The sequence below is a fragment of the Vigna umbellata genome, chromosome 5 (assembly GCF_029865625.1).
Source record: "Vigna umbellata cultivar VRB3 chromosome 5, Vumbellata_1.0, whole genome shotgun sequence".
Taxonomy (NCBI): Eukaryota; Viridiplantae; Streptophyta; class Magnoliopsida; order Fabales; family Fabaceae; genus Vigna; species Vigna umbellata.
In genome coordinates, this window is record NC_142169.1 from 23808141 (window position 1) to 23880229 (window position 72089).

General features: G+C 31.6%; 5 protein-coding genes across 9 annotated transcripts in view; 3 read left to right on the plus strand and 2 right to left on the minus strand.

Moving 5' to 3' along the window:
- Nucleotides 1–2841: 2841 nt before the first annotated feature.
- Nucleotides 2842–7068, plus strand: LOC124826614 (E3 ubiquitin-protein ligase SINAT2-like). Its single transcript, XM_047299483.2, has 4 exons — nt 2842–3002; nt 4395–4690; nt 5633–6019; nt 6501–7068. The coding sequence occupies exons 2-4, from the start codon at nt 4469–4471 to the stop codon at nt 6819–6821; spliced, it is 930 nt and encodes a 309-aa protein (XP_047155439.1). The 5' UTR covers nt 2842–3002; nt 4395–4468; the 3' UTR covers nt 6822–7068.
- A 1579-nt stretch (nt 7069–8647) lies between these two features.
- LOC124826613 (Protein kinase superfamily protein) lies at nt 8648–11164 on the plus strand. Of its 2 annotated transcripts, none has more exons than XM_047299480.2 (8): nt 8648–8800; nt 9228–9395; nt 9491–9738; nt 9819–9945; nt 10022–10295; nt 10495–10627; nt 10710–10796; nt 10912–11164. In XM_047299480.2, exons 2-8 carry the CDS (start codon nt 9299–9301, stop codon nt 11035–11037), a joined length of 1092 nt encoding a protein of 363 aa, XP_047155436.1. In that variant the 5' UTR covers nt 8648–8800; nt 9228–9298; the 3' UTR covers nt 11038–11164. The 2 variants fall into 2 exon arrangements, with proteins under 2 accessions (XP_047155436.1, XP_047155437.1); XM_047299481.2 differs by lacking the exon at nt 8648–8800 and adding an exon at nt 8815–9118.
- Nucleotides 11165–20555: 9391 nt separating this feature from the next.
- Nucleotides 20556–30796, plus strand: LOC124826612 (uncharacterized). Of its 2 annotated transcripts, none has more exons than XM_047299479.2 (9): nt 20556–20775; nt 20871–21033; nt 22301–22669; nt 22747–23006; nt 26897–27038; nt 27194–27565; nt 27686–27817; nt 27893–28021; nt 28134–30796. In XM_047299479.2, the coding sequence occupies exons 2-9, from the start codon at nt 20908–20910 to the stop codon at nt 30432–30434; spliced, it is 3831 nt and encodes a 1276-aa protein (XP_047155435.1). In that variant the 5' UTR covers nt 20556–20775; nt 20871–20907; the 3' UTR covers nt 30435–30796. The 2 variants fall into 2 exon arrangements, with proteins under 2 accessions (XP_047155435.1, XP_047155434.1); XM_047299478.2 differs by having other exon boundaries at nt 20556–20754.
- Nucleotides 30797–37879: 7083 nt separating this feature from the next.
- Nucleotides 37880–39733, minus strand: LOC124826611 (DNA-directed RNA polymerase subunit beta). Its single transcript, XM_047299477.2, has 2 exons — nt 39057–39733; nt 37880–38205 (listed from the first exon to the last, which is right to left on the minus strand). Exons 1-2 carry the CDS (start codon nt 39637–39639, stop codon nt 38006–38008), a joined length of 783 nt encoding a protein of 260 aa, XP_047155433.1. The 5' UTR covers nt 39640–39733; the 3' UTR covers nt 37880–38005.
- Nucleotides 39734–61514: 21781 nt separating this feature from the next.
- LOC124832915 (kinesin-like protein KIN-7K, chloroplastic) overlaps nt 61515–72089 on the minus strand; it is a 17513-nt gene continuing 6938 nt past the window's right edge. For all 3 annotated transcript variants that reach the window (XM_088115294.1, XM_088115293.1, XM_047307251.2), the window contains exons 11-24: nt 72035–72089; nt 71814–71918; nt 70765–70869; nt 70518–70625; nt 67309–67452; nt 66233–66415; nt 65971–66129; nt 65123–65341; nt 64376–64516; nt 64144–64266; nt 64020–64070; nt 63669–63716; nt 63390–63590; nt 61515–62382 (exon numbers count right to left, since the gene is read on the minus strand). The exon at nt 72035–72089 is cut by the window's right edge and continues 8 nt beyond it. In XM_088115294.1, the coding sequence (XP_087971420.1) occupies nt 61813–62382; nt 63390–63590; nt 63669–63716; nt 64020–64070; nt 64144–64266; nt 64376–64516; nt 65123–65341; nt 65971–66129; nt 66233–66415; nt 67309–67452; nt 70518–70625; nt 70765–70869; nt 71814–71918; nt 72035–72089 (2212 nt within the window). In that variant the 3' untranslated portion in view covers nt 61515–61812. The remainder of the gene's footprint in view (nt 62383–63389; nt 63591–63668; nt 63717–64019; nt 64071–64143; nt 64267–64375; nt 64517–65122; nt 65342–65970; nt 66130–66232; nt 66416–67308; nt 67453–70517; nt 70626–70764; nt 70870–71813; nt 71919–72034) is intronic.

The following is a 72089-nucleotide window of genomic DNA, read 5'->3' on the forward strand; positions in this document are numbered from 1 at the left end:
TCCTTCAAAGTATTTTTTCATATCGTCTAATAATTTTTTTATTATTTTAGATATATTTTTATTATTATGATTTTTCAAATGACTACGTTAATACTATATATTTATATGTATGAGAAAATAAGTCTTATTTATCAATTTTATAAAGTCTTATTTTATTAGTTATAAATAATTAAAATTATGATGTTATAATTCATTTCATACTTATGTTTGTGATTTTTTTATTAATTCTTTTAAAAACTAAGTTTTTTCTTTTAAAATAGTTTTATTTAATTATTTTTTTTATAAACCAAACATATATAAAAGCCATTATATTAAAAAATAACAAAATAATGAAAGAGTAAATTTAATTTTAAAATAACAACAAAAGTAAGATGAACTCAGAAATAATTAATTTAACTTATGAAAATTTTTATTATTACCATAAACCTTAAACTCTAAATCTTAAATTCTAAATCCTAAACCCTAAATCCTGAATCCTGAATCCTGAATCTTGAACCTTGAATTCTGAATCCTAAACCCTATTACTTCTTCCTATGTTTTACAAACTTTTTTTTTTTTACTTTTTCAGGTGAACACATACAACTCTTTTAATTTTTTCAAAAAATAATTTATTATTTTCATAGTGCTTATTATTAAAATAATTTACCTGTGAAATAGTTAAATGTCATTTTTTTTCCTAATAGTTTTTTTTTATCATTTGATATTGTTGTTTAAGAAATTATAAATAGTTGCATTCACAATAAAATAATTTTAACAGTCTTTCTTTTATGTTAATTGTATTTGGATTTGAAAATTTTTCTTCATTTCTAAGAGATTTGACAAATACACGGTACTAACTTTTATCTTGGGTCAACTATATGACATCTTAACTGATACATATAACTGTTTTCAATTCATATAATTTTCTGTTTACTTTTACTCAGAGATTCATACCAAATTCTTATCACATTTTTTTTTTCATATCAAACTAATGATCAATATACTTGAAAATTTTATAAAGATACATTTAAAATAAGAGGAATATTAAAACATGATTTTTTAATAACATTTGATAACTTATTTCTATATGATTAATATTTTAAAATACATAATTATAAAAAAATTATAAACTTTCGTGCATATTTATTTATTTCACAGTTTAAATACTTTAGTGAACCTCACAGGCTCTCTTATTAATTGAATTTAACTTGGTACACCTTCTTAAAATCTTTTTATGACAAGAATCTGTAAAATTATTTTTCAATTTTAATTTTAACTCAAAGGTAGACTTAATTAAGATTGTTTTCAATAACTTGATTAATATTCACCAATTATTATTTTGTTTTCTTATGTGAAATCATTTACTGATAAAGCATGGTTCTGGTAGGGTCCACCTACAATAATTTGGTATTAACCTCCAAACTCACAATAGAACCTAGTGGCACTTCATTCTAAATTTTCAAAAGTGTTCAATGCTTGTCACTTTTTCTCGGTTGGTAGATGATTAGGTTTAATATTTTTTATTAAATTTGTTAAAACATAAATTACTGTAGTCTCTTTAATTAAGATAATTACATTAAATTTATTTATTATATTATATACCAGTTTACAAGTTAATATTAATTGAGATATATTTATTATATTATATTACTGTTGTCAAATATTTCATAATTTTAGCAATAGTTTATTGTAGTTTATTTTCACGAATTTACATCCAAAATAGTTAAATAACTTTAATAAGTTCAGGTAAGTAGAAAATATTTGATAAGAGCATATTCAATTTATTTACGTGGTTAACCTTCTACTTATTTATTATACATTATTGAAAATATTGGTCAAGGACATATTTTAAAAAAATTCATATTATTTTAAAAATACACCTAATCTTAGGCATTTTATTAGTTTATGTATGTTGAATTATTTTATTACAAATAATAATTAAATTTTAATTTATAAACATTAATATTTTAAATACAATATATATATTAAATAATATAATAAGAAATTAATTTTTAAATTATTTATTTATATTTTAAATTAAAAATAACAATTGACAGATGAGCTGAGTTCTAGTTAAATTGACATACCTGACTTAATAGATTAGAGTACATTAATCAACTCAAAATAATATTGTTTTTGTTAAATTGTGGTAATTTGTCCATCTGTTATCTCTAATTTTATTTTATTTTGTTATGATAATTTAATTATTTTCAAAAGTAGGTGCCAGCTCTTATCTTTAAATAGAAAAAAAAATTTCAAATTTATAAGAATTAAACATTAATTTGCAATAATGAAACATTTTTTTTCTCGTTCTTTCTCTCAATAGAACAAAGCAAGAAAAAACAGCATTCCCGTTCACATGCTAAACGTGGGAGGAATTATAAGAAGAAAACAAGGAAAAGAAAAGAAAATATAAAATTATTACAAAGATAGATATTATGTATTTTTCTTTCTATTTATATTATTTTCTTTTTATACAATTACATTTATTATTTATTTAAAACGTTAAAGTTAACACAAACAAATACAAAGAGACACGAGAATGACACGGTAAACAAAATAAAAGATGAGAAAAGGTGAGATTAAAATAGAATAGTAAAGGGTTTATTTATTTATTTCTTACCTTTTCAGTTAAAAGAAAGTTGCATGTTGGAGAAAAAATTGTAGATAAAATTAAGACAATAAAAAAAAAGGGTTTGCTTTTAAACGTCGCGTGCGGGAAGGGTCACTGGACCACCTTGTTGTCTTGGCAACGTATCGTTAAGAACGAGACCAGACAACAGAGAAGAAGACCCAAAATATTTTTTTATTCCCAAAATTCAAACTCAAATAAAAAACAAATTAATAATAATACAAAAAGATAATAATAATAATAATTCAGGGGAGGAAGAAACAGAACACAATACAAGGAAGTTGTGCGATTTCGAAGCAGAAGAAGGACAAGAACAAAAACATTAGTATTTCTCCCCATCCATTTGCATACCAACAAGACACGCTTTTTTGTTCAATCTCCATAGCAGAGGGTAATCTCCGTAACTTCCGGAGCTCGTGTTTCAATATGTTTGTCGCAACTTTCTTTTGCATTTTTTTTTTCAAAAATTTCATTTTTTCTTCTGTTATGCGTCCCAATTGCTTTGTTTCCCACACACGCACGCAGTCGAGGCTCGGAATTCTCAACTGGGTATTTGTTTTTTCATGTGTTTGTTAGTGAGTTTTTTAGATTTTCTCATATTGTGGTTGTTTTTGATTGTATGTGTTCAGATTTGTATGCATTTGGCTGTCATGTGCTTGATTTTTGTTGCTCTGTGATTCTATGTATGAGATTGGTTCTTGCATATAATAAATTGTTTAATGGATGTTGTTTGGGATTTATTTTTTTTTCGATTTTTGATTGGTGGGATTGAGTAGGAAAAGGCAGTACTTTGGCGAAGCCAGCCATGCTACTTATGCTGGTTAATGAAGTTCTGGGTTCTTCTTTTGTATCTGTAATTTTTCTGTCTCGCTTGTATCTGTTTAATGGATAATTTAACTGAGGGAAGAGGTAAGGGATGGAGAATAGTGATCACATGTTTCAGTTTTGTGTAAAAGTTAAGGCACAGGAACTGCTAGATGTCATTAAGGAACATAATTTGTTTGCTCTAATGTCATTGCATTAGAAAACAAAGAACTAGGACGGGTCAATTTTAGTAAATAGGTACTTGCTCGAAAAATTATCTGGGTTTGGATTTTCCCAATGAGCCTCCCGTGGTCTGATGGGATAGGAAGTTATTTTTTACATTTATGAGTTTTGGTTTGTCTGTTATTTGTTCTATTCACCCTTCTCAACTTCAAGCAGTTAGAAAATTTGAACATTGATTTAACAATTTCACAATAGTTTAGCAGTTGGAATGATATATTGTTAGGTAAGAAATGTATGTTACACTTGTCTTCTTATAATCGCGTAATGACTTAGCATATTGACTGACAAATTTTTGCTTGATATTTTGGAAAAGGAAATTACTATTCTGCTGCAGTTTTTAATGATTGCAAATAATATTTGTCATATCTACAAATTTTCATTTATTCCTCACACTGTGGGACAAGGCTTTGTTGTTATTTCTTGTTGTGAAGGCCCGGTTTACTGATTTTGCATTTTGGTTAACTACGTAACATTTCAGACATATTTTCTTGATTATTTGCATGATGTTTTCCAGAATTACTCAAGCACTTAAATTAGCAGTTAATCTACTTACTGTTGCATGTGTATATAGCTTACCTTAAACTTTCCTACTTCTGTCTGAAAAATGAGATCTTAACTAGTCTTGTATGTTTCTTTTTCCCCCTTCCAACTACTTTGGACCACAAAATATCAAATTTGACTATTATGGCATCTATTATGTAAGTTCTTATGCAATGATCATTTAAATGTATAACAGATGTAGCATTTCATAAAAGTAAGAGCTTTGGTTTCTCGTCATCTGGAAAGAAATACTGTAGATCTGGGTTAGCAATGGCTCCTGGGAGCAGTGTTTTCAAAGAAGTTCTTGAATCTCATCTGATGTCTTCAGATTATGAAACAGGCAAGGCTAAATCTGAGGCCAAGAGTAATAGTACATCTACAAAATCTAGTATTGGGTTGAATGGAAAAAACGGAGTTAGTTCAAATAATGGGGTGTACGAATTACTTGGATGCTCTGTTTGCAAGAACTTAATGTATCCTCCAATTCACCAGGTACGGTGCTTGCAATTTCTTATTTTTGGGGTCTATATACGTGTGCGTGGAAAACTTTTTTGGGTAGTTCATGATGCATTGATGAAATAGATATAGGCATACAAATCGTGGCATTTGATTTTTGTCTCCATAGTCCTTATAGGATGGTTGTATGTGAAGATGGTATCACTTTCCGCAACCTTGGTTTCGTTGACAATGTGGGATAAGTTTAGTCATTAAATAATCATAGCTGTCTGTTCAAATTTTCTTTAGTAATGTGAGTTTCACGATAATTATCTATGCAAATCTGCTCCCCGTCTGATGTCTTTAACTCTCTCATTGACATAAGTGAATATTTTGGAGTGTACAGAAGTAGCTATACAAACATTAGGTTTATAGCCACTTTCTATTTTGAACTTAGTTCAGATTCCCTTCCCACCCTGCAAAAGAAAGGTTGGGAATGAGAGTTGCTGATACTGCCTATGTCTATGGATATATGGTTGAATTGCTTATGCTAAGGACAGTGGATTAGTTGAGAATGAAATCTCGCTCAAGTGGGTAGGACGGAGAAGTAAGAAGATAGTTTTGAAAACATGACTCAGGTGTTGCTAGTTTAGTGCGTTTTTGGAATTTCATTCAGTTGAACTGAATGCCAATCCTCCTCCTCTTCCTTCTATGTAGAGCGCTTTGGGAATTGGGATTTTTTGTTCACCATGCTTTCAACAGATTTCCAACACACCCTTGTTGTTGTTGGACCTTTTCATTGAAGGCTATATGCACCTAATCCTCGTGTACTGTTCTGCCTATTCTACAGAGAAGATGGTTGGATGAGGGTTAATAAAACATGCTGAAAGTCTGAAACTCTTTAGTCATTATTCTCACTTTTCATGTTTACTATGAATATGTCCTGTCTTGGATTTTACTTTTAATTTCTAATACACATGGCTGCATTGTATGTTTCAGTGTCCAAATGGCCATACATTATGTTGCCATTGTAAAGTTGAAGTCCACAATATCTGCCCATCTTGCCATCATGAACTTGGAAATATAAGGTGTTTGGCTTTGGAGAAAGTGGCAGAATCGTTGGAACTTCCTTGCAGATATCAGAGTCTAGGTTGTCATGATATATTCCCTTACTATACTAAGCTCAAGCACGAGCAAAATTGTGGATTTCGTCCATACAATTGCCCTTATGCTGGATCTGAGTGCTCAGTGATGGGTGACATTCCAACTCTTGTTGCCCATCTCAAGGATGATCACAAGGTTGACATGCATGATGGATGCACCTTCAATCACCGATATGTCAAAGCAAATCCTCATGAAGTTGAAAATGCCACATGGATGCTAACTGTGAGTTATTTAATGAATTGTAGTAGCTGGAATGTTGGATGATTTGATGTACTGTTTTTCATGGACTGGCATTTCTTACATCATGTTAGTTTTGTTATTTAATGAGTATAGTAGTCTGATGTCATATCCCCTGATGTATTTAATTTCATGTGTGCACATGGCCATGCACGTTTGTTTAAAAAAACTCTACTTGACTATTTTTAATTCTTTGCAAGTAATGTTTAGAATCATCTTGGGTCACATGAAATACACGTAGAGACAGTCTTTTGACTTTTCATGAATAATTTGAAATATGGAATTGTTTTCCTCTTTGATCTTCTTTTTAACATTTCTTTAAGTCTAAAGTTAATATACGGATCCACCTTTGGTTTTCTGAATGCATGTTGTCATGATGTTAATTTCTAGCACATGCCTAATATAAAGAACCCCACTTGACATGTCAGAAGTTCTTTTCTTTCTTTTTTTTTTCTTTCTTTTGCAGGTTTTTAATAGTTTTGGAAGGCATTTCTGCTTGCACTTTGAGGCATTTCAGCTTGGCTCAGCTCCAGTATATATGGCTTTTTTGCGATTTATGGGTGATGACTATGAAGCAAAGAAATTCAGCTACAGCTTAGAAGTTGGTGCAAATGGGCGCAAACTTATATGGCAAGGGATTCCAAGGAGCATTCGTGACAGTCATAGAAAAGTTCGAGATAGTCAAGATGGACTTATAATTCAGAGGAACCTTGCGCTTTATTTTTCTGGTGGAGAAAGACAGGAGTTAAAGTTGAGAATCAGTGGGCGTATATGGAGAGAAGATTGAGAGATGTAAATACAATACTCTTATCAGAGATGTAACCATTGTTTTAAGATTTTTGCTTTCTGACAATCAATGAAGCACTATGTCTGCTTATCTCTCCATAGATTCTCTTTCATCTCCTTATAGTCTGTGTCTTAGTTGTGAGTTTTACTTTCAATTTGGCTCAGCTTTTTAGACAAAATTATGTGCTTCTGAATATTGGAAATCTAGCTTACACGGTTGAGTAAATTTTTTTAGACTTTGTTGCACTTATGCTCAGACTAATATATATATATATATATATACACACACGTGTGTGTGCGTGTGTCACTTTGAATTATTAAATGAAAATGAATTAACATAAATGGTGCCTATTAAATATAGCAAAGAAGAATTTGACCAATGCATAATGTTTTAGTTCATACAATTTTACAAACACCTTGTAAGTGTGGATTTACAAAGTTTCATCAAAAAAAGTTTAACACCTTCAACGTAAATTTGTCTAAGACCAATGTTATGATTCATTTCATTTTAGAAACACATTGTGATAGTATAAAGGATTTGTAAAGTTTTGCAAAAATACTTCTTTTATCTGCAAAAATACTTCTTTAATCTAGCTCCACATTCAAACCCAAAAAATTTCATCATACCTACATCTTTATCATGAGGTTTTGCTTCTTTGCTCACGCTGGATCACTCTACCAATTTCATTTGATCTTTCTTTATTATTTAATCTGACTTCTAATGTGTGTTCTTTACTCGACATTTTCTCTTTTAGCACAAGGGTGTATATAGAATACAACAACTAATACATTAACTCATTTCCATACATTAATCAAATGTTGTATAAAGAAAACATAGTATACCTTAATGTCACAAAGACAACATCTCAATGTTTTCACTTGAAAAAAGGACACTTAAATACGAATAAGCCATAGTCTTCGTAGAATTTTTTTATCAGTTCCTTCAGAGAAAAATAACAAAAAGAAGAGTAAAAGTTAGTTGATTAGAAAATTCATTATCTGTATAGAGACATGGGAAGTCAAGAACCTTGATAATGGAGATAGAAAAGTTTAAAAAGGTACAAGAATCTTCATCCCTCATATTCCACCACTAATTTATTTCTTCATCCCTTATTCCTATTACTTTTAGGTTTTCCTCTTAGTTTTTCTCCTTGATTTCTTTTTTATTTTAATCTTTAATTAAAAAGATAAACATATATCAGCTCGATAAATTACAATTCAGTTATTAATTTTAAAAGTAAACTTATATGTAAAATTTAAATATTTACACCCATTCCTTTTTACTTATTCATTTTGGAAGGTTATATATGATGGCAGTTTTGCTATGAATCATATCCAAGTGTTATCATGATAAAAATCTCATTCAATTGGACTCATTGATGAGCATCAGTACATTAATTTAAAGGATCAAAAAACTTATTCGTCATAATGAAGACTGATATTTGTATAAATGTTGTTTGTAGTGAGATCTTTATAAATGGTAGGCGAACACATGTTTAGGAGAAATTATAAAAGATAGATTGACAGATAGGCAGTGGTAAATCCAATCATTGAGACGAAAAGAAAACATAAAAAAGGTCAGCATATGATTTGCACGTCATGTTTGGGTGTCAGATGATAAGAAAGACTTAGAAATAACAATAATAACCATATAATAAAGAAAGCTCTAAAATAGAAGGTAATGAACGAAGGACATGCTTCCATCGTGGGGGCACGTACGTGCAACACAACCCTACCAACGTTGGCGCACACAACAATTGTTTATCTTCCAACCGACATTCCCGGCAAAAACAATAACATCTACCTTTCTTCCCAAACCACTTTCATTACACCAAACTTACCCAACTACGCCAAAACTTTCCTCCTTCTGCATTTCCCAATCCTTCACTCTCTTTTTATTTTTCTCTTCCTAATATTCCTCTTTCTCGTCCACTCATTGTATGTGCCATCGTTAACGTGATTTATCACAACTTTCCTGAGGTAACCAGATAACCTCGTCTTACGGTTCTTTATCCGTCTTCTTCCACTTGTACATTTTTATGCATCAGGAGGGTTTAAATCTTTTATGTGTATGTGGGGTTGATTTTGCGCCGTTAGCAATGCCAAACGCATTCACGATGCTGCGTTCCATCAACTTTGCTGCTTCTTTTCTTGAACGTTAAAGAGAGGATGCTTTGTTATTTATATTGTTCGTGTGTCGATTCTACTGGAACAAAAAGTTGACTTTTTTTTTATTGATCATGTTCATCACCTCTGTCCAAAACCATAGACAAATGGACACACGTTCTTGAGATTTTGGTACTCGACGAATGAAAAAATGGCAGAGGCCACCCCATGTTTTTTTTATTGGATTTTATCTTGTTTCCGCATTGTCTGTTGAGAATTTGAGCGTTGAAAATGGTTTCAGGTGATTCATTGAATACCGATCGTTTCTGTGAATATGGCTTATTGAGAGGTGCAGATAGGACCAGCTGAAGTATGTTGTGCTGCGGAGGTGCAGAGGAGGAGAGCAGCGCCCCCCCTGCAAGCCAATACACTGCACCACCTAGGGGTAGCACATACGGCGGAGGAGGAGGTAACGTCTTCATATTTGTAATTCTCTTTTTTATGCAATACATTTCCTCTGCAAGGTTATGGATAATGATTTGCAGTAACCCTGGGTGAATGCAGGAAGTGGTAGAGGAGAGCCTAGGGGTGTTGCAAGGAGTGCCCCACAGAAAGTGTTGCCGATTGAGATACCCTCTATTCCATTGGAAGAGTTAAATAGGTTAACAGGAAACTTTGGTACAAAGGCTTTCATCGGCGAAGGTTCCTACGGACGGGTTTACTATGCAAAATTGAGTGATGGTACTGATGCTGCTATTAAGAAGCTGGATAACAGTTCTTCCCCAGAACCTGACTCCGATTTCGGCACTCAGGTATGCTTTTGATCTCATAATGTAATTCCATTTCCTCGTTCATGATGATGTTGTCACACATTTCACTATTGATCTTGCAGTTATCGGTTGTCTCAAGACTGAAGCATGACAACTTTGTTGAGTTGATTGGATATTGTCTAGAGGCAGAAAACAGAATTTTGGTATACCAACATGCAAGCCTTGGTTCTTTGCATGACGTGTTACATGGTAAGTCCAACACTGTCGCTATTCAATTAAGAAAACAGGTCTGGTTCTTTGTCTGAACTCTAGGCTTTTGCTACAGGAAGGAAGGGTGTACAAGGGGCTGAGCCTGGTCCAGTTCTAAGTTGGAACCAAAGAGCCAAAATTGCATTTGGTGCAGCAAAAGGACTTGAGTTTCTTCACGAAAAGGTTCAGCCTTCTATTGTTCATCGCGATGTTAGATCCAGCAATGTCTTACTGTTCAATGACTATGAGACCAAGATAGCAGATTTTAGCTTGACAAATCAGTCTTCTGACACAGCCGCTCGGCTACATTCAACAAGAGTCTTGGGAACATTTGGCTATCATGCTCCGGAGTATGTCCTCAATGAAACCTTCTGATACATTAGCCATAACGTTAAATGCATACTGAAAAATATTTGTTTCTAGACAAGTGTGTCTTCGATTATTGGCAATAATTTCATGTTCCATCCCATCCAAACACTATCCTTTGTTGTTAGAAACAATACCATGTTAATGTAAGTTTTAATTTTGTTTTTAAAATGATTACTTCAGGTATGCCATGACTGGGCAGATAACCCAGAAAAGTGATGTTTACAGTTTTGGTGTTGTGCTATTAGAACTCTTGACTGGAAGAAAACCAGTAGATCACACAATGCCGAAAGGACAACAGAGTCTTGTAACTTGGGTATGTGTTTGTTTGATGACCTTAATTGGTTTTCTTCTCCATTATATTACAATTATGATAATTTGTTCTTTTATTGTTCCAGGCAACTCCAAGGCTGAGCGAGGACAAAGTGAAACAATGTGTTGATCCTAAGCTAAACAACGAGTATCCGCCAAAGGCTATTGCCAAGGTTTGCTCCTTTATGCTTCCACTATAGTTGAACCATGCAACTAAATTTACAAAATTACTTCATAGTAGTGTATAGTTGAGAGTGGTGACTGAATATTAGGCGTTGATAAATGCAGTTGGCAGCAGTGGCAGCGCTTTGTGTTCAGTATGAAGCTGATTTCAGACCAAACATGACGATTGTGGTGAAAGCTCTTCAGCCACTTCTCAATGCAAAACCGCCTGGTCCTGAAACTCAAGCTTGACATTGTGATCTCGTTTAACTATGAGGGTTATTAGATTTTTGTGCAATTTGTAACACAATGATGAAGTTCATTTGCTTTCATTGTCAAATGATTGTATATTATGCTATGCCAAAGTTGATTCGGTTTGCTAGCTCTCCCCTTTGTTTGGAAACATATGTTTGAACACGTAATGAATGATGGAGACCAAAATTTGGCATATGATAATCAAAGGTAAGAGAATGAAAATTCAGAAAAAGCCTGATGTTAGTTGAAAATATCTTTCATCTCTTTTGCTTGACTATTATGGATATCAAAACACTTGAAAAGAAATCTTATCTGTGGTAATTTTAACTTTACATCAGTGATCAATGCAAGTGAGTTTAATCATCACATTTTGTGTGTAATGAATAATTAAGCTAATAACATTCATGTTGTTTATATAATGTTTTAATAGTTAAAATCAACTTTTGATAGCTTTCATAATAAACTCTTTCTATATAAATAAATAAAGATACCTCAATTATAGTGGTGTATAGAAATATCAACATTATAAAAGTACAAGTGAATTAAAATATTTAAATTGTGTTTAATGAATAATTAAATTACTTATTATAATATTGTCACAATGCATTCTTAAATTAAAATCAATACATAAAATATATCTTTATACTTTTTTAAAATAAGATCATGTTGTATTTCTCATTTATATTGACACTTAAAAATATAATTATCATTTATCTTCATGAAAAATCTTATTAAAATTATAAAGACGTGAAGGAATAAACCAAACTCATAAAATAAATAAAGTCAATTTTTAGAGAATTTAAACAACTCCAAACATATGTAATTGATGCTTATTATAAAAATAAAATTCAAACTAATAATAGAAAACATAACATAACATCATTTAAGAGATTATCTATTTTCAACCCTAAATTACTCAACTCAATACAATGATTTCTTTTATGTAAAAAATATAAAATACTTTAAATTTAATATCATCATAAATCTATAAACACATGCGTCGTCTCCCTTTAATGAACCAAAGAATCATATGCGATGAAGAAAAAGCTTAAAAAACAAGACTATATTTTTATAGTTTAGTGTATATTATGATAAAAATATCATTAGACATCAAATTTGAAATATTACAAAGAAGAAAATAATGATTTACATAGTATCACAAAACATATTATCTCTTTGATAGAATGTAGCAAATAAAAAAGTGTACATTAACATTGTTCCTACCACATCCAATACTTCCACGTTATTTAGGAGTTAAGACCTAAGGTAATTTAAAAATACTCCTTTCTCCTTTAATTCTCTTAAACGCTTTTTAAGGATAAAACCATGATGGAGTACACTCCATGACCTTGACTCCCAAATTCCAAATCCGGTTGTCAAAGTGAGCACAAGACGCTACAATATTTGAGAATGAAACTTGCATCGACTTCAACTTCTCCTTCCACAACTACGTCACTTTAAGACTACCCTGACATTTAAGAAAACCTCGACACCATTGTTTCCAAGAGCATGAAGCAATCCAATTGCTGCTATATTCTTTTCTTATTTCCCCATGCATTTTAATTGTATTGGTTCTGAACTCAAATTCGATGATTCAAGTAACTTTTACTGCCCACGTGCAGGTCTGATTTAGTATGGATAAAGAAAAGGTGTTTATGTCTGTGATGATTAATTTTTTTAGTGAGACCAATGATGCAAACCTAGTGTCGTTTTAGCAAAGAAAATGAAGGACTAAAGGAAAGATCATTTTGCAAGGAGGCCAAGACCGTCTCTAAGTCACTACACTACAACTCCAAGTGAAGCAAAGTTAAGAAACTTAGTACTGGAAGTGAGAAGTCGGTACTTAGGCAACAAAAGAGAAGAATTAATTCGGCCTAAATTTTAGTAAAAGTTGATAATAACAACACTTATATGAAAAGTCATTTGAGATCTATATCAAAGGCATTAAGAATAATGCATAAACTCAAATGAAAAGTTATTTTAGAACTATCTTAGAGGCGTTAAGAATAACGCAAAAGCTCGGATGAAAAATCATTCAAGAGTTATCTTAGAGGCGTTAGGAATAATGCATAAGCTCAGATGAAAAGTTATTCAAAAGAAGAGTTAAGAATAACACATAAGCTTAGATAAAAAAACAATTTCCTTTGAATGGTGTCTAAAGTGGTGGATCTCCCCTTTCTCATCAAAGCTAAGAGTCTTTCGACAAGGACGCAATAGCTCGATTCTTGAAAGCCTGATATACAAACTCGAAGATGAAGCTTTCATACAACTCACAATGATGATAAATTACAAATAAGTCTCAACCACGACGACCTCTTCGATGCACAAGAATATGGTAAATCAATATGCACAAGGTACGAGAAAAAACTCAAGAGTATGAGTGATATTCTCTGGGATAAATGTCAATGTCATGGTTAAGGATGTTTCATCAAATAAAACATGAATTTCTATGAGGACATTTGTAAAATAAGTCAAGAGTATGAGTGATATTCTCTGGCATAAATGTCAATGTCATGGTTAAGGATGTTTCATAAAAAAACATGAATTTCTATGAGGACATTTGTAAAATAAGTCTGAGGAGAACCCTGACTAGGAAATATAAGGTTTTTAAGTTTGTCTATTATGACTCACCTCTCTTTTACGGGAGTCTACTTAACAATAATATTTCTCTTTCAAAATCATCAATAGGTAAAGTTACGACTCACTTATAAAGGGAGCTCAATCACTTCCTTCTTAGGTTGTCAATAGGAGTAATTCCATAATTTTCCTTGGGATTTAGACATTGCAAAACATTGCAAGGAAAATTGACGTGTTAGATAAAAATCTCAAATTTGAAATGTTTTGGGATTATTTTAGAAATGTACCACATTTTTAATAACAACTAACACGATCAACAATTAATATATAATGCAAAACTATTTATCTATCTCAAGATTCACCTCAAAAGAGTTATAACCCTTCAAAAGAGAGATGTTATTCGTTTTCTCTAACTCAAATTATTGTTTCCATGATTATAGACCCATAAGAATTTAGAAATGTGACAAGCTTTTGACATTGGAGATAAAGAAAAATAATCAAGGATGATGAGACGATTAAGTGTGGTAGGAAAGCCATGACTGATATTCCTACCACACCCAATAGTCTCACATTGCTTAGGAATCGAGGTCAAACACAGTTTAAATACTCCTTCTTTCTTCCACCCTCTACGACGTCTTTTAAGGATGAAACCGTGATAGACAAGGATCCAAAATGGATAATACCTTACATGTATAATGATTTACTCTAAACAAATGCATATAATGGAGATGAAGGGAGAGATTCTCAGGCTGTGAAAAAAAAGAAACTTGCATATAAACACGAACAGTTATATACTTTTTAAAAATATTATTATTATTATTAATAAGAAGAAAAAATAGAGTTATATTTTATTAATTTTTAATCATATAAAGTGTTTTATTTTTCTCCTGTTAAAAAACTTTAAGTTAATTTCATAAGTCTATTGATAGAGATAAAAAATAAATTTATTTTTGTAGTTATTGTTCGAATTATTTCAATTTTGATATAAAACTCTTGTATTAACTAGGTGTGATAGATATGGATAATATTCAATTTTTCATATACCTCCATTTATATACCTGTGTTGATTTTAACATTTATAATTTATTAGATAATCTAAAAGCTTAACTTTATCTTTGTAGTTAATTTTTCATTTCATCTTTATTTCTTTTCTTATTGCCATACCCGTGTGTACCGGGTTTTAGTAGACAAAAATACATTTATTGATTCTAAGTTTTAAGGTTAAGGGTATTTTAATAATTTTCATTCTCAAAACTAAAAAAAAAAAGAAACCCCCGAAACCTTTAGTCATGTCTCGCATTCCACTCAACCCTTTCTCTTTCATCTCTCTCACTCTAACCTTTTTAGCCCCAATTGAAAAAATCAGAAACACTTGCCTACTAAAACTATGAAAATTATGAAAATACCCTTAACCTTAAACCTTAGAATTCATCATATATAAGGGTATTTTTGTCTACTAAAATCCGGTACACATTGTTAAAATGTACCAATTGAAAAACAGACGTACGCGCGTTAGCAAACCCCTATATATATATATATAATATAATATAATATAATTATTTATAGTTGGAATGATATTTTCTCTGATTAATTTATGTGAACAATGACTAGATACTTTTTTACAATTTTTCTATATAAAATTATTCGTAAATAAGATGAGAAAGGAAGACTAATTATTTTAAAAGAATGTTCCTACTATAATTAAGAATGTTTTATAACTGATTTTCGGGTAAAACATAATATTAAAAAAGTAATTGTATTTATATGTGTTTTTTAAAAGAAAAACATTTATTTGACCTTTTTCATTTTTCAACATTTAATTATCCGTGAGATTTTGACTTTCAAAAGTTCATGATTTATCATATACTTGCGAGTATTATTTATTATTTTATTGATAGTTAGCAAATTAGTTTTATGTTGGTTACATATGTTTTATATTTGATATAAATTTCAGCAATAAATATAATAAAAACTTTCTATAAAAAAATTAATTGATATAGAAAGGGAGACATGTAACATGAGTTAATATCACAATTAATGTTATATACTCTTTTAAACAACTCAATTGTATTAAAAATAACTCATTGTTATACTAATAGATTTTTTACCTTTAATTAAAACTTAAACCGATATAAAAATCTACATATAATATTAATTGTATGGATTAAGTTGACTCAAATGATGTAATATGTTATTTCTCTTTAAAAAGTTGATTATATTTATATGTTTTTCATCATATAATTGAAATCAACTTAACCTACTCATAACAAATATTTTCAATATTCAATTAACTAGTAAGTATCAATATTTATCAATAATTTTAGTTAAGTACATTAATATCTAATACTATAAAAAAATTATATATTACTAACAAACATAATTTCTCTAACAAAAATCTATCAATTAGTTGACTTTACAAACAAATTATAAATAACAAAAAATTTGTTGGTAAAATAATTATTTATAAATTTTACTAATAAATTATTAAATTCATCGATAAAGATGAATACTTGTAAATTTTGATCATTGGTAAATATGTATATATAAATACTTATAAATTTTGAATATCGATAAAACTCATTAATAAATATTACAATTGAATATTCTTTTTCCTATTCTTTTTCTTTTTATCATTTTTTTTTCTTTTTCTTTCTTTCTTCTTTCCTTCTTGTCAAGTCACTATTGCTCTTTTGAACTTTTTCTCATTTTCTTCTTTTTCTTTTTATTTTTCTTCTTTCTCTTTCTCTTCCAACTCCAATAGTCATCATCGTCACAAAAGTATCATTGCTGATGCACTTTTATTGTCATCGTGTTTCCTTCTCCTTCTCTCCTTTCTCTTATCAAACTTGACAAAACTTTTATTATTTGTTTTATTGGTAAATTTTGATGACATATTAATCACCAATAGAAATATTTATTAATATTTTAAATTATAGAAGATGTTGATAAAATATGTCAATAAATTTGTATTTACTAATATACTTATTTTTATCGATAAAAATTTATTGATAATTATGAAAATTTTTGTAGTATAAATTAATACTTAGTTTAAAACTAAACTAGTCATACCTACTAATTAACTTACTATTTAATAACTGATAAATAGATTATTAAATCAAATCCTTGATTAAATCATAATTTGTTGTAGAAAATAGGTGATTATGAAATTATTTTTGTTTATACACTATATATTTGGCTTAGCTAAATTTTGATTTTATTTAGATTGAATATATACTTGACGTAAATACATTTTCAATGTCCCAAATAATTTAATCAAGATTTCAATTTAAAAGGTATAATAATTTTTTTTTTAAAAAAAAAGCAAGTCTAGTTCACCCTTCTTATATTTTTGACCATTTGTTTGAAGAGCTATAAGTTCTTCTTTATTGACATGTTCATGAAACAACTAAACCTAAACATAACAAAGTAAGATATTGATGAACAATATATTAAAGCATGAGAACAATTTTTTAAGAATAACAATTATACTTTAACACGTTAATATTAAAGCATGTGTTGTATTAGAATATTATCCAAAAATTTGTCAAAATAATTTTTTCCTTCATTTGTAGGGATTAAATATATATTATTTAATATATTATTTTTAATAAAAATGCATGATATATTAGTTTTTTCATATAAGATGAGAAGTCTCTCGTGAGAAGTCTCTCTAATAAAAATTGTAACAACCCAATTATATAATATTATAATTATAAAGGAACAATCACATAATTAATAAAGTAGATTAGTTAAGAGACAAGAAATATAAAGTTAATTTACACTCATCTAACACAACCATAAAATCAACTTTATATACAACATACTAGGCTCAAAACTATGAACAAGAATAATTATCTAGACATAATCACTATATGTATAACTACTAAGCATCTGAGCCATCTCTAACTAACTCTTGCTCCACGCTCACCTTATTACCTTTTGCTCACACCCACCAGATGATCATAACTAAGATAATAATGCATAGGAACATACCAACAAGACACAAACAAAGGGTAAGTTAGTGATATAAAACAAATCATAATATACATTAACATTTCACACATGAATCATCATTCATATAAAGCTATCTTAACATCTTAAACATGTCAAAATCAAGACTAAACTATCCAGATTTAGTATAAATGTCGAGCTATGACGAGTTGTGCAATTGTGGTGACCTTTATTATTTTACAAAGTCATTGCCAACGAGTTTCACCCTACCACACTCACAAGGTTAGTCTATACTGCCTCTTAGGCTATACTAGAAACACCTAGGCTAAGACCTTCTTCTACTCTGATCACATGCATCAAACCTCTTTACTTGAGAATGAATGATCATAAGAGTTACAAGATAACCCTCAAGACTAAGCTCCCTATATTCATACCAACAATACTTTTATACAACCGTTAAGAATCCTACTTAGGACTCTTACACACCTCATTCCACTCAAACATATATTCTAAACATTACCACAAATCACACAACAAACCATTATAACTTTTAAAATCATACACATCAAAGAAATTATTCAAAAACACTTAAGAACGCAGACCCACATCGCCCCAAAGAACATCATCTCGCCTAGTGAAAGGCAAAACAAAAGCCTCCCAAGCTAAGCGAGCTGGCAGGCTGCAACTCCCTGCCAAACACCCTAAATACTAGCCAATGAGCTCTTCCACTCACACAGCAAGCTCCAAAACAAAAAGCTCCCCAAGCTCAGTGAGTTGGCTTGCTCGGCCTCTAGAACTCACTACCATAACTCTCCTAAACTCGCTCAACGAGCTCATTTTGCTCGCCCAACCTGACTCCGTAATTATGCAATACCAAAATTGCATAATTAACACTCCTAAACCCCCCATGACCTATTTTAATCATTGTCATCAACTTCTAACACTCTTAGATTGGATTATAAACTATTTTAGACTTAAACAAAAGTGTTAAACCAAACTTAAACTAGTTATCAACTATTTTATCACAAGATTTCACTTAAAAACATTTAACATCTTCCATTTAAGACCATAATTGAATTTTACAAGTTCTAGCTCATTTTTAATTAATTTAGGAAGTCTAACAAGTCAAAAATGACTTACGAACACACTCCCAAACCTTCCATTTAGACACATAATCTATGATTCAAATTCTCACTCCAAACTCCCAAAATGCACTTAAAAACCAATCAAAACACTACCAAAATACTACTAACTCTATCTAGACCATATTTCAACTAATTAATCACTCTAATAAATCTCAATTCACCTCTAAACATACTCTAAAACTGAATTTACTCTTTCTAACCTTTAGCTAAAAAACTCACATCCCAAAATGTCATATTTTGACCAAAAACACCTATTATTCCACCTAGTTCCATTCTCCTCCCCTTTTAACACACAACCAAAAACATCTCAACATCACAAATAATCATAATTAAGAGTTTAGCACCAAATCATATAAAGTCCACAAAATCATGTGATCAAGCACAATTTCACAAAAAAAATATATACATTAACTAATATCTCTATCATAAACATTCAACATCTATCAATTTACATCCTAATACTATCAATTCTTAAATCAACATAAGACAATAACTAGCTTCTCTTACCTCACAAAAAACTACCACAGATCAACACAACTCACCAAACCTTGCTTATAACTCAAGGAATCCTAAAAACGCCTATAGAACACAGAAAAGTGATCAAATAGAGTCCTTAGAAGCTTTGATCAACAAGGAACTAAGAGAGGTAGATAACACATGCGAAAAAAAGATTCCTATGCATGATCTCAAACTAAAAGCGAAAAGGAAAAAATGATTGAAACTTACTTACTCTATAGAAGAAATTGCTCGGATGAAAATGAAAATTACTCAGCCGTGATCTCCAAGGTATTTCTTGATCGTCAAATAGATGATTGTGTAGTTAAATTTCTTAGAAAGAAGATAAAGAAACTCAAGGAACGAGTTTTTGGAGAAATTGTTTGTGTTTTAAGTAATGAAATGAATTTAAGAAATTTTATTTACATTATTAAATTATTTTAAAATAAAATTCTCAGTCTCATTATTTTAAAACACCTATTAACTTTAATATTCAGTTTTTTAGTTCTTTACCAAAATATTTTGGGATAAGTTAGTTAAATCATTAGTTTTATTTCAATCCGAAAAAAGTGAAAAAAATTATTTAAATGAAATCTATAAAAAGTTAAATATATTTAGTTATTATTAATATTTTTATTTTTTATTTTAATTATTTATTCAAATATAATAAAAAATAAAAATATTTAGAAAAGTCAAATTTACGTCAAAATCACACGATTTATATATATGTGTGTTAAAAACTTTACAATATAGTTAATCATACGATTTATATATTCATATGTGTGCAAAAAGTTTAATTTATATATCTTTTAATATATTTTTCTTTAGTAAAAATTTAATTACTATTTTTATTTATTTTTTTCCTTTCATTTTATTTATGTGACTAACACAATATTATATATGTATTAATTAAAATTCAAAACTAATTGTTAAACTAAAAATAATATAAAGTTAATAAATATACATGTTAAATAATGATATATATATTTCCTCTTACAACAATCTTAAAATATATCAGTATTTTATATTTTATTCTAAAACACAAATCACCATATTCAAAAGTAATTTCAATCTAATCAATTTAATAATATATGTGTGTAAAATAGAAGAAAATCCTCTTCTTTTAAACATTGAATTATTTTTTCACCGTCCACTTGATGAATTACTTTCTTTTCATAGAAATTGTGAATTATGATTTATAATCCCTAATTAATTATGTTAATTTGATGTTACTACCTAATTTATACAATATATGATGATAAGCTAACAAAGAATGAGTTTTGTTGTTGCCTTTGAGTTTTTAACCGCGCCTATAAAGGGAGCAGCAGCATTTCTAATTACCAATACACCAAAAGACCAAATTTTCATTTATTTTTTCTCCACAAAAATATATTCATTCACACAGGCAGTCGCCCACACCCCAAATCTCATCGTCTTCGTTTCAATCCTCGTCGATCAAAAACCCTTACGCTTCTGTCTCTCTTACACCCAATTTTCCAGAATCTTCGATCGTGGTTGGGTGTTCCTTCAAGCAATAATTTCTCCGGTTCGATTTTAATTTATAAAAGTATTTATTTCGATCTATCTGTTAGTTCTGGTTGTGTTTTATTAATTCTCAGCTTGTTTTATTTTCGTATCTGATTGATGTGAATTTCATAATAGATTATGAGTTGTGAATGAATATTGAGGATTTTTGAAAATGCCGGGATTAGCACAAAGGAATGAACAACTCACTAATGACTCGTCGAGGTCGCAGTGTACAGTTTCTTCAAATGGATTCTGGTCGAAGAATTCCAACGACGTTTGCTACAATCAACTCCAGAAGGTACTGACATTTTATACTTTTTATTTTTTATTTCTTATTGGATTTTGGATTGTCGTGGAATCACTGTTTTAGATTGGTTATTGTGTTAATAATGGTGGTTTGGTTGGGTTTATATTGGATCTTACTGTTGGAACACTAGTTTGATTACTTTCATGGGGTTTGGATTCATAGTTTCAGTATTTTTCTGATTGATAAATGTCATTTCAGTGACTCTTTAAACAAATTTTTTTGTTACTTGTTCTTTTGTTGTGTTGCCAATTGAACAATATCTGTAAAATTTTCACACTCCTTTCCTGGAAGATATTTTTCTAGCTGGGCAATGAATTGTCAACAATGAATCACACAAACTTCAAAATGGTTTTGAAAGTACAGGGGTTGGGACAATTACAGATAGTTCTAATTGTGTTCTACCATTTTTAACTTCTATTTGTTTTTTAAACTTTACACTAATAGGGATGTTACACTACTGCAATAATGAGACACATTATTTTATGTGTTCATAACAATTAAAATGTTGTTGACTATTGAAACAATAATGTTTCTCTCTCAATGTAGATTTAATTTTTTGTTAATATTTTATTGTTTTTGCATGTATACTCTTGCTATGCATCATCTTGGGATTTTAGAAATTGCTTCATGGCCACAATTGTGGCTGCATTAACCTTATTTATTCACAATATTTCACAAAAACAAGGATTGTAATGAAATTTAATAGTGGCTGCCATTTAAAATCTTGGTCTATTTTGTGTTGTATTTCATTCTGTGTCATATCCAACCTTCCAAGCAAATCAATGATAGTGAGCATCTTTGACCTTTACCTTGTTCTCTTGATAAAAAATGGAACTTTGACATGCTTACCTTGTCTCTTGTTGGTTTATTACATTTTTGTGATACAGTTCTGGAGTGAGATGTCGCTGCAATGTAGATTTAATTTTTTGTTAAATATTTTATTGTTTTTGCATGTATACTCTTGCTACGCATCATCTTGGGATTTTAGAAATTGCTTCATGGCCACAATTGTGGCTGTATTAACCTTATTTATTCACAATATTTCACAAAAACAAGGATTGTAATGAAATTTAATCGTGGCTGCCATTTAAAATCTTGGTCTATTTTGTGTTGTATTTGATTCTATGTCGTATCCAACCTTCCAAGCAAATCAATGATAGTGAGCATCTTTGACCTTTACCATGTTCTCTTGATAAAAAATGGAACTTTGACATGCTTACCTTGTCACTTATTGGTTTATTACATTTTTGTGATACAGTTCTGGAGTGAGCTGTCACTGCAAGCTCGCCAAAAATTGTTGAGGATAGACAAACAATCCCTTTTTGAGCAAGCTCGTAAAAATATGTACTGCTCCAGGTGCAATGGGTTACTTCTTGAAGGTTTTCTGCAGATTGCTACGCATGGGAAATCTTTGCAACAAGAAGGGGTGGATGGCCACTTTCCTTGCAACAGATCCGGAGGTTTGCGAAAGCTAAACGGTGAAGGATTAAGCATTATCAGTGGATGTCAAGATGAAATCCAAGATCCATCAATCCATCCTTGGGGAGGTTTGACTACAGCACGAGATGGCTCATTAACACTAATGAGCTGCTACTTGTATTCAAAGTCTTTGAAAGGACTGCAAATTGTAAGTGTGGCTCATTTATATTGGATCTTATGGCATTCTTTTCCCTGTTGGTAGCTAAACATTTTCACATGTGTTAGGTATTTGATGGGGCACGTTCCAGGGAGCGGGAAAGAGAACTGCTTTATCCTGATGCCTGTGGTGGGGGAGGCCGTGGTTGGATAAGCCAAGGTATAGCTAGTTATGGTAGAGGACATGGTACAAGAGAAACATGTGCCTTGCATACTGCCAGACTTTCATGTGATACACTACTAGATTTTTGGTCAGCACTGGGAGAGGAAACACGACTTTCCCTTCTAAAAATGAAAGAAGAAGATTTTATTGAGAGACTTATGTACAGGTATCTATCTATTTACCCATTCCTTAGTGTTAAGTCTTAGGTGAGTGGGGATTGTTACTAATAATATAAATTTTATTATTACAATCTGGTTGTACAGTTGAAATTGACATGCAAAATGCCTCTTAAAGGTTTAAAATAAATTTCTAGAGCGTGTCTGTCTTTGATAAGATCACTGTCAAAAGAGTCAGTGAAATAATAAGAAGAAAATAAAGATTTTGGGGGTTTGATCTTTTTACCCATTATCTACAAGTGATTTGAACTCAACTAGCTATATGTTGGTTTCTAGAACAATTGAGCTGCCTTTGGTGCTTAAAAAGTTGAATGGGGAATCTATCATATAGACATGAAGCTAAAAAAGTTGTTTAGCAGAATACTCCAGATGCAGTAAATATGAGTAATTGTAGTGCTGTATTAGTGGAAAAAGTTCTTACATTTATGTCGTATAATGGGAAATGTTGTAGTGATTCTTGGATTTATTGGTTGAAAAATAAGAAATATCATGGATAGGCAGGGAGAGCTGCTTATTCTATCTCAGTTAGTAATGTGATGTTTTTCATTCTTTGTTGAATGTGTGTTAACTGTCTGCTTTTATATTGCCCCAGAGTTATTTACCCACGGTCAACCAAAGGATGAATCTATTAATTGAATTTCTTGGCAAAGCCCATCTGATATTGAAGGTTTTGCCCTGATTCTTGTTTATGACAGTTTAGACTAGAAATTATATGATTAAAAATTGTCCAAAAACAGTTTTTTGTTCTTGCTAGAACTATTGTAATGTAAAATCTTGGAGAACTGGAATGATTCAGTTTGTTCTTAGACTCCATTATTTATGCAATTGCAAAGTTTAGGAAATTGGATACTTGGTACTTGTGGGTTGTAAACACAAGTAGTTTGGATGAGAAAGTATGATTTTGTAGGAGGCAATTAGATATTTTGGGACTTTGTGGAGTGCAGATATGGACATCTAGATAAAAGCTGGTTATGTTATGTGAGAGTTTTCATCCAATTACGGAGAAGATAAATCAACAGGTGCGATGTTGTTAGGATTTAAAGTTGACATTATTCTCTACTCAAATGCTGTGGTGATTAACATTTTCATTTAGTTTTAGGGCGATAATTTAGCCAACACGGTGCTGTCCACTGAGACACTGTCCTTTTTGTGATTATGATGTTTGTTATGGGATTTGTTAAAAAAACACAAGTGGAGTGAGTTTAATGAGATCCATAATTAATGGAACCTGAGTTAAGAACAACAAAGAAACAAGAAAAGAATTTGAAGAACAGTGTATTGGATATAAATAATTGACAAGGAGGCTTCGGGACCTTCAGAGGGGTTTTGTCAAAGGCATTGCGGTGGATTAGAATGTTAACTATATATTTTTTATATAAATAGGATAAACTTAATCTATTATAGATTCAATTCACACTGTTTTTAACATTATTGCTGGTTTAAATTTAAATAGCATTTAAGTGTATTTTCTGGAGTTACATTTTCTCTCAGCTAAAAATATTAAGGGAAGCCTTATGTTGCATACTGTTTATTTAAATTTTCTTTCGTTGTGTCTGTTGCTGCCTTGTTCTACTGGGTCAGAGAATTTGCTGCTTTCTATCATCACATGGCTCTTTGTCTATTACAGTTAGATTATAGAAATAAATTTTTTAGTCTCTCTTTTGAACATATTTACTAATGTTCATTTGAATACATAAAAGCAATGCTGTTAGGAGATGATGAGTTTACGAGAAAAGGAATAAAGCATTAAATGCCTAACTGCCTTAGCAGTTAGGAAGGGCGGGGTTATTGGTTGTATAAATAGCAAATAAACAATTGTAGTGGGGGGTCGATTGTTTTGATTGTAGTTCTAACAGGATTTGTCATCTTGAGGGGGGAGGTTAGGCTCTCTAGAGGGAGGTTATGCTCCCAGACCATTCTTTGTAAAGAGGATTCTTTTACTAGAATAATAGAAAAATCCATTCTTCCATTACTATTTCTATCTTTTGAGTGTCTTCTTGTTAGGTTCCAAACCCAGGAACCTAACAAATTGGTCCGACCTGTCGTTTTGAGAAGCAGCTGGATCAAGAAACTGCCGTAAAACTAGGAGAAGGGTGCCAGAGGATCAAGAAGTAATCAAGAAACTGTCGGATCCCAAATTGGGCGCGACGAGCTATGGAGGGAACGACGGAGGGAAGACTGGAGGCATTGGAGATTACGATGGAAGGGATGAAGGCTGAGTCCGCCGCTGTACGTCGGGACCTGCAACAAATAATGCGGATGATGGGGGCGCAGACTAACAACCACGACAACAACTTTGATGGGAGTCAATCGTCCGTGAATGAAATCCGCAGAGGCGCGATGAGGAAACTGGAGGAAGAGGGGGCGGCGATCATCAGGGGGTGCAAAATAATTGGAGGAAGAGGGTGGACTTACCCACGTTCGAAGGGCTGGAACCTCACAGTTGGATCAATCAGGCTAAACGATTTTTCGATATCCAGAAGGTTGCAGAGGAAGATAAGGTGGAACTCGCGTACATCAGCATGGAGGGCAGCGCGAGTTACTGGTTCAAGTTTTGGAAAGAAAAGGCCACAGATCGTTCTTGGGAGGGCCTTAAAGCAGCCATGATTGGCCAATTTTGGAGTGGGTTTCGGGGGTCCTTATTCAAACGACTGGCGACGTTGCGGCAGGAGGGAACTGTGGAAGACTACGTTCGCGAATTTGAGATGCTGGTGGGGCAAACCCGTGGTGTATCGGAGGAGCAGATTTTGGGTTATTTCCTCGCCGGACTGCGCGAGGACATCAAGGGGCAGGTTCGAGTTCTTGATCCTCGGGAGATGATGGTCGTGATGATAATTGCGAGAGGCGTGGAGGACGCGACGATTAGAGCGAGAGGGGAAAGTTGGAATGAGACCAAGAATTCGCAATCTTGGGGATGAGCGATCAGGGCAGTGACAAGAAACGAGATCGGTCGCCCTAATTCGAGTCGACCGAGCGAGGCAGAAAGTGTAGGATCGGTGAGAAGAGAAGGAGTCGCAACAAGTGCCACACTAGACCGAACGGTATGGGCGGGAGTGACAACAGAAGCCGATCGGTTAGGAACCTGCCCTATCCTGAGTTCCTGAAGAGAAAAGAAGAGGGGCGATGTTTTCGATGTGGGGGACCATTCGCGCCTGGTCACCAGTGTCCAGAAAGGAGCCTGCGGGTGGTACTCTTAGCAGAGGATGAAGAAGACGATGAAGAGAAGGATGTGCCACCATCCAAGCCTCCTGAATTGAATTGGAAGACATAGCCAGTGGGTTTCCTTCATACGGTAACACATTGAGGAAGGGAGCCATGGGATCAAGCTTCCCGCTTCCAACCTTGAGGACAAGGTTGTTCGGTAGCGGGGTGTAGTGTTAGGAGATGGTGAGTTTACGAGAAAAGGAATAAAACATTAAATGCCTAACTGCCTTAGCAGCTAGGAAGGGCGGGGTTATTGGCTGTATAAATAGCAAATAAACAATTGTAGTGGGGGTCGATTGTAGTTCTAACAGGATTTGTCATCATGAGGGGGGAGGTTAGACTCTCTAGAGGGAGGTTATGCTCCCATACCATTCTTTGTAAAGAGGATTCTTTTACTGGAATAATAGAAAAATCCATTCTTCCATTACTGTTTCTATCTTTTGAGTGTCTTCTTGTTAGGTTCCAAACCCAGGAACCTAACAAATGCCTACTAGTTCATTACTAGCACTATTTAATGTATTTTGTCACCAACAGAAAATATATATGAAACTTTGCTTTAAAGATGTACGGTATTTGGTGATATCACTTTTTCCCTATGTACATGTACACAATTGTATGTTTCAAAGGATGCTCTTTGCTTTTATTTTTTACTAATGTGTTACCATATCTATATCAGGTTTGATAGCAAGAGATTCTGCAGAGACTGTAGAAGAAATGTTATTCGAGAGTTCAAGGAACTAAAAGAATTGAAGCGCATGCGTAAAGAACCTCGCTGCACGAGCTGGTTTTGTGTTGCTGACTCAGCTTTCCAATATGAGGTGTGACTTGCACATTCCTATCCTGTAAAATCTACAGCGATTGAGATTTTAGTGGAATTATCTACGGAATATCTATGAAAGATTGTTTCATCAAGCTATTGACAACTATAAGCAAACTTCTATCTAAAATGACATCTGCCATTCACTTTTATTAGGTATCTGATGACTCAGTTCAAGCTGATTGGCGTCAGACATTTGCTGATGCATCAGGAACATATCATCACTTTGAGTGGGCTGTGGGGACAACCGAAGGAAAATCTGACATTTTGGAATTTGAGAATGTGGGATTAAATGGATGTGTTCGAGCCAGTGGCCTGGATCTTGGTGGTTTGAGTGCATGTTTTGTCACCCTCAGAGCTTGGAGATTAGATGGACGATGTACTGAATTTTCTGTTAAAGCCCATTCGTTGAAGGGTCAACAGTGTGTACATTGCAGGTTAACTGTAGGAGAAGGTTTTGTTACAATCACAAAAGGGGAAAGTATCAGAAGATTCTTTGAGCATGCTGAAGAGGCTGAGGAAGAAGAGGTAATTCAAGTTTCTCTAAGAAAATAAACCTTGTTAATTATCCATCATTCTTTGATTTTGATAATTATTCACGAGGAATTTGTCAGATTAGTTTTCATGTTATATTATGTATGCTCTCAGGATGATGATTCAATTGACAAGGATGGGAATGAGCTTGATGGAGAATGCTCCCGTCCCCAAAAGCATGCAAAAAGCCCTGAACTTGCTCGAGAATTTCTGCTAGATGCTGCCACTGTTATTTTCAAAGAGCAGGCATGTTTAGATTAAAATATTATTTTCTGTGCATGTCCTTTCTTGTTCAGTCACTGACCGTGTCTTATCCTTCAGGTTGAAAAGGCTTTCAGAGAAGGAACAGCACGCCAAAATGCACACAGCATATTCGTCTGTCTTGCACTAAAACTGCTGGAGGATCGAGTGCATGTAGCTTGCAGAGAAATCATTACCTTGGAAAAACAGGTCTTAGTTATTATGCTTTTAGGGAAAAGGCTGTTGAGGACAGGAAAAAAACTTTTTTTTTCTTTTTTTAAATTACACTTCCTAAAGCCCAATTGTATGAATTTGTCTATAGATGAAGCTTCTTGAAGAAGAAGAAAAGGAAAAACGAGAAGAAGAAGAACGCAAGGAGAGGAGAAGGACAAAGGAAAGGGAGAAAAAGCTTAGGAGGAAGGAAAGACTAAAAGGAAAAGAAAAAGAAAAAAGGTGTTCTGAATCAAATGATGCTCTTGGTTCTCCTGAAATCTCAAAGGAAGAATTGTCTGCAGTTGCTGATGTGGAGCAAAATTGTCCTAATAACTGCAGGAATTTAGTTATTGAAACAGAAGAGACTAATCTATTGAGGGATGATTCTCCTAAAATCCAAGGTGAAGAATTGTGTAGCGAGGATAAAACTTTGAAACCACAAGACCTCTCTCTCGATGATTGTGAGGGAGAAATTTCAAATGCAAAAGACGAGATGGATCAGTCTACAATTGAACAATCAATGCTTTCTCATCGAAGATTAAGATACAGGAAAGAATTTCAACAGGATATGCCTATGAAGTGGTCTGACAGACGGCGATATGCAGTTGTTTCAGAAAATAGTGTGATGGTTGGCAGATCTGAACCAAGACATTGTGTAGAGAGTTTTATGACTTCATCGAGGACAATGAATGGGTTGAATAGGCTATCAAGGATTAATGTCCCAACAAAATCAAATTGTAGAAATGGTGGTCCTCCCAAGTTTAATGAGAAGTTTTATAGTTCCAAGAATCGGACAAATGAGAGATGTGATATTCATTCTTGCAGCTGTAGCTTGAGTAATGAATGCAAGACAAGGGTTGAGCAACATTCTCCTATGACTAGAGTTAGTCGGGAGACAAAGCCTACATGTCAGTCTGAATCTGCAGGGGATACATCCAAGCAATTTTATCGTGGTACCAAGAATAATCAAGTAGACTATATGCACGAGAGTAATGGAAGATCCAAAAACAAAATCATTTTGGGGAACTATCCTGGCCGGGATTTGTTTCAATCGAAGAGAGTTTGGGAGCCTACTGAATCTCAGAAGTATCACAGCAGTAATTTTGAGTCTGATGTTATTTTGAGGTCCACTAAAGTTCAAGGAACTCAGTCTGATCTGATCAAGTCATCTATTGGAGAAGCTGCTGAGTCAGGTGAAAATGATGTTGAGGAATGTAGTTCAAAGAGATTTGGTGGAGTGGATGAAAGGTGTCAAAATAATTTTCACGTAGAAGCTGAAGGTTCTTGTAGCTCTATGGAAATTGCTTCAGAGGAACCTGGAATATGTTCAACTGGAGGCTTTGCCTTGAACAGTTCTGCTGATCCCACTCAAAGTAGCACTTTTAGCTCTGATAACTGCTCATTATGTTTAAGTGAGGGTGATAACAATACCACCTCGTCAAACCATGAAAATACAGAATCCTCCATCACATCAGATTCAGAAGATGTTGGCGGGCAATCTGAAGTAAGAAATAATTTGGATTACATGGAAAATATATTGTCTGATTGTCATGAAGTTGCCACAGAGAATAACGAGAATGCAAACGGGGAGGAGGGTTTGGTAAGAAGTTCAAGTTCACTGATTGGTCCGTCCTTTGATGGTACAACAAATTATGCATTTGGGAATCATGTGGAAACTGCCCAAAATTTTGATGCTTGTTTTCCCACCACTAATGTGTGTTCTCAACCTCAAAGTATGTTTCCACCGTTGTCAAACCAAAATATTCATTTTCCAGTGTTTCAAGCTCCTTCAACAATGGGTTATTTCCATCAAAATCCGGTTTCATGGCCAGGAGCTCCTACAAATGGGTTGATACCCTTCCCACACACAAATCCCTATTTATATGCCAGCCCTCTTGGATATGGCTTGAATGAGGACCCACGCTTCTGCTTGCAGTATGGAGCCTTGCAGCAACCAACTCCCATTTTCAACCCTGCCGTTCCTGTTCATCAGCCAATTGCCAGAGCTAATGTCTTGAATGCAGAGGTACGGACTCGGGTTTCCAAGCCAGCTTCTTTGCTACAGCATCTTAATGGATCTTTTGCAGAAAGGGCCGTTCCAGCTGGAACTATTTCCAAGAAACCAACATTATATGGAGAAGTTATACATGATAATTCTGCGAAGTCACTTGACAATAACAATGATTTTTCCTTGTTTCATTTTGGTGGACCCGTAGCCCTCTCAAAAGGATGTAAATCGGCGCACACATCTTTGAATGGAGATAATGCTGGCGATTTTGGGTCAAAAGGTTCAGCAGATCATGTTGAAAATGTCCATAATTGCAATAAAAAAGAGACTCCTGCTATGGAGGAATACAATCTGTTCGCAACAAGTAATAAAGGTTTCCAATTTTCTAAAATGATAAAGTGAGAAGAATAAGGTGGCTGTTGTGGAATCCGGTCCCTATCTTCACATATGGTAATGGAGGTTTGAGTGCCTTGTAATTTGGTGAACAATAAGCTTCCTTTCAGCAATTTCCAATTTAGCCTATAGCTTGATTAGTTAATTGTTGCCTAATTGTCTTTTTTTGTCGGTGTAGAGAAAGATTGAGAGTGCTGGTATTTTAAAAAGATTTTTTGTGAGGTCATAATCACCCTAAAGTTTCATTGAAGCATTTGTTCTTGATAATTCTTTTTGTCATATACTGAAACCAAAACAGGCTTTATAGTGAAAGCTGTATTTGGAGTTTTGAGGCCATATTGTCATTATGATTAAAGCATTTGCTTGACTGAGGTTATTTTGCCCCCTCTGATAAATTACTGTATGAGTTATTGAATTCAAATTTAGATCATTTCGTGTGAATTTCACTATTTTGTGACACAGGGATATGCAACATTTGAGTATATGTAGATAGAGTGAAAGTGGCATAGGGTGGTGTGAAGATATACAGGAAAATTTGAGAAAACTAAGTGTATACGGAAAAGATAAAAGATTAGGGTGATACAAAGTATTTTTATTAAGGCTTTTTGGACATTTTCTTTTGGTTCTTAACTAAAGTTTATTTTATACCCTTGTGAAATGTTAATCTTTGAGATTAGAAGATATTGATCATGTAACAAACTACTCTTTATTTCACATTTTTTACGTGGATTTAATAATGTGACATGATTTTCTTAGAGTTTATTAAAATTTTAAACATGTTTTTATTCTATTAAATTGGATATAGTGTTTTTTTTACTCTTTATTGAAATATATTTATTTTCTTTAGTTATTTAACTTTATGTAATGTTATTTTTTAGCTCACAAAATTAGACAATATTAAATGTTAATAATGTGATAGATGATTATTTAATCATTATTTCTAACATGAATTTAATTGAATGACATTTTTTTTAAAGTTTATTCACTTTTTGTTCACTAGAAAGTTATTTAGAATATAATATTTTGGTAATCCTGTATAATGAGTTATTCAATAACCTAAATACAAAATTATGTGAGACACTGAAAACTATAAATATCAGTTTTCAAAATCTAGGTATAAAAGATAACAAATTTTAATTAAAGGAAATATTGCTTCAATTTAAAGATTCAAATATTTAGATTTTTAATAATCTTTTAAAAAATAATATCACACAATTAAATGCATGAGGCAATGTATCATAGTCAATATCACTAACATTGTCTAACTAAAAATTAAAAGTAATATTTTACAAAATCAAAATACTAAAAATTGAAAATTTTAAATTAGAGTAAAAGATAATAAATGGCCCTCAATTAAACATTTTATGAATATTTTATCTTTTAAACTAAATAATCTTTAGTGCTTTTTTTGGTATATTTATTTTAGGAATGACAAAAAGGGTTAAGTTTGGTGGGTAAGTCCGATCATAAAAGTGAGTCAAGACAACATTTTCAAGAGAGCTTTTCTTTACACCATCACAGATTTTTTCTTGTACCATCCTATTCCACAATTGCCCTTTAGTGAAAATTGAACTATTGTAGTTAAAACCTTAAAAAAAATAAATGGAAATGGAAGACCGTTGAGCCTTTAACGGACATCGACATCCGTTAAAGACCAAACGAATATGGGATACATCCATGTCCGTTAAAGGTCGAACCAATTTTCAGATCCGTTTCGGCCTTAAACGTTCTCTTCTTCATTTCTTTCACAAACCAGCACAAAAATTATACATACAGACACACACACGTTTATACATAGGAAATAGAAGGAGAAGAGGGGGGTGGTGTGTGAGGGTGGGTGAGAGAAATGGAAAAGAGAAGGAGAAGATGGGGGGTGGGTGACAGAAATGGGAAAGAGAAGGAGAAGATGGGGTGTGGTGGGTGTGAGTGATGAAAATGGGAAAGAGAAGGAGAAGATGGGGGGGGGGGGAGGGGGGAGTGTGAGTGACGAAAATGGGAAAGAGAAGGAGAAGGAGGGAAGGGGTGGTGGATGTGAAGGTGGGTGACAGAAATGAGAAAGAGAAGGAGAAGAGGAGGGTGGTGAGTGTGGGTGACGGAAATGGGAGAGAAAAGGAGAGGGGGGAGGGGGTGGGTGGGTGTGTCGTGCGTCGGAGTGAGGGTAAGGAATTAGGATTTTTAATTAAAAGTATAAAAAGTTAAGGGTAAAAGTAAAAAAAAATTTAACATAAGGATATTTTTGAAAAAAATGATAAACTAGAGAGGTGGAGGAAGAAGGCTGTGGTGGTGGAGAGAGTAAGTCTCCATTTTCAACTCATGAATTTGAACCAACTCGGTCTCCCAAGCTCGTAAGCTCGACAAACTAGTCTGCAGGTTAGTTGGACCAACCTGGCAATTCGGTTGAAGTATGATATAACATGACCAAAATTTGAAACAACTCAACTAAAGTTTGATATAGCCCGTCAAGATTTGAAACAGGACGATAGTCCTTTCAATTCAAAAACTCAACATGTTTTCATGAAAAAAAATAAAAAAATTCAACTTGTTATGATAGAAAGAAAAAAGCGAACAACTCGCCAACCAGCAAGCCTGACAATAGGTCAAGTCAAGGATTAAAGTTTAAGGGTGTTGCTCCCTCCACCACCACACCTTTCTCCCTCCACCTCCCATTTACTATTTTGCTCCTAAGTAAAATTTTATTTTTAGGGTTATTTTTTAATTTTATCCATTCACAACCTATTCCACTAATAACCTATTCTAGTGCCCCATACACGAGTAAAATATTTTTCTTTCATTTTAACATTATATTTCTTCCTCTCTTTCTTTTACAAGTTACAAAGGTTGGTGGTGGTGGAAAGAATTATCAAGCAGTCTCCCTCTCGTAGTGCAGTGTCGCTCTCGTAGTGCAGTGTGTGGAGTGGTGCAATGTGTGTTGCTTCCTCAAGGTGCGTATTCAAATAAACCTTCAAATAAAACCCTAAAATAAAAAACGTAACCTTTAAGACATCCTTCAACGGATGTCAAAATCCTTCAACGGATGTCAACATCCGTTTAAGGTAAAACGGATGTCGACATCCGTTTTTCCTTAAACGGATGTTGACATCCGTTGAAGGATGTCACTTCCGTTTAAAAGTTACGTTTTTTATTTTAGGGTTTCTTTTATTAGTTTATTCTTTATTTTGGAAATATTTTAATAATTTAATTTAAATGTTTTGATTTATTATTTTTGAATATATTTTTAATGTATTTTAATAATGTAAGGAAAATGAAGAAGAAAGAAACGGAGGAAGAGAAGTGAAACGGAGAAGACAGATTGGGTTGCAGAGTAAAATGAAAGACAAATTATTAAACGAAAATGAGAGACGGAAATATTGGGTGCATGAGTAAAGTAGGAGAACTAGGTTTGAAATAAATTAAAATAGTAAAAGTAAAAAATTTTAATCTGAGGATATAATTAGAATTAAAATAAATTAGGGAGGTGGAGGGAGAAAAGTGTGGTGGTGGAGGGAGCAACACCCAAAGTTTAATCCATTTTCAATTATCAAGCCGACCTAATCCATTTTTGATTGACCAATGTCGGATTACAGGCCGAGTTTCTCCATTTTGTCATTCCTAGATTATTTTACGAGTGTTTCATCCTACACCTCCAAGTCCTTCACACTACACCTTCAAAATTTTATAAAAATGTCCATATTATCCTATAATTAAAACGTTTTTAATATTTAAAAGTAAAAAAATTAAGATGGTGTAAGATTCTTTTTTAATTACAGTAGCAGCAGCATTTGTTAGTGGTGCATTGATATTCTCTCGGATATCATTTCCATTCTCGTGCTTCCTTCCCCATGCTTTCTCTCTTTTTTTTTTTTTGCATTGTAGCACACAGAGCACTGCTTCCTATGCTTTCCTCTTCCTCTTTTCTTATCTTTACATTGGTTCGTAGTCGCACTGGAGCCACACAGCCCAACCTGAAAATAACTTCTGCCTCTGTACTAATTTTTCACTCTAATATTCCTTTCCTCTAACACCCAATTATCACCCACGCTCACATCACTTTACCTCCTCATTTGCAGCAACCCTGGAGCTCCTCTTCCACATTTGTCTTCACTGGTGAAACACCATCTTCTTTTTTTCCTCAACTTACTTCCATTAAAAACACTTCCCAACAAACCCCTGGCCTATTTGTATTCATACAGGGTTATACTTTTCGTAACCCAATCATAAACCACAACGACAGACTTATATAACATCACAAAGCAAACACCACCATCCAACACAACATCCAAACTCATTATATACACCACGTAAAATCATAAGGAGATCCCATTCTTAGTCTATCGGATATTGACAGATCACTCCCTAATAGGATTTCCATATCGGATAAATATCTTCACAATTTACTTTTCAAAAATATTTATATTAAATCTACAAAATTCATAAAAATTACTTTTTAACAATTAAAAATTATATTATTAAATTATAAATCCATAAAAATTGTTACATAAATTTAAATATAATTATAAATTAATAAAATAATTAAATAAGTAATATAACAAAACATTTATAAAAGAAAATTGGATTATGTAAATCGAAATACCAGTCGTCATCGGATATCGACGTCCGATATCCGTATAATCGGATTTTCATATTCAATACGCAAAGTTAAGTTTTATTTTTAAAATAGTTTTATTAATTTTAGTAAATTCATACAAATTAATTTATAATAATTAAAAATTATATAAACTAATTATAAACTAATATAATAATAATTAAATAAGCAATATAATTTAAACATTTGAAGAGAAGAGAAAAGATTATAAGAGATGGAATTCAAATGAGATGCAATATGGTGTAGAATTTTTTAACTCATGAGAAAACGGGTGCAGGGATGTAGGACTACATGGGAAAAAAAATGGATGTAATTAATGAGGTGTAGTTAATGCACAAACAAAAAATTAATAAATAATTTTCTTATTAATTAGGAGTATTTTAGAAAATTAAAGGTGAATGTGATGGACTTGAAAGTGAGGGTGAAACACCCTCATTTTACACACCACAACTAATTTTTCTATTTCTTTTCTTTTCTTACCTCTTGTTTTTCTTCTCTTTATTTCTGTACTGAATGCAACATATAAATTATTGCGTGGTAAGTGCATTATGATAGATTGCAACTCTGTTTTTAATATTCTGAAAATTTGCCATTAGATTAGTGCAATACAATATAATATGTGTACATGATTTTATATATGTATATTGACTGAGTTGATTATCAATGCATTCTAATAATACTGATTTTAATTGTGTTTAGTGTACTATTTTTGGTAAAAGTTTTCAATTGTTCTAATACAACAAAACAACTATAAAAAAAACTGAAAGTATATAAAAAACAATTATTAGATAGGATTATATTTTGGGTTTAACTTTAAAAATTGAAACTATCCAGACGGAACTTATTCATGTGTATTATTTTATGCCTCTAATGTTTCGTATACTATTTTTTATATATCTATAATGTTGTTATGTGAATAATTTATATTTAAATAAAAATAGGTTATATTAACTGTTTGAGTAAATGTGCACAGATATACATTTTTAGATATTTAAATTTATTTTAATGGTATATGTTTACCATTTTCCACACAATGACTTATACACGAGTTGTTTGATATTTTGTACTATTCTTTATCATATTAATAACATATTCTACTTATTTAATATTTTCTCCAAAAAATAATAAAAATAAGATTAAAATTGAAAAGTTAAAACTTATCTAGTCCAAATTGCTTAGAATTGAATTTAAATTTTCAACTATACTAACTAAATAAAATATAAAGATCACATGATTATTTTCCTTTCAAAAATAATCAAATACATGAAACTTCTAATTCTTAGATTAATATATTTTTACCATATTATAGGAGTGAACTATACAATAACTTTTCCAATAGCATATCTCTTACGAAAACCTTGATTAACATTTGAGAATTTTCGTTATTAGCAATATACTAATATATAATTTGAATAAACTTCCATGATTACTATCACATTCTTTTAAAATACTCATGGTCAACATTCTGTAGTTTGAATAATGGATTTGCATTGTAGGAATTTAAAAGGACTTCTTGAATTTATAGAATTTAAAAGAATTCAATAAATTTTTAGAAAACATTCAAAATTACAAGTAAACAAATAAACAAAAAGGACAATGCTACTTTGACAACATTTTTTTGACAATATTTTAACACTGTCTACGTGTCATTCTGTGATTCGTCCAAAATTATTCAACAATCAATAATAATAATCACAAACACTAATATAGACCAATCACAGAATGACACGTAGACAGTGTTAAAATGTTGTCAAAATATCATTATCCAAAACAAAAAGGACAAGGTTCGGATGAGCGAAAATAGAACCAATAAATATTTTTAGGCTTAATTACCTACTTAGTCCCCATGTTCAGAGGTAATTTGCTGTTTAGTACCCGGTTTTAAAAATGTAGGCATTTGATACCTATGTTTTGAAATTTGTATCAATTGAATCCTACCCACTTAACGCCGTTATAAATCTAACGTTTTTTCTGACTGTGTATGTGATTTGTGGACGAGCGGTTATGGACGAGCGTTCGCTTCGTTGGACGAGCATCCTCTTCTGCCTGACTGGGCGTTCGCTTCGCTGGACGAGCGTCCTCTTCTGCCTGACTGGGCGTTCGCTTCGCTGGACGAGCGTCCTCTTCTGCCTCGCTGGACGAGCGTCCTCTTCGCTGGACGAGCGTCCTCGTCGCTCGTCCACAAACGCTCGTCCACAAATCACATACACAGTCAGAAAAACGTTAGATTTATAACGGCGTTAAGTGGGTAGGATTCAATTGATACAAATTTCAAAACATAGGTATCAAATGCCTACATTTTTAAAACCGGATACTAAACAGCAAATTACCTCCGAACATGGGGACTAAGTAGGTAATTAAACCATATTTTTAATCTTTTAGTGTCTAATTGGTCTACCTTTATGTACTCCTGCACTGCACCTCTGTACATTAACATCTTTTTTATTATTATTTTTTTTGTTTGACTAATAAATTAAAAACTATGGTGTTGTGTATGAATAATAAATTCAGAAATAGAATTGACAAGAGTCCCAAAATCAAACCACACTAGCTGGAACTCTAGCACAACCAGTATCAGCATCTTCTACCCTTCAACCACTAGAGCTAGTTGATCTCATCAGAACACACTTGTATCCAAGCTCTAGAAAGCCACCACATCTTGGTAAACGTTGGTGACAAAGCCGACAACTTCTTATGTTGCTCGATGATGACCCTTGGTGTCTGTCTGATTTGGACTGAATGGAGGAAGGTAGCCTTGGTTGAGCTTCTGAGGCTTTCGTGATTTTTGAAGTGAGGCTTTTAAGAGATGGAAGAGTTTGATAGACACAAACGTTCCAGTCGCAATGCAGGATTTTACAAGCGAGAAAAAGATCACATTATATCATTTAATGACTTTTCATCTAAAAATTCAAGTTATAAGTCAAAAAAAGGAAAACATGATACAAGAAGTTCAATAAAAATGTGTATACTCTAGGCATTAAGTCCTGGAGCAGATCAAAACGGCTAAGTATAGGCCAGGTTCATCCACAAATTCAGCTACATCAAAAGAGTGAGCTGCTGCAACACTTTGCAAATATGTTTTATCAGGTATGTCAGAAACCACTACATCTGGGTACTGTTGTCGTTGCTGTTCTAATACTTCTCTCCCTTTGGGATGACTGATAATCACTCTTCCACCTACAGGTCCAATCCGAAATTAAATACAACAACAACTTGGGAGCACTGAGCTAAACTTCACAAGGAGATAATATTGACTAAGAATAAGAAAAATAACATGGAAAAGTAAGAAAATCCATCAATTTACTGTGCAATACAGTCTAGTATACATTCAACTAGCAGAATAAAAATAAAAGTTACACATTTATAAATTATCATCTAAATAACACATAGTCATAAACATAGTCTCTGGCCCTCGTCCGAAATTACTCAAACCTTGGTGAACGACAAACTTTTTGAAACACAACATCATGTTTGGTGTTTGTCTCAAAAGCAAATAGAATGACTGCTCATGCTTGAATGAAGTTCACATAAATAATTAAAACTATAGAAGGGCTATCAAGCAGCGATACTCTCTAACACACTGCAACTACATTCTTCCCATTGATTAAAATTCTTTAAAAACTACAAAATAATGAGTAGAGGCATATCAAATAAGAAATTAAGTCTTGGTTAGATAAATTTCTTGGTAATCATAAATTGGAAAATGAATTAAAAAGCTAAATCAGATTAAAAATCCTCCCCAAGTTAAAATTAGCTTATAAATCACTTAATGTATAAAAGTTTTCTTACGTAACTTCTTCAAAAAATGACTTTTAATTTAGGATACAAATTCGACCCAAATGTCAATTACAACAAACCGCATGCTTGAAAGTGTTTCATAGGGCGGTGCTAACATTTCTGAGAATGTAAACAACCAAAGCAGCTTTGTTGGGTTTCCTACCCCACAACACGTAGCAATATGCCATAAAAGGAGGAAACTATTAATCGGTAGCAATTATAAAGTTGTCATAATTGAAGAGAAAAATAACCTGGAGCACATTTCCCAGCCAAAGATCCGAGAATTTGGTCAAGCTTGAAGGGTAACGCGGGAAGAAAATAAAGGAAAACAGCATCAAAAGGAGCCCACTTTTCCGGAACATGTACAATCTCTCCTTGCCAACACTTAACCCTGTCATATTTCTCTTTGATGCAGGCCAACACCAGAAGCGAGTCATGGACAACGAACAGAGAGGAAGTCAACCCCACCAAGGAATCCACAAAGTCTTCTGACCCAGTTGAAACCAAAACCCTCGAACCCTCTTGGACCTTCCCCGCAGACACAATGCGCTCCACGCTTCGCTGTTCGACGCAATCAAGCACGGACCAGTCCTTCTCCACGATTTCTGGGATGGAAACAAAAGACGCCCCCTCCGGCAGAGAAATGGGGGCGTCGATGTTCGAGTCAGTGGCTCGCCGCAAAGAGGGTTTTGGTGTGAGAGAAATTGGAGAGAGAGTGAGAGCAGTGGAACGGAGATTGTGCGTAAAAGGTTGGTGCTTGGATTGAAGAAGGGAATGGAAGTTGCATGGTGGTGAGGGTATGGAAAGGAAGGAAGTTAAAGAAAGTGAATTCATGGAAGAAAAAACAGAGGATTTTGGAAGTAGAAAAGGATAGAATAGAGAGCATAACAGAACAGAGCACACCAGAGAAGAGCAAAAGACTATTGAATTAGGGTCTACATGCTTGGTGGAATATTTTTAAAAATAATATGTCTAAATAAAATACTCACAAAATTAACTTTTAAATTTTTTAGTAAAATGGCTTTCTAATTTCTGAAAATTAGGTCAAAGTTTAGTTTAGTATCCTAAGTTTGAAAATAATCTTTTTTAAGTCATCAAACTCTCCCTCCCTCGTAAACTCGTACGTTTTCACGACTTCCGAGTAAATTTGAAAATAAACTCTTTCTGTGTAAATTCGATAGATTGTGAAATCAATAGAATTGTGTCGCGAATTTAGAGCGATTCTGCGATCTTAAAAATTATATATTTAATTAAATGTATCAAAATTAATGACAATAATATAAATATTTATATTTTACAATATTTAGTTTTATGAACAATATAACTATAAATCTTATTTATATAATTTTGTAGACTTATTTAAATTAAAATATTATTTATACAATTTTTTTTCATCTGAAATAAATTTTTACAAGTTTACAAGTTGAGTTTACGAATCGAATTTATTCAACTCTCACAAATTTATGTAAACTCTCGAATTTGATAACTTTGATATATAGTTTAAAAATATATGTATGACTTATGTTTTATTCGACTCTTTTATGTAAAAATAAGAAAGGAGTAAAATTAAAAAAAAAATACCCATAACATTTGAGTTAACCTTTTTTATTTTCATGTATAAATTTTAACCAACTTTTTAGATAAATTATCGAACAATATTTTTATGATGAAATATTTTTTATTTTACAATTTTAAACGTTAATATATCGTGAAATGAAAAAAACATTATGCTCATACATTCTAGTTATTAACTATTTTACTCTCTAACTAAAAATTTAAATTTAAGTAAACACTGTATTCATATTTCAGAATGATTAAATTTGTTTTCTTAAACTAAACATGTATTTACGTTCACACATTTTCCATGATGTAAACTTTAAAATTAAAATAAACTATTTCAAAAATAAAATACTTAAAATACCACTTTTATGTTTGAAACTAAAAGTATTTTAAATATGGAATACTACTAACAAGTATTTTTAAATTTGAGACTCAAAACATAAATTTTATATTTAAAGAAATATAAAATTATTTTTAAATTTGGAGGACTAAAATAAAATTTTATCCAAAATTTTGAAATTAAAAACTTACTTTAAAAAAATATATTAAAAGAGTGCATTTTTATATTATTGTTTTAGTGACATATGTCATGATGTGAATATTACTAGTCACGTTAACAACAATAAACATATTCACGTTATAAATAGGATAAATAATTTCTTTTTATGAAATTTAGAAATTACAAAAAAAATATTATTTTAATCTAAAGAACTAAAAAGGTGATCCAAATTTAAGACAAAAATATATTATTTAGATGACTAAAATTAAGAAAAAAATTAAAAAAAAAATTCTCTTTGTTTATTTAAACAAAATAAAAATATAAAAATGAAATAAATATATTAATAAAAAATAATTAAATATAATAATGTAATCTAATGATTTTTATTGGTATAAAATTGTTTGTTATAGTTTTTTTAAAGTATATTATATTTTGAAAAAATTAAACTAAATCTTTAAAATAATTTTTCTTTCCTTTCCTTTCATTTTGATTATAAGGAAAATGTCTCCAAACAAATATTATGTTGTATCTAAATATCTATCATGATGTATGTTATGTAAATATGTTTTGATGGCGCATGCATCACAAATACACAGCTTTCCAAAAATTGACATCAATACTTCATTGGTATGGTTTAGTCTAGTCTAATTATTGAATGTTAATATGTTTATTATTATAAATGAATGATATGTAGTAGCATTACATGAGTAATATTCAAAAATAAATATTTATATAATAATTTAATAAAATAATTATAACTTTATGCATGACATGAAAATTTTAAATTTGAAAATAATAATAATTCTATTTAAGAACTAAAATAATAATTTATTAGATATTAAATGACCGAGAATGAATATATTATTATTTTTGCGGTAAATCAATTTAAACATAAATTAAATTGATAAAAGAGTAAAATAATTTGTTAGAGGAACAATATTTTATGTAATAGTGCAAACAAATTTATATATATATATATATATATATATATATATATATATAAAATAATATTATTTTAAAAACTAAAAATAAAATATATTTTTCTAAAATTATTTTTATTAATGAACAAATAATTATAAATCATAAAAATAAATTAAAAATGAAAAAATAGTATTAGAAAAATTAATACTCTGAATATAAGTTATTTTAATTTATTAAATTACCAATTAATTAAAAGCTATAAAAAATAAAATTAAAAATGAAAAAATAATATAAAAGTAAAATAAATAAAAAAAGGTAAAGTTTTATGTATATGATGTGACAGTAAAATAAATAAAAATAAATAAATAAATATATAAAAAGATAAAATAATTTTAATGTACATGTGACACTAAAAGAAATATAAATAAAAAATAAAAAATAACTAAAAATCCAATTATTAAAACACTTATAAAAGAATAAACATAAATAAATAAAATAAAGTTTTTAATACCCCATTTTGCTATGATATGTAACAGATTATGTAAAAATTCCAAAATCTTTACCAACTTAGGTAAAGGTAACTTATACCAACTTAGGAAGCCTAAGATCTTAAAGAGAACAACCATCGATTTTCTCTCTCACATCGATTTTCTCTCTCACGCGAATTTGAATTTGAAAGTCTGAAGCTTGTTTAGGGTTTTCACTGTTGAACTGAACTTGTTTGTCTTCTTTCTCTTTCATTGATTTATTTTTTACAGTTGTTGAATTTGGTCGTCTTTAGCTCTGGTTGGATATATGCTTGTATTGTGGTACTATTTATTATTTTGTGAATTGTTTTTACAGTACTTTGGAATATTCAATTCATATACAAACTTTACAAAACTTAAAACAAAAGAAAGATACCTTTTCTTAGAATTCTCCAACAAAACCTATCGACAAATAATTTAGTTCTACTCAATTGTGGAAGTTCATCATAAAAGAAAATATTTGAATTATAATTCTTTTTACTTGCAACAAATGCAATTCAAGTTTATTATGCCTTATCTTGAGAAAAATTTAAAAAGGTAGGTTGGTGTTGTCTTGAAAATCAAAGCAAAAGAAGTATGATTAATGATCTCTATACATTATATACATTAAATGCTGTGTACAAAATGTGGTTTCTAATACTCAACTTTGTGCTAAAAGATGATGAACTAGGTCAATTAAGAGACAGTAAAGGTGGATATGAAAAATTAAAAGAGAAAGAGCTAGAATTGTTAAATATGGAGCTATGTCCCCTTATCTGTATAAGATCAATATTATCTGTATAAGATCCGTAGTAACAAAGTTGGCTAACGGAGGATGTGTGTGAAATGGAAATATAAGATAGTTTAGCATTTGAAAAATCTCTATTCTTTGTATTTCTTTTCTTCTTTAATGTAAGCTAATTTTACACTGGTCATTTTCATATGCTTACTACGTTACAAACTTTATTTGTTGTATATACTATTATGGTTTTCATGATCTTTTTTTGTTATAAAATCATATGAAATTTCTAACACTTTTTTTGTGTGGAATTTATATGGAGAACAGAAATTATTTCAAAAAGTAGTTTAATAAAGTATAAACTCAATCAAATACCAAGTAGCACACTTGGAATGCAGCTTAGACATCCAATACCTGAGACACTTGGAGAACATTTTACTCTTCATTTTGGTTAGCCCTTTCCAAGACTTGGAGCAACTTCCAGTTCCACTCTTTTTTTTTTATCATAATTAACACATGGATCTCTAAATAATGGTGATTAATCAATATTAACACTTAATGAATTTGTGTAAATCACTTCAATTTAATCATGCTAAGTGCTGGATTATTAAACTCTCTTCCTATGTAGAAAATAGGTCCAAATAATGTAGACTATTTCACTCTATTTTAATAAAGATGAATCAGAATAATAAATAACAGAAGACTTAATTTGAAGAAAAAAAAAATAAAGTGAGAGAGAAAGAAAGAAAGTCTTTTTCGTATAACACAACTTGCACTAGTGTTTTTTTCATTGTGAAGTTGTTCACCATTGGATCAGGCTGATTTTTGGATAGTGGGTTCCAGACATATATGGTTCATTATTCTTATTGTTGGAATTGTCAATCGAAGGTCTAGTTTGGTAAAAAACAACATCACATCAACTACTCTGTCTTGGAGAATTTTCATGTTCTTTGTTTTCATTTATAAACATTTACGTTTAGTTAGTTTGACTTATTGAAAACATCATTTGGTGTTTTTTTTATTGGAGATTCTTTTCTACCTTATTATTGATCATAGTGATTTTTTTTGTTTGGATGACTTGTGGTTTTTATTTTTATATTGAGTGATTTTTCATGTTAAAAATTGTTGGTGTCTGCTTTGAATTATGTTTTTTCTCTATTCGTTTGGTACTTTTCATAAATTGTCACAAGAAGGAAGATTGAATTTTCACTATATTATTACTTTTTGGTAAATTGTTATAATTTTTGACCAATTTTTTTTTTATCAAACTATTCAAAATTTGTATATAATTTTATAAGTAAATTGTATGTTTATTGTAGATTCTCATTTCATATTTTGCAATTCCTGTTGTTGATGATATCTTCAGCAACTATTACACTGAAGCACGACCATTTTAAAAGAATGTAACTAAAATTAATAATGGCATGTGGTTCAAATAATTCCTTGTATGTATTATATGAGTTACTAATTTGTTATTATGTAACTTTTCTCTTTTTGTAGCTTTAACTTGTTTTATTTAGTATATAGAAAGTATACTATTTTTCATGATCATAGGTGGACAACAAGGAACTTTAAAACGCTGTTATTCAAACTAATTAAAGAACAATCTAAATAAGCCTGAAATTACAAAGAAGAAACCAAACTGGCTTGTAAATTTATGGGATACCTTATGCCAAAATTGAGAATGAACAAAATTGAAACTAAAAAAATAAATAAATCAAGAAATTGAATTTGGAGGGTTTAAAATTTCACTTTATATAATTGAATCTATTAATAACATAGAGAAAACTTGGTAATATATTTATACTAAAATGAATTAAATTAAACTTGAACTATGGAAACTCTAATTATTGAAAGTAAGGGGAAGCTCCAGGAAAGGGATTGAGTTTTGGTGCAATCTAGTTTACTTGGTGGGATTCCCATCTCCTTATTTATTATTTAGGATTTTTGTTTTAATCTAATTTACTTTTATACAAGTTTTGCAATGTCTTTGAGTTCTTCTATTTTTCTCCTTCCTTAATATACATATGTGTCTGTTCTAGAATCCATCAAATGATAAATATTAACTAAGTTAATACTAAAAAAAATCTTACTGAATTTGAAATTTACATGATACAAAATAAGTAATAATATTTTTTTTAAAATTATTAGAATACTTATCTCGGATGAAAATTGAAATATAACTCATAAAACTTAAAAGCGTAAATAAATGTTTGTAAATATCTGAAAACAAGAATATATAGTATACAGATCACATTTAATTATTATTTTATTTGCAATATATTTATTTATTATTTATTTTTATTTATCTTCTCTAAAATTTAATTCGAATTACTTATTGAATAAAATGCATACTTTATAAATATTTAGAATTTATCCACAATTGATTTAAGTATTAGTTGTATAATTATAAATTAAAATAAAATATTTTAAATTATCACTTATTACCATGATTTCTCTACACTATTTTATCTATTATTTTAAACTATTGAATTTATTTGATAAGTTAAATGATTTGTTATGAATAAATATTAAATTTTACTATAAATAATATATAATAGTTTTTTCATACAAAATTATTTATTTGTTCAATTTATTTTAACTTAATACCTTACATTATATCAAACCATTATAAAAAAAAAATACCAAATAGAAATTCAAATGAATATATAATATTTTAATAATTTTATAATTATTCATTACTTTAATTATTATTATTTTAATTCAAAATATAACATATAAAATTAATCAATTTTCTAAAATTTATTTTATTATTAAATATTAAATAAAGTTAGGAAAATATCCGTGCATTGGTGTGCACATACTCGTTTAGTACAATGATACATTTGCATTCCATTTGTTTATTAAAGAGTTATCCTCTATGTAAAAGTTTTTGTGATAGCTTGTACTACATTATCCTTTAAATAGTCATTATTGAATAAAATGAATTAGAAAGTAATAGATCCTTCCAAATTAATCTATTAGATATATAAGTTATGTTTCACTAAAACTTCCTTATACCTCCTTCACACATGTCTGTCACAATAAAGAAAGTCTACTAAATTTGACAATTTACCATATTATGATCTGTAGAATCTAATTACTTATATTTTATCTCAAAATTAATTTACATACAGAAAAGTTAGACAATTTCACCTAATATAGTTCAATTTTAAACTGAAATATAGTTAACAACTAAATGGAGAATTTTTTATTAATTCCCTTTTTATTTGTTCCTAAATTTTAGGGCATTAAGAAAACAAATCGATACCTTCCAAACCAAACAATGCCATTCTTTTCTTAACTTTTTTTGGTATTTCATTCTTCCTATTCTTCTATTTTTCTTACTAGTTCTTACTCTTTTTTTTCTTTCCAAAACATACTTCTTGTTCGATCTTTTACGCTGTGTTCACTTCAGCAAATCACATTGTTTACGTAGATTTGTGAACGAGGAAATGTGATGATTTTTGTGTTCACTTCAGACGAAAAGCAAGGAAGGAATTGCTGCGATTTGCGGGATGCATCACTTTTTGATCACTCGTGAGAACGAAGGGATTTGGAGGGATATACGGTGCAATATCTGATTTATCCTTTCATTGTGGACTCACGAGTATGCACGTGCTTCAGCAAAGATTCTTGAGTTGCCGAGTTTCATTGCTTGAGAGAAGCCTTACGCAATAAAAATGGCCATATGAAGATTATGATTGAAGATGAAAAGGAGTTTGAAGCTGCAGAAGATGAATAACAGTGGCGGCTGAAACGAAATTTGTTGGAGGTGTATTGGTTCCCTCCACTCGTATTCGATTTCAGGAGTGTGAAGAGTTTATATGAAACCCCGTATTTGGTTCCCAGTTGGGGTTATTCGATTCTCATTCTGCACAAGAAAGGTGTATTTGGTTCCTAACGTTGGTATTCGGTTCCTTCTATGTTTGGGGTAGCGTTTCATAATGGATTCGGTTACAACGTCTTCTTATTCGGTTCCCTTAAGCATTTATTTCGAAGCTTGGTGGTGGAGGTGCAGGATTGGACAAAGTTGTAGGCGCCATGTTCGACGAAGCTACAGGCGCCATGTTCGGTGGTGGACACCGAAACTGATTCGGAATCCCTCGCTCTTGCAGCGGCTACAGTCCTTAAACTTGTCGCGTCTGTATAGATCGAAGTCTATACAGGGAGAGGATCTGAGTGGCGGGTTGGGTAAGGCGGAGATGCCGAAATCGGCGAGCAAGAGGAGGGGCTCGATAGAACATGAAGAGGAAGAGGAGGTGGAGAGACAGAGACCACAAACGACAAGGGTTTGAAGCGACATCGTGTAGAGAAGATGAAGAGGTGGACGCGAAAGCTGATGATTTCATCAACAGGTTCAAGAAGCAGTTGAGGCTGCAGAGGATTGACTCTCTTCTCCGTTACAAAGTAGGTAGCTGATAGATCGTGGAAGAACGAAAACATGGCACAGGCGTCACTGAATTGTATTAAGAAACCATAACTTGGTCAGTAGTATGCCAAAGTTCTTGTTATAAGGTCTTTTTATTATTTTAAATCGGCATATATTCTATAGTAATGTTAAAAAATTAATAAATATTCATTCTAAAGTGCACCTTCATAAAGAAAGTTAGATGTTGAATTACAAAAATATTACAATTAAAAATAAAATTATTTTACTAAAATATTTTTTTTACAATATTAAAAATTAATTTTAATAATTAATATTATCATTTTATATAAACATTTTTACAATCAAATATAACATTAACAACTATCATTTTATATTACTTTAATAACTAGGAACATTTTGATAATTTTCAATTTCTACCAATCAAACAAATTTTTTTTATCTCTCAGATCAATCAAATCCTACACTAATTCTTACAAACTTTACTTCCAAATCCACTCTCAATTACCCACAAATCCACTCAAAAAAACAACAACAAAATTACCCTCAAATCCACTGAAATCCATTCAAATCATCTCCCCCGAATCCCTACAAAAGAACAAAGCCTTTTCCCTAATTTCCAAATTTCTCATCAATATTCTTCCAACTCTAACGAACTTTGATGATAACTTTAGAACTAAATTCCAGCTATCAAAAACTCTAAATGGGTTTAGATCTAATCAAGTTTCAGATCCTTACGACATTATTCTTTTTTCTATAAGAAAAAATATTATATCCACCCTGCATTGATCAACATCCATACAAAGCTCCAATAACAGTATTATCCTAGTGTAAAATGGATTTATAACCTCCTCCATTCAACATTAGCTCGGAAAAAAATCAACCTAAAAATTATCAATGATATTTTATAAATAAAATGAATAGTTTGACGTCGTTCGTAAAGTGAACTAACATTATATCATCTTTAGACGTTTGTTTGAAAGAGGGTTCACAATGATTTTTAAATATTTAAAAAAGTCAATTGAAAATGAATGTTCTTCAAGAATTTGATATCAAATATCAAGGAAGTTGATGTCATAACTCTTTATACATCTGTTTGGAGGGAGATCGACATCTAATGGTCTTAAGAATTTCAAAAAGTTAGTTGAAAGACAATGTTTTTCAATAAGTTTAATGTTAGATGCCATGAGTATCAACATCATATCTCTTTACACGTTGGATACTAGTGGATCTAACGTCTAATGGTGTTAAAAACAATAAAAGAAACCCACCTTAGAATGACATTTCCTATACCCTTTAAGACATCAAATACTGGGGGCTGACGTCATATCCATTTAGACATCGGATTGTGTGGGAGGCTGACACTACTGCAACGAAGAGATACAACAACAGTTATTTTCGGGTTATGTTAGCAGTTTCAAAATCGAAACATATTAAGGCGAGATAAAAATATGGGGATTTTGGTCTCGGTTAAGAACCAAGGCCAAAAGTTGAAGCTTTTTGTTTCGATTGTAAAGAAACTGAGGTAGTAAACAAAAAAAATTATAAAAAGATAATAATTTTGGGTCTATGACACTGGTTCCAAGAGCAACTACTACCACCAATAAGCCGGTGCAAAAGCTTAAAAGGATTTTGATGGTGAAGTGCACAAAGAATTAAAGAAACAATTATATGCTTGGATGAATGTCAAGTTTTTGTTGTATTTAAAGTTGTAATAGTTAAAGTCATTAAAGTAGTAAACTCACATAGTTAAGTGAAATGCTCCATTTTCAGAAAGCTTACTGGAATAGTCGATTATCACTTGAAATAATCGATTATCCTGAAAACATCAGAAATGCTTTGATTCACAAATAATCGCGATTATCACTTAAGATAATCGATTATTCTAAAAAAACAAGATTTTTTAAGATTCACGGATGATATTATTTGGGATAATCGATTATCTCAGGAAAAAACTTTTTATAATCTTTTAGAATAATCGATTATCACTTGGGATAATCGATTATCCTTGACAATTAGAAGCTGATTGTTGTTTAAACCTTGACTTATAAATACCTTATTTCAGAACTCTTAATAGGTTACTTAAACTGTTAGAGAGAACTGAAATCTCTTAGTGTTTAAGAAAACTTGTGTTCTTGGTGCTTATAAAAAGAAGAGCTCCTTCTTAGTATGTCTAAGTGGTAAAATATAACTTAGTAAATATAATGACTAATTATATTAATTTCTAAAATTAACTGATATTTAATAATTTTATTATAATATAAATAAAAAATATTATATAAAATGGTAAGATCACTAATTAAATCACAATTTTAAATAATGAAATAAACATTAATGATTAATCAGTAAAAATATATATTAATTGGGATATAACGTCAAACGTGTTAAGAGAAAGAAGAAAAAAGTGCATTTTTCTTCTCTAAGACCGTAAAACTAAACTACTACTTTTCAGTCTTTCCGAGGAGACTTGTATTGAACTTATTTGACTAGCTTCTAACATCCTTACACACATCAATAACATTCTTTTCTGTAAATTTAATAATGCTATTAATAACTCTATCTTTATTACATTACATTTTATACATTATTTTTAATGAATAGTTATTATTAATAAAAAAGAATCCAAATTTTTAAAAATACTATAAACTCTAACCCTTTGTTCACTTGGATAGATTTGGATAAGAGTGATTAATTGAATTTTTTTTAAGGTAAGTGAAAGTGAATTTGGAAGTAACGTTTATGAGAATTAGTGTAAGATTTAATTGATGTCACATATTAAAAAAATTTATTTCCAAATTCACTTTCATTTATCTTCAAATTCACTCAAATAAACAAGAAAAGAATTTATCTTCAAATCCACTCAATCACTCTTCCGACGTTCCCGTACACGCCATTAAGCTTCACTCTCATTTCAACACATACGTCCAAATCATCACTGCAACCCCTTTCACTCTGAGGCCAAATCCTCACTATATATAACCATCTCTTCCACTCTGATCTTCACAGCCAGAGGCGCAGCTTTTCATTGAAATTTTACATTCTCCTTTTTCGTTCTCCTCCAAAACCAAAATGAATAATGAAGAGGTTGTCGAAAACAGCGACAAAGCTGTTACCGAATGCACAAAGGTTGTTTCTGCTACTCACTCAGTAATCAAATCCCCAGAAAAAAACATGGACACATCCCATAAGGGAAATCCTAATAAGAACCCTACTACTCCACCACAACTAAAACCTAAAAAAACTTTTGACACGGTGGTTACTTCACCATCTAAATATAACAACTCCTCTGCAATGGTAGTTCCTTCGCCACCACAACAACGCTACCGTCCCTACGATCTGACGCAGCAGCGGAGAACCGTGAATTTCCTGTCTCAGATGGAGGCACGCAGTATGATACCGATTCAAGTTCGGAGGGAAAACCCTCCGACTGTGGCAACGCTTATGGAATGGGCTTCCTCGCTTCACCTTGGAGATGGGAAGACGAAGCCTCTGGATCTGAAGCTGAAGCTTAGGCTGTTTTAGGGTTTTGAGTGTAACAGATGAATTAACGGAGTTTAGAGACCTCCATTGTTATCTTTCTCTTTCGTCTTTTACTTTTCATGAAGTCAACGCCTTCAGATGTGGTTGACTTGTTTATCAGCTTAGGATATTGGGGTGTCTGGTAGCTTGTTCTCTCCGACTTGTTATTATTTGCCCCCTTTTACTAAATAACAATTTCCATAATTTCAAAATAATGATTTTCTTAGTTTTTATTAGAATGACTTTTATCTGAACTTAAATATAATACAAAAAAAAAATACTTTTTCAGTTATATTTAAGAAAGTGTAATTAATTGGAAGTAAAATCTTAATTATTACTTCGACAAGTTAGTATTTAGAATTTCTTATCTTATCCGTTTTCTCTCCATTTTAATATTAAAGGCTGAGTTAAAATAGGAAAAAGAATAAATTATATGTTATTGAAAATCTAAAGAAATAGATAAAAAGAACAATTTTTTTTTTCTTAAATTGAAACAGATAAGAAAAGAAGGAAAGAGTTGAAAAGTTGTTTGGGATTATATTTAAGATTTTGTCACAAAGTAGTAAAGAATATAAGTTAATATATTTACTATGGAAACACTATATAAGTTTTTGATACCTCTCTATTCCAAAATGAGTGAAGTTTGAATTGATATTCTCAATTTTGAAATGAAATGTTAATCTTTTTATTTCTAATTTATCTTCAATTAATTATTGTATCTCGATAAATATAAAAGCATGTTTTGAGAAAATGAGACTGATTTAATTAAATTGCCTTAGAAAGTTATATTTTTATTACTTTTCTTAACTTGTAACTATAAAGAGCTCTAAACGTTAGAGCGCGGAAAAAAGTATGCCACTTTGTCTCACTAATTAACTACTCATTTTAACGTTCAGAGCATTAATTAAGAACAGGTCATGGAAAAAAAGTATTTAATGTATTATTGATTTTCTTTAGTAGCGACAACAGATTTGAGAAAAAAAAAAATCTCTAATATGTAATGGAAGAGATTTTATTAATATAAATTTTATTAAGTAAGGACGTAATTGATGCACTTTTTAAAGGATGGACTAATTTGACATTATCGAGCGAAACTGGAGACAAAATAGGGTATTAAGCCTTTATATTAACTATTCTTAACCATTAAAAAAATATGCATTTTATTTTTTTAATGAAAAAATAAAATAAAATAATTATTATTATAATTATAAAAGTAAATTTTAAAAAATACAACCAATATTAGCATCTTACAACTTATAAAACTAGATATTATAAGATTGATAAACAAATTATATTGTGTCAACATATAAAATATATGGTATTAATATAGTTACACCAGTACATTTAAAGGAAATGACACCGGTTAAATTCGCTAATAGGCACCGGTTTTTGAACCGAGGCATATTCAGACGAGGTAAAAATTGATCAACTTTATGCCTCGGTTCTGGAACGAGACAAAAAACGGTACGATTCGGCCTCGGTTATCAGAACCGAGATTGTTCTTCTCCTTCTACTGCCTCGGTTGGAGGCTAAACCGAAGCAGTAGGGTCTTTTTTTTATTTTTTTTTCGTTATGCATTATCAGTAGGGTTTTTGAACAAGGAGAGAACTCAGATTAAGCAAAACCCTCACCCCTTTTTGTAGATCTGAACACATTAGCTTGCTTTGAAAATGATGGCAAATTAACACAAGAATTTAATTTTGGTGCCTCAAGCAAATTAACACAGAAAAGTTAACACAGGCAACATCACATCTGACCCTAATTTTACCCCAATCTCATATTCAAAGAAGCAAGTAAAACAAAATCTCAGATTCGAAAAACCCTAATCTGACCCTAATTTTACCCCAATCTGACCCTAATCTCAGATTCGCACCACCACCATCAACATCAGAAAAACCCTAATCTGACCACCACCTCCACCACTATCACCGCCGCCACCATTGACGCACCACCACCACTTGCTCTTCCCTCCAGAGGCGACGCACTCGCAGGAGATTTTGGAGACCGAGAGAGCGACGGAGCGAGCCAGCGAGAGAGTGACGGAGCGAGACCGAGGGGAGAGAGGCGCGAGAGCGAGGGAGGCGCGAGAGCGAGGGAGGCGTGAGAGCGAGGGAGGCGAGGTGAGGGGAGGGAGGCGCGAGAGCGAGGGAGGCGAGGTGAGGGGAGGGAGGCGCGAGAGCGAGGGAGGCGAGGTGAGGGGAGGGAGGCGCGAGAGAGAGGGAGGCGAGGTGAGGGGAGGGAGGCGCGAGAGCGAGAGGGAGGCGAGGTGAGGGGAGGGAGGCGCGAGAGCGAGAGGGAGGCGAGGTGAGGGGAGGGAGGCGCGAGAGCGAGAGGGAGGCGAGGTGAGGGGAGGGAGGCGCGAGAGCGAGAGGGAGGCGAGAGTGAGGGTAGGTTTTCGTTCAAACTGGGGAAAATATTTGGGGAAATAAGAGGGTTATATGCCTCGGTCCTTCTGGCCCGAGGCAGTAGAGGCTGATACGCCTCGGTCCCTCCTACCAACCGATGCAGTATACCCCTTTTTGGCACCAGTTTTTTTTAACCGTGTCAGAAACCACTAATTAGGCACCGGTTGCTTTCACAACCGAAGTAGTAACCTTTTTTGGCACCGGTCAAGTCTGAACCGAGGCCTATAAGGTCTCGTTAATTACAGAACTGCCACCGTGTCTGAATAGACAGCGGTTTGGTGTAAACCGAGGTCTATTGTGCGAGTTTAAAAGCCCATTTTGTACTAGTGTTATCTTAAAACAATAAGCATAATAATAAAATATTTCTGAAACAACTCAAGAAACCTATTAGACGATGACAAGAAAAAGTATTTTCCAGTATCACTGTCCTCCACCAAAGATGCTTCAACACCTATCTCTCGTTTATTCACACTAATAAGGTGATTATTGTAAACATATAAGAAACACCAAAAGAAATAATAGGATAAACTAATGTACAAAAGGGTTATTTTAAAACAATAACGTAATATCAAATATAAGATAAACATGGATTAAATACGATAAATCAAATAGATACACACGACATTGGACTCAATTATCTAGATTCAAATATTGTGAAATCTCGAGGGGTTTTGCTGATATTACATGTTCCGTAAATTGTACTTTATTTAAAACTCACATGTAGACAAGTTGACGTAAAACTTCTCCTTTTTCAAAATACTAAGCACTATCCTAAGGTGATCAACATACTTTTAATGAGTTTTGAAATAAAGAATGTTATCTATAAAGACCAATCAAACTTACGTAAGAAAAAACGAAAAATCCTATTTAAATAGTTCAAGGGAGAAAAATTAGTCACACCAAAAGACATTTTAAAAACATTTTTACAATTTTAAATAATTAATATAATTATTTTAGATAAATAAACTAAAAGATATATTCATTTCAATGGAATCAAAATTAATAATTTCAAATTTTAAAGATAAAATTAAGAAAAAATCTTTTAAAGCAGTGATGTCTACGCAAGTTTTTACTATTGTCACTATCCTTATGCATTTGTATTTTTATTTTATTTTATCTTCTAAGATATTTTTAAGTTAAATAATTAGTAAGATATTTTAAATTTTGTAAAAAATAATACATAAAGAGAATAAAAATATACTCTACAGCGGACCTACAAATGATAATAGTGGCTGATTTAAATTAAGAGGGCTTAGTTTTTTATACTAATTAAATTTATAATTTATGTAGGTTATATTTATCATATATATATATATATATATATATATATATATATATATATATATATATATATATATAATATCATTTCATAACTTATAAACATTAACAAAGAACTCTTAAAAATAACACTTTTTTTTCAAGTTTTACACACTACTTTTATATGTTTATTATTGTGTGATATGAAAATAAAAATAAAAAAGTCTCACTAAATTAAAAATAGAAATAATCTATTATAAATTTAAGTCAAGTTACATATTAATAATAGGCTTAATACCAATTTTGGTCCCTAATTTTGTTGGTTATGTTCAAAGTGGTTCTCCAATTTTTGAGTTGTTCAGAATTATCCTAGTTTTTGTAAAAATGGTTCAAGTTGGTCTTTTTTTGGACGGCGTTAAAAACACTAACGATGTAATGTCCACCTTAGCCAATAGTGAATGACTTGTCCAGTTGTTCATTACGTGGCAAACTGCCACATCATCACATTTTTCCACGTCGTCACCCTTTTCCATCAGAAACCCTAATTCTCCTTGCCTTCCCCTTACCATCTTCGTCAGCCACCACCTTTGCCGCCGTCAGTCTTGCACCACTAACGTCCAACCTCGCACTAGTAACCTCGTGCCATCACCTCCACGATAGGGACTCAACTTCTCTATCCATTAGCCGTAAGTCTTTGTCCACTTTCAGACCACTATAAGTCTCGTCGTCATCCGATGTTTCCACCATAACCATGACCTTCACGTTCAACAAGCATCATGGTCTCGCGTCTTCTTTTCCTTGAGCGCCACCACCAATCTTCTCGCGCAGCCATGGGAAACCCATAAACCATCATTATTCCCTTCATCGCAAGCTCCATCGCGAAACATCTATGGCCACGACTTGCAAACAGAAACACAACGCTACCCAAAACACCACTGTAGGCCACCTTCGTCGAAGCCGAGAAATCCCTTCTCGCGCGCCTTCGTCAAACCAAACCTCCACATCAAATCCCTAAAACCACAAAGAAACAGAAATCGCCAATTTGTTCAGAACCCTAATTGCAAAGAACCCTTGAGATCGTGAGACCAAAATCGTGAGTTCATCTTCTCCTTCACGAAGAACCCTAAAACCCGACATTGCCACGTAATTCACCTAAGCTTGCCACATAATGAATAACTTGACAGGTCATTCAATATTGACTAAAGTGGACATTATGTTGTTAGCATTTACCAAAATTGGTATTAAGCCTTAACAATATATAAATTAATGTAATTTATTAACTAAACAAAAATAAATATTTTTTTACTAAAATGATATTTTAATATTATTGTAGGTCAAACTCACTTCATTGTAGATCTAATAATAACTTAAAAAAAATAAAGAAGAGTGTCACTTGATTTATGAGTTGAACAATAACTCACATATTTTAAGTGACATCATCCTTACTTCACTCATGATACATATTACTCAAGTATAGTCTCAAGTGATTTTTTTATGGAGGATAATAAATTAACATGACATCTTCCTTGAGTGAGTAACCTATTTAAATGTCCAAACTCTAAATGGAGAGAGAATCAAAAGTGATTTTCCATCACTCAAGCACACTATACATGACTAAGTGTATCAAACTACTACATTTAATAATAAACTCGAAACTTTGTCTCATCATTGTTTTAATGACAATACATAACTTGAGAAACTTCTAAGAAGAGAAATTTGATGTGGCATCTCTCTTAATCAAATTTCAAGTCATAACTTAGCGAGAAACTTAGATCACTAAACGACTAGACGAATGTTTGAGTGATAATACTTTATATCTATAATAAATCTTACCACTTAAATTTCGCTTAGAGTGGTCAACCAATGCTTCATCAATATATGTAAAACATTAAGAATATACAAATAACAAACCAATTTTTAATTGAATTACATTACTCCTACTTATTTCAACATGTTTTAACATCATATTTCACTTAATTTTGCTATCACAACCAATTTAGTTCGAAAATAAAAATATGATTGTAGAACACTCAAACCATACTAACAACATTAACATTCACTTTTTCATTACAATCCAATCTCAACTTTCATACTCAAATGTAAATAAACATTTCAAAATTAAAAATTAAAACTAACTTAAACACATTTTTTTAGTCAAAATTTAGTTTTTCTTACCTAACATTTGCTTAGAATCCAAGCAATAACAACTCATATAGAAAAACATGATTAAAATTGCATAGAGTCTTCAAAACATAATAAAAATTTCACCTAAACGGTCAAACATTGATAAAAAAAAACCTAGACCAAGTAAGATAATAATTATTATATCTAATTTAACTTGTGAAACTCTAAAATACTTAGAACTAGAACTAGGAAATATAGAAAAAAAATTAACATTTATCCTTTTAAAATGATGTAAGCTAAACTAATAAAATAGTTTCTTAAACACTTAACTTACTATTGTTTTATATTTATCAAAATAGTTAAAGTAAATGAAAGTGATTTAATTTTGTTTTAAAAATAGACAAAAGTAAAGACTTTTTATTTAAGAGTTTTTTTATCCGCTATTAAGAGTTGTTATAAAATATATTCATAAAATTAAAATAATTTATTTATTTTAGTTTTTATAATTTAAAATTTATTATATATTATATGTACTGTCTTTTTTTCTTAATGGATTGGATATAATAATTATCCTATATATTGTTCTTTGTTTGATTTGTTAATATGATATGAAAGTGTTATTTATTAGTTCTTCTATCTTGTGATTATAATATATATCTGAATTCAATAAGAGATGCATTAGGATCAATTCAACATAAAAAGTTTTAATATAATTTTGTACAATTTTGTTAATGTTAACTTATATATAATAATATAAATCATATTCTTTACCTAACATATTCATGTATTCATATTTATAACTATTATGACGCATAAATTTAAGTTATAATATTTATTAGGATATTAAAGTTAAATATTTATTACTTAAATATTTTAAGATACTAATTTAAGATTTTAGGTTAAAGTAATGTCAATCCTTGTTTAGATCGGACTCAGTTCTCCAATGAACCCTTTTTTTATTAAGAGAATAAAAAAGAATTTAAAATTTAGAAATTTTAAGAATGTATTTCAAATACCTAAAACAATAAAATTTGAAATTCATTAAAAAAATGACATTTCATAACTAAGAACTCCCTCTTTATATATATTGAAAATACTTGATTAATATATTTTTTATTTGAATTAGTTTTTAGAAAAATTTTCTATTTTAAAAATATTTTTCATATATAGATAAAAATATATTTAATTATTATTTAGATTTAAAATATCAAAATTGAGATAATGTAAATATTTTATATTTTATCGTATTTATACATGAATAAAACAGAATAATAAACTTCTTCATACGTATCTTTTATATCTCTCATATTTAAGCTCAAAATATTCCAAAAATACACATATATATTGCAAAAATTAAATTGTTAAATATTATTTGAATATTTAAATTTGACTAATATATTTTGTAAATTTTAATTTTAAAATAATTTTTTTTGTTTTAAATAGAAATTCAATTACTTTATTCAAACTATAAAATAAAAATATAAGATATTTTAATTATTTTATCCAAAAAAAATATTAAAAGTAATTTTAAATAATTTAAATATGATACCTTTCAATTTTTTGAAATTAATAAAATTGTTCGTAAGGTAAATGTATCTTGAAATGTCTATATAATGAACTATTATATTTAACTAATTTTATTTTTATATTATATATATATATATATATATATATATATATATATATATATATATATATATATATATATATATATTTAACTACGCTTTTTTTTAGTTGATACAAAAATATCCTTATATATTATGTATTCTAAGTTTTAAGGTCAAAGGTATTTAAATAATTTTCCCTCAAACCCTTACTCACATCCCTCATTCTTCACAACCCTCCTTTGTATTTCATCTCTCTCTCCAACTTTTTCTCTGTCATCCTACTGTAGACCTAACTGAAAAAATAAAAAAGACTTGTTTAACATTAATCCACCTTCCTCGTTTATCCAATTTCTTTCTCTTTCATCTTCATACTCTCTCTCACCCATACACAGTAACCCGCGAGACATTGCAATTTGTTGCTCTTGCTCTGTTCGTTCATTTGTTTTTCACTTTAATAACACAATAATTGATGATGTTGATGTTGATTGTTGATGTTGATTCGAAGGTTGTGTTATATCTTTTCCCTCCTGATTGTTATTAAAATTAATTTTAGAATTAGTAGTTTATCATAGAGATTTGATATTTTGACTATTAAGTTGTCCGAAAATATTTTCGCGAGAAAACCCTTATGTGGAAAAGGGATTCTGGAAGGGGTAAGTTATTCTCCAGAAAATGGATTTCTAAACTCAACTCTTAAAAATAATTCTGAAAACCTATTTTTCGCTGAAAACAATATTTGAAAATATACTTTTCATCTTCCTACATATAACCAACACCAAATTATTGAAGAAAGTTATGAACCTATAAAATTGTTGTTGTTGACTCTGTGCCCTTCTTGAGAACAGAGATCACTGCTCTTTGGAATGTTTAAGCAAATTTTCATTTTATTTTTGTAAAAAGAATAAAAATATTCTAACAAATTACACATCTTCTAGATTTGAGCAGATTACAGAATATTGAGTAGTTTTCAAGAAGAAGTACATTGATATACCAACTAATTAAAAATTAACCATAAATTAGTAAACTAGTCATAATTACTTTGTAAAATAAATAAAACAATGTAAGTTTATTTTAAACAATTCACATCTCCAACTTGTTTGGTCAATATAAACATGATAGTTGTGATTTATCATTTGTTCTAGAAGTGAAATTCAAAAAAACAAAATGCAATAAAATTCAAATTGGAATTTAAACTTAATAAATTTGTTACCATCACGTTCATAGTTTAACTTCTACTCCTTTCATTCTATGATTTTATCAAAATTGGTATTAAGAAACTAAAGGCTTTGCAACTATTATGGGTTGATGATAACGTCTTATCGCAGGGATTTCTTGTTTTTTTTTTTTGAAATTATTGTAGACATTAACATCATCAATTATTTTGTTATTAAAGTGAAAAACAAATGAACGAACTGAGTAAGAGAAACAAATTGCGGTGTTGCGGGTTACTATGTGTGGGTGAGAGAGAAATAATTTGGATAAGTTAGGAAGGTAGATTAGAGTTAGGTGGGTGTTACTGATTTTTTAAGTTGGAACTACTGTAAAGATGACAAAGAGAAGGTTGATATAGGGATGAGAGAGAGAAGATTGAGAGAAATGAAATAGTTGAGAGAAATGAGAAAGGACATAAAGGTGGAATTTCTTGTTTTCTTCCTTTAGTTGTGAGGATGAAAATTATTTAAAAATCTTTAACCTTAAAACTTAGAATCCATAATATGAAAGTAAAATGTACCAATTGAAAAAAAAGAGCGTACACAATATAGTAAACCTATATATATATATATATATATATATATATATATATATATATATATATATATATATATATATATATATATATATATATATAAAACTGATTTTCTATATTTCAAAACAACTATATAAAGTACTTATTACTTATACTTAACATATATTATATTCATTCATTAAATAAAAAGCATTTATTAAATTTAATAAATGTAATGAATGTCATCAAATATTATATTAATAAATATTAATATTTATGAAATGTAGTTAAACCTAAAAGAAAATGATTAGATAACAACTAATTTTAAAAATAAAAAGTAATTAATTAAATATAAAAAAATTAGTGTTTAAATTAGTCTCTACTGTAAATTAAAGACTAATTTACAATCATCAATAGTAATTAGCTAAAACATTAGTATCCATTATTGGATAAAACTAATTTAAACTCTAATTAACAAAATTAATAATCATTTTTTATTTATAATAGAAACTATTTTGCATACTAGTCATTTTTAATTTATAAAATAATGTCTAACTTAATTAATATAATGATTAATTATTTTAATCTTTAAAATTGATTGTTATTTAATAATTTTATGTAATATAAATATGTTTATTATAACTATTTGAATGAAAACATCAATCCATCCCCCAACTCACATATGTAAATGTTACATCTTTACCAGAAGATAGGTAAATATGAATATTAAGGTGGTAATTTTTATTTTATATATGTATCATAACTCATAAATTAAAAGTGATTTTCAAATAGTACAATCTATTTTTTTTACGAAAAATAATGACTTTTAAAAGGTATATTTCAAAAGTTGGAAATATTTTTTAAATTATATATCCAAAAAAATTATATAAAGAAAATAACTTTCAAATTGTATAGTTGAAAAACACTTTTATCTTTTGAATTCTACCATTCAAAAAGTTTTCATATTACAAAAATTGAAAATATTTTAAACGAAAAGGTTAAATTAGAAATTTCCATTTTTATGGATGTGCAAAAGAAAAAGCGTGGAACATGCAAAAAAAAAATCACGTAAATGTATTATTAAAACTAGTGGCAATAAAAAAAATTAATAAAATAATAGTTATTAAAAAAAGTGAATATTAAAAGCGAATGGTTTGTAACATATTGCGTTATTACAGTATTAATAAAATTTCTTTTAGTATTGGGATAATTTATTTTATTCTTTACTTTATTTTAGTTTTAAAATACAATTAAGAATAAAATATAATACTAATAATTTATAAATTTTATAAAATGAATACAACTTTTGTAAATGTTCTATTCAAATTAAACATTATATTAAGATTTTACCTTTCAGTTTTATACCTATGTAACAATAATAATAATAATAATAATAAAATGTTTGTCCTGTAATTAACAGGAAAAATTAAGGCAAAGGGAGACGAGGGCAACTTCATTATGAAAGCAAATTTGAAGGCAGCATTACTTTGTATGCTTTGAATGTCATTCCTTAGACATGTCAACCAAATAAAAACCAAAACCAAATTAGCTCAACACCTGGAAGAATAGAGGTAAGAATGCAGGGAGAAAGGATGCGAAGCTTGGCTATGGACCAAAAAGGATAGGGGATGGAGGGGAAAAAGAAAATAGCACACTTTCCAGAGAGCAACAATCTTTACACACCTCTCTCTCAAACCACTCCTATTGAAAGAAAATTGTAATAATGGATCAACAACCACTATTACAATATCACATCAAACATCAAAACCATTCATCTGCACACTCTCTCTAGTAGACCCTGAAACATCAGTTTCAGTTTCAGCTCCTTGTGACTTTTTAAGCTTAGCTACAAGGACCCACATGTTCGCAAGCTCATTTTCCAGGTATGCTTCTCTTTGCTTTGACTCCTCAATCTTTCTTTGAAGTTCGGCCTCTTTGTGATCTTTCTCTAAAAGGGCAGCTTCATATGAAAGTTCCCTTTCTTTGCTCAGGGCTAATTCTCTCTTGATATTGGTGTTTGATCCACCCTGATCATTTCGTCTAACTCTGACGTGGCTTTCTCTTCGTCCATTGTGGACTGTGCCACTAGCTCTACGCTCAGTGGTTGAATTCTTGGATGCACCTAGCTCAGCAGCTAGTCTCTCGTTCTGGTTCATGAGTTTGGCAACTTCTTCTGACAGTGCCTTAAGCTCAACAGCAGCAGCTGAAGCTAGCCCTTTAGCATATGAACTCTCTTCTGCCAACTTCTGATTTCTGAATTCTAACTCCTCCTTTAATTCTGTTAGTTGTGCCACTCTCTGCTTTAGCTCTTCTATCTCACTTGTCTGATTGAGTGCACAAGATAAGTGGGAATGATGATTATATACAAAATACTTTATGCCATTTGAAGTACATGCTTAATTTGATTCCGGATGAATTCAAACGTGGATAGATGGAGTTATTTTCAGTAGCTTTCATTTTTAACGTTTGAAACGTGAATTGGAGACTTCAAACGCCATACCAAATACACACAAAGATAACTTGACTAAACGCAGAATAGATGGCAGATAGAAACAATCAGTCAGTTGGACATTTCTTGTCTCAGGAATAATGTAGATGTTAGTTTTAACTTTTCGGTGCGTAAAATTTTTAATTTGATAACTATTTAAAAGGTTTCCTTCATAAACTGAAAGCTCTGAAGGTAGAAAACAAGGTCAAATGGGAGTTAAGATACAAAGTCAACTTGGATACAAAGCTAGAAGAGTTCTTTTACTGGAATACATACATATATGTATATATAGAGAGAGAGATTCTCAATTACTCTTTTAGCATGTATCCAAACAGACCCTTAAACCAATTACACTTTTCAATTTTTTGTCAGAGAAATAAATAGGAAATCAGGTACTTTGCTGAATCAAAATTGGATCAATCGAATCATGAGTAGGCCCCAATCTTTTCAAACGTAAAAGCGTGGGATTGTAGACAGGCTGAGGTTTTGATGTACATGTCTTGACAATGGGATCATGTACATCGCCTAAGATTAGAATATAACGTCAAGTTATAATTTAAAGTAATTTCTAATCTTGATTATACGTGGTATAGTAGATCCAACAGTTAAGAGTAGCTCCCTTGCCAGTTGCCACTCATAAATCATAACAAGATAGAGCTCTTAAAATAAATCTTTGCCCGGTGATAGTAAAGTTAAAAACAATGAGAAATTAATATGCACATTACGTTAATATGCAGATTTTATGACAAATTGCTGGAAAAGTAATCACAGACACAGGAATGCAAGACTAAGTATTGTAAGAGCACCCGAAAAACGAAGTTTGCAGAAGGAAAAAAAATATACCTGTACTTGCAAATGAATCCCTTCATTAGAATTGTTTATCATCTTATTCCCCTTGTCAAGGTGAATTTCACCACCATAGTCTTTCGTTACTGAGAAATTTTGTGAATGGTTGACAACAAGGCTGGAATTACTCAACTCCGCATTTGCAAGTTGCTGTTTCAGAGAGGCAATTGTTTCTTGCTGGCTTTCACATTCACAAATCTGATAATCCAATTAATCCCTTAGCTAAGGACACGACAAAAAGATACAATAAGTATTTCACACAAAAATTTATTTCACCTTCTGATTAAGCTGTTCTTGAATTATACGATTATCTGCTGCTTTCACCTGAATAAGCACAATAATGTGCATTAGTTAATACTGGGATCGTCTAAAAGTAACCAGAAAGGAGACATGTTCATGCAGAGTAGAAATTTTAGAATTTGAAACATCTATGCTACATAATCATATAAGAACCCTATGCTGTCTTGCATGATCAGAAGTATGGCTTTAAAAATATTGATTGTATCAAATTGTTGACATAACTAAAACGTATCTTTTATTCCGATTGGAAAGTACTACAATATAATTTTATTTAAGAACTAATAAAATGGATTTGGCAAAAATTAGCAAGGCGTAAATAACTGTCACCTCGAGTTCAAAGGATTTTTCATTTAGTTGTGTCATCAGCTCAGCAACAGTCTGTTGAACAAATAAAGTATTAAGCTTGACTAAAAACAAGTGAAACGGCAATAATGATGCCTAGTGAACATACCTGCAATGCTCCTGACTGTTCAGTCTTGTCTGAGGCAATGAAAGAATTAGAAATTTGCTTTTCCAGCAAATCTATTTGTTCACTCTTTGCGGTAATTTCATCTTTCAAATTTTCCATCTCCACCTTTGTTTGAATTACACAAAATTTTCAGCCAAACAGTCACAGTAATAACTCTAATCACTCAAATAAACACAATTCCATCTATATAGACAAAGAGGTATTGGTAACCTACATGAATCTGACCATTCTGAGGATTTCTTGTTGCTTCATCAGACAGCCTCTTCAAAGCACTTGAATGAAGTGCCACTTCTCCAGACAAAATCTTGTGCTGCTCCCTCAGAAGATCAATCTGATCAACAGATTTGATGCTTGTCTAGAAATTAAGTCCAAATGCAATGAGAACACAATCTAATGAGATAAAAATATAGATTTCCAAATAATATATACTCATCACACATCTTTGCCAAGGACATAAGAATCATATAAGAATTACAAATCCACCATATTCCTTCATTCTAATGTTATAGATATTTTCCCACTAAGAACAGCGAATTAGTAATCAGCTCAGGTACAGTGTCTTCAACAAACAAGTAAAATGAGATCAGCAGATGAAGAAGTATTCTAATATTTGAAAACTAAAAGAGGTATAACTGATCACAATCCAAATAAATCATGTGGGACACCGAAAGAAACTTTTCTGGCTAGAAAAGGACACTCATTGACTGCGCCGCACTTGAGGGTAACACCAGAGACCAAAAAATATAGGAAGTACCAGCAAAAATGAGGTTTCTTTGGTGGTTTTAAAGCATTTAAGTTAGTTTTCACATGACAATCACTTTACACTTTTTGAAAAAGCATATATACACTGCCTAGTTTTTTTGTCCTGTTCAATGAGTGAATATGAAAATTTCCAAATGCTAGTAATTGGCATTTTTCATCAAAGCTACAGTAAGAAACATAAATAATAGCATTTACATACCAAAGGAGTGTCTTGCCCCATTAAACTATCCTCGTGAATATATTTCTCCTCTCTTGCCTCTGATGCAAGATCAGCAGAGGGAGAGCTTTCTGCAGGTTGAGAATGAGAAAGTCTAGACTCCACATGATTACCACTTTCTGCTTGAGGTGTAGAAGGTGTGCTAGTTGATTTTGCTCCACTAGATTTATCACTTGTGCCTGTCAAGGCACTATCTCGTTTCTGATAAAAACAGTGAAAGACACTATCTTAAACAAACAGAAATCAACTTGCAAGTACCCAGAATGAAACGATCCATTATTTATATAGCTAATGTTATATAAGATGTTAAACAAGGAACCTAATCAAGCACACACCAGCATGCAATTAATTTTGGATTGATAATTGAAACTCGTGATTCTCAAATTTCAAATATTACTTATAAACTTCCTAGATTCCAAGCGAAGAAACAAAACACATCCCAATTGTTAGAGATGCAATTGTTTATAAAACAGTTTATGTATTGACACCTAATAGCTTAGGCTTAAGGGATGGTTAGTTCATGACACCATTTTCCGAAGAGTCGTTAAGAATAAAGGAACAAGACCAAGGAGTACATAAAAAGCTATTGGTAAACCCGTTTGTTGCAAGAGCTACAGATTATTTTAGATTCTTGATTACTAAAATACGTCGAGTGGTTAAGAAGGAACAACAAATAAGAGGATCCGTCACATAATTCTGATAGGTTAAAAGAAAACGGAAGAAAAAGAATTATGCAAGCTCTACAAGTAAAGAGACGGAAAAACATATTTCTATCATGTAACAAATATTCGTATCCTCAGCAAACTACAATGGAGTGATGAGAAACTTACCCGTAACTTCAACCAATTTAGTAGTCCATGTTTCTTCATCTTTTTCTCGCCCTTTAGAGAATCATCAGCTATTGCAGCATTTCCCTCGAGATTAACATACAAATCAACATTTTCCTCGTCCAAGATTAAATCCCGCCTTTTGTATGGAAGGTATGCCAGCTAAAAACATAACCGAAAATTAAAAAATGAAGAGAATTATAAGTAATATTAAATCCTAGTATTTAGAAGAAAAGGGAGAAAGTTGATGCAACATGAGTAATACCTCCTCTTCCCCGAAAGAGTGTCTTCTACGAGGACCAGGTCTATTAGGAAATCTTGTAGATGGTGACGCTTTTGTGGAGACCAAAATTAACTTCGTCAACCGTTGAATTCTGCCTAGCAAAGCAGCTTTAGCATCTTCTTCTTGTTCCAATCTGGATTGCAACTTAACTTGACCATCTTCTAACTTGAATAATTGAAATTGAGAACCATTCAAGATCAGAACGCTAACTACAGGATAATGAGGAACCCAATGTGCAGCAAATTTACTTCACAATAACAAAGTAAATTCATTTCGAAATTCTTACATTATAACTTTTAGAATTTAATAAAGAAGCGTACGATATCTATGCAGGGTTCACTTGGGTACTCCCACCAAAAAAGGGAGTACAATCACATTTCACTAAAATTATAGACTCAAATAATAAAAGTTATAGGCTAATTAATGGAAGTTACTGCATTTGGTCTGTGCATAGTTGAAAAAGTTAGACCTTTTACAATTATATTTAAAAATATATTTTTATAAGGCTCTATTGCATGTCTCTTTTTAATCTCTTTTAGTCCCATCGAGATTAGATGGTAAGGACTACTAAAAGGAATTTCATTACACCTAATTTTATTAATTAAAATTTTTGAAAAAGTGGTACGGCACAAGCTACCATGGAGGGAGTACTGAAATGTCCCCTTGTTCACGCTCGACTTCTAGGAAAGCGCAGAAATTTAACATTTTGAAATCTAATGTGTGTGTGTAATATTTTGTGATATCTTTGATATATATCAAAGTCTCAAATTCAACCACAGAATCATGCGATATTATCTTTGATATACATTTAAATGAAGTTGATTGATGAAATAAAGAATTATTTTTAAATTGCATTAAACTTTGTATGCTTGATCTACTTAATGTGATTTCCCAAACCAAAAGTTAGATTAATAAAATTCAAGGTTTATAAAAAGTTATCAAGTATAGTAAGTTAAACAAGAGTTACTCTTGGACTAAGTGAACCCCTACCCTATATATCGAGAGTCCTAACAATCAAATAAAATAAAAGGCCACGATTTATATATAACATTACCTACCTTCTGTTTTAGGAGCTCAATGTCATCACTCCCAGTATCTTTAGGTTGAACTGTGACAATACCTCTCTTTAATTGTTCCAATTCTTCCTTTAAGCATTGAATCTCTTGTTGGTATTTCTTGATAAGTGACTTTTCATCAATTATCTGCAGGTAATTTTAAATTTAAAAAAAAAATAAAGAGAGCAGAAAGAATAAGGATAGAGCAATGGAGTAAAGAGAAGTCAACACCATCTTGTTTCCAAAGTACACATTTTAAAGATTAAAACATCAACTACTGCATATACATATAAAATCCCCCCTCTAGAATATATGTAAGACATCTAATAATATCTTATCATATCATTACAGTCTATTGTATACAACCATAATATGAATATAAATTATAGTTGCTGATAAAAAAACAAATCATTACAGTTTAGAGTAATTTAGAGTATCTTGCATTATCTCTTGGAACTATTGTTTAGTTTCTATAAATGTTCTTAGTATTAGTGCAATGGGTTTCCTCATTTCCTTATTATCTTGTGATTTGTTTCCATATCAGTTAGAACTTCAATCTAGTATTACTATAAATAAAGTGCTAGAAAGTTTCCTAAATTACGGTTACCCCTTGTCTATATTAGTTGTGGCCTGTCAAAGTTGGTCACTAGTAGATAGAAAAAGGGGCTACTTCCAGGACTCACCAAAAAGGCTAAGTGAAGCATCTTTGAGTCTAGCAGCAAGGATGTCAGCTCTCGACGGATTGAGATCCCACTCAACTAGAGGTATGAGTAATCTAATTCTTATAAATCTAAAAGACTTCGTCTTTCCAGACGGATTGAGATCCCACTCAACTAGAGGTATGAGTAATCTAATTCTTATAAATCTAAAAGACTTCGTCTTTCCAGCCGATTTTATAAAGTTGAGTTACACTATACCCGAATTCATTACTTCCACAAAGAACTACAACACAGGTTCTTGGATGATCTTGCAAAGAGACCAAACAGTTTGGTCTGCACTAGAATGTAGAACACACACAACACTAGGTCTTTTGAGAGGACCTGTCACTCCCTTCCCTTTTGTCTCACAAAAACTCAAAACTAAAGAAAACAACCCTGTACAGACTATATATAATAGTCTGTTTACGATAGCCCACCCCACAGACAATTATAACTGTCTGTCTCCCTTACTTCTTCTTGCATAAACTTTCCCCTTGAACCTATCAATACCACTCCATGAAGTTTCACCTTGTCCTCAAGGTGAAAAGCAGGAAACTCTTTATTAATATGGCAGTAGCAGCTACCTAGCTGTTTTCAATGAGTGGGAGGTGTTTTCAACTGTACTAACTACCTTCTTTTTTTCTTCTTTTGTAGACGGTATCAAACATATCAATACCCCTTCATGAAGATTCACCTTATCCTCAAGGTGAAAGTCTGGAAATTCTTTATAAATGCAGCAGCAAATTCTCCTAACTCCTCAATTTCCTCTTCTGAAATAAGTAGCATATGGAGCTGTTTATTTTTACAAGTATGATTAGGCCCAAACTTCTCATCACTCCTGAAGCATAAGCACTTTTTTATCTTATCTTGCAATTCTTCTTGGGACAATTTTCTAAACGGTGTCCCTCTCTGTTGAGTCCCAGCAAGAGAACTATTGATGGTGCTCACATAGCTACTGCTCTCTCCAGTTCCTCTGTTAGAGTTGGTAAAACCCACTGAATTTCCCCCTTCCTTTGAGTAACTACGAGTAGGTGGCAATTGTCTGTATGTGTTACTTTGAAGCTGCACAGTGAGAGATTCCCCTTGGTGGTGACTCTAACCTTTTCTTCCACCATTTGAGCCTTCATCATTAACTCAGAAAGATTCTTGGGCTCATACAGCTTAACCTCAGCCTTTATTTCTTCCTTGAAACCATTCGAGAATATGCCAATCAAACAGTCTTGCTATATTCCTTTCAAGAATCCAACATATTGTTCAAATGGTTCAATATATTCTCCCACTAGTCCAGTTTGGCGTAGCCCAACCAAAACTTCAAATGGGTTTTGCAGCAATGTTGGCTGAAAATGTCTACCACCGTGTCTTTGAAAGCTTCCCATGTGGGATTTGGATTATAGGTTTCCCACCATTAAAACCAATTCAGGGCTTTCCCCTCCAAAGCAACCATAAGAGCCCTCATCCTCTCCTCCTCATTGACTTCTTTCAACCTAGAATACCTCTCTAACCGGTTAGTCCAGCCATAAGCCTCCTCTCCTGCAAAAACTGGAATGTCTAACTTCCTCCATTTTGAAGTCATGCATGAACTTCCCACCTCCTTATCTGGACTGCCTCCCTTGACAATAGAAGCACTATCCTCTGTATGTTTATCAGAGGATGCTAATCTTTCTACCATCACCGTCAGTCCCTCAATCATTTCCTCCAACCTTTGGAACCATCTTTGATTCTCATGTTCCTGTTCTTGCACTATTCACTCCAACCCATCTAATCTTGACTCCATTCTCATATTTACCATGCCTTACCACCACCACAGCACCAGGAAAGTGACTTTGAATACCAATGATAGGTACCCAGAATTTATTACTTCCTAAAAAGAACTTCCTAAAAAGAACTCCAAGAATTTATTACTTCCTACCAATGTCAAACACACACAACATCAGGTCTTTTAAGAGGACCTGTCTCTCCATTTCCTTTGTCTAACAAAAACTCAAAACTAAAGAAAATAACCCTGTACAAACTATATATAATAGTCTGTTTACAACAGCCCACCCCACGGAGGGTGCAGTTCAACTCCCTCTACTATCTAAATACTAACAACTAACATCTGTTGATAAAAAAAAAAAAAGACTTGTGCATAAATTAATTGTAGCTTATGGAGAAAACTGTATAACTTTTTCTCCTATTTTTCTCTTCTAGAAATGCTTATGGAGAAATAAGTTGAATAGCAAGGTATTTTACAAACAGGGGGTAGACCCATAATTCACGTGCAACATTACTCCTACCAATATCATACATGGAGGGAATATAACAATGGGATCTTTGGCATACTTGTTGCTCAGAAGATCTTATGATTAAGCTCATGTTCTGTACTCGTGTCTAACATAATACAAGTAATGGATTTATGCTGAAGAAGGATTAGGTGCTGTTTCTTGTTCTTTATATTGTGTGCATATTGTACTCTGTTATAGGTAGCAATAAAATTCTGATTTAGCAAAAAAGTAGCTATCAAATTTAACATACCTTGTTTTGCGATGCCCGTATTTCAATGTATTTTGCCCGGTGAGCAAACTTCAATGTGTTATGTGTCTCTTCAGTACTACTTGATGATGGAGTTACGGTGCAAACAAGCTGTATTTAAAATGATAATAAGCTATTAGAATTGCTGATTTATGTTTAAGCATTTCTACCACAAAGAAATGTAAAATAATATCTAACTTTGCCAAATATATGCATGCATGAAAAATTATCTACACGATGGAAGCCTTACAGAAACACGTCCATGACCACTTAGCGAAGACTGAAGTACTCTAGTCAATTTGGAATCCCTATAAGGTATGTGACTGGCCTTATCTTCAGTCAATTTTGAAATAACCTGTGGAACAAAGATAATTACAATTGAACACAGGCATAAACACACGTTCTTGAATATAACAGCATCCAGTGAAATTATCTATGCTTGGAAACCACTTCACATCAATGTACTGTCATTCTATCAATGGCAGAGGAAAATGCAATTGATTGCTGCACATCTTAAGATGAAGAACTGAAAACATTCTAAAGTAAAGCAATAGTTAAGTTATTTGTATTTCAGACCAATAGCAAGTGATTTATGATGACCATGATTTATAATTGTTTTTGTTAATGACAAAGAAGTTTGTCATATTTTGGATTTGTAGAACTGAATTTATAAATTTATTTTTGTTTCATAAATTTTTATACATATTAGGATATGTATCTTAAACGTATTCTATCCTACATACTTTTAGAATGATAGTATTGTTGTATTAGATATGCATCATATATGTGTATTATATTTGTTCGTGATGACTACTGGCAAAGACAATCTGGTAGTGATAAGCTACAACCAAAGTTTAAGGCCTTAGCTATAGCCACAATTCAAGTAATCGCACCATGTTCACCACTTGATCCCAAGGTTGAAACACCCTATTCAGTTTTTTATTTAGCTTCAGCCAACCATTACCCACAACAAACCATGTCTTGAAGTCCTATGATGTCAATAGGGGGGCTGGCAATCAGATCTGTTACGCACCAATTACTTCAAAAGTTTAAGCTATTGGATTAAAGCATATAAATGGTTTCACACAAGTGTGCCTCCTCACTTTAGAGCTTTAAAGCTTGGCAAATGCATAGGCCCACCTACCGTTGAAATTTAACTTTTGTATGAAAGAATGGGGGACCAAAAAGATTGAACTCTAGATCACATGATCATAAAGGTTCTAGTTGTTAAGGAAAACAAATAAACATTTTGATATTGCATTCTAACATACAGTGAGAAGAAAAGGTTTGAGACCTCACAGTTCCAAGTGTTAGAAGACTTTTATTGATATAAGACCCTTCTCTCCTTCTCATGCCAGTAGTTTCAGCTTTAGAGCTCTCCGAACCTGCTAGATCGATGAGATTCTGCAAATATAAGTAAAATATTAAAAATGTAAGAAACCAAAAAATATATGAAACGTGAACATGAAATCATTACCCATGTTGAAGCAAATACAACCAAAAAAGTTTAAGTTGGTTACCAGTTGTGAAAGTGTTATTGCTTCTCCTTCGCTGTTTTCACCACATGGACTACTC

Excerpts from the sequence above, each read along its gene's own strand:
- LOC124826614 (XM_047299483.2), top strand. The coding sequence starts at position 4,469 with ATGGCTCCTGGGAGCAGTGTTTTCAAAGAAGTTCTTGAATCTCATCTG. Across the intron at positions 4,691-5,632 it reads TGTATCCTCCAATTCACCAG|TGTCCAAATGGCCATACATT; the intron begins GTACGGTGCTTG and ends TGTATGTTTCAG. Across the intron at positions 6,020-6,500 it reads ATGCCACATGGATGCTAACT|GTTTTTAATAGTTTTGGAAG; the intron begins GTGAGTTATTTA and ends TTTCTTTTGCAG.
- LOC124826613 (XM_047299480.2), top strand. The coding sequence starts at position 9,299 with ATGTTGTGCTGCGGAGGTGCAGAGGAGGAGAGCAGCGCCCCCCCTGCA. Across the intron at positions 9,946-10,021 it reads TTTGCATGACGTGTTACATG|GAAGGAAGGGTGTACAAGGG; the intron begins GTAAGTCCAACA and ends CTTTTGCTACAG. Across the intron at positions 10,797-10,911 it reads CGCCAAAGGCTATTGCCAAG|TTGGCAGCAGTGGCAGCGCT; the intron begins GTTTGCTCCTTT and ends TGATAAATGCAG.
- LOC124826612 (XM_047299479.2), top strand. The coding sequence starts at position 20,908 with ATGCCGGGATTAGCACAAAGGAATGAACAACTCACTAATGACTCGTCG. Across the intron at positions 23,007-26,896 it reads ATTGAGAGACTTATGTACAG|GTTTGATAGCAAGAGATTCT; the intron begins GTATCTATCTAT and ends TATCTATATCAG. Across the intron at positions 28,022-28,133 it reads TCATTACCTTGGAAAAACAG|ATGAAGCTTCTTGAAGAAGA; the intron begins GTCTTAGTTATT and ends ATTTGTCTATAG.
- LOC124826611 (XM_047299477.2), bottom strand. The coding sequence starts at position 39,639 with ATGAATTCACTTTCTTTAACTTCCTTCCTTTCCATACCCTCACCACCA. Across the intron at positions 38,206-39,056 it reads GGCTGGGAAATGTGCTCCAG|GTGGAAGAGTGATTATCAGT; the intron begins GTTATTTTTCTC and ends TTGGACCTGTAG.